Raw genomic sequence first — 70,518 nt, forward strand, 5'->3', positions numbered from 1 at the left:
TCCTTCTTCAAACTTGCCGTGGCCTGGGAAGCTACGATACCCATTAGCAGCATTAGCAGCACCTGTGAGTTTATCATGTGACAGCGGAAGGCGGAGCACTATGTCCTGTATGTCCCTTACTGGCTAACGTATTTCAAGATGGCGCATGAATATGGAGCGTCTACCCTAGTTCATGCAAATGCAAATGTAAAATTTCAAAGCCAAAAGGAATACTTGGAATTGATTAAATATTCATGAAAAAGGACAAGTTTGTAAACGGGCAACACAGATTTTTATATATATATATATATATATATATGACTGAACATATCAGCGCTTCTCAAACTCTGGACCAAGGTCCGCATCTGGACCAAATTGCAAGTAAATCTGGACCCCACACATACTTTGTGTTATGAAAAATGTCTATTGATCAATTAATTGTTAGTGATGTTGAATCTATGCAGGGGAAAAATCGACAAAGTTGAAAAAGGCAACAAAAACGGTACAAAATACCGGTACCCAAATTGGTCCAAAAGTTGAGTAGGAAAACAGAGAACTCAACTTGAATGTATTTTTCTTAAAAGTTAAAAGTGAGTTGATTGAATGTTATTTTGCGATTGCCAATCATTTCGGCCCTCTGACCTGGAATAAAAATCAGATGCAGACCTTTGAGTGATGTGTTGAGAACGCCTGGGATATATGTTGACGAGTGCTCGGAAATGTGACGTTGTTTGATTTTGAACTGCCCTCAGGTCCACAGAGGAGCCGATGGAAGAAGAGCCTGTATTGTAGGAAGAGCTTAAACCACCACAAAAAAAAAAACTCCAACACCCTCACCACCTTCTGGCACCTCCTCTTCCTTTTCCTCTTCCTCCTCAGAGTGTGTGTAGGTACACACACACACACACACACACACAGAGTGGAATTGTGTCGTTGTGGAGGTCTCCGATTGGCTGAGGAGAACATTACGGAGGCAGTAGAAAAGGCCGGAGACTGTGAACAACGGACACATCTCTTTTCTACTGGTCCGTCAGCCCGAGGAGGAGCAGACGACTTGTTGGCATCTCCATGGAAACCTAGAGAAGGAGCGGGTCAGCAAGGACACACGCAAGACCTGCATATTTTACCACCTGTACACAGCACCACTCAAATTTTTTCCCCACAATCATTCTTCTGTCCTTCTGTTTTGTCCCTACTCCTCTGTTTCCACAGCAGGATGATGACTGTGGGGGGGGGGAATTTGGAATTCAAAATGTCAGACACCAAGTGGACGACTTGTCTTCTTGTCCGTCTGTCTGTCTGTCAGTCAGAGAGACAGGCCGAGCGAATGTGGGCTTGGCTGGCGCAGGAGGAGTAAAACTTTTTTTTTTTTTTTTTTTTTTTTTAGAATGAACAGAGGAGGAGGAGGAACTAGGTGCCTTTTAAAATAAAAACAAAAATAAAACACACACACACACAAAACGAGCCGTCAAGTCAGAAACCACAAAACACCGCCGCCGCAGCACCTCAGCAAAACCAACCAGCCAATCAGGACTGAAGAAACATGTCGACGCACACACTCGCACTGCTGTTGTTTCAGTCGGTCAGTTCATTTCTCAGTCTTTGTTTCTTCATCTGGATGCCTTAATTTGTTCTTATCTCACTATTAAGCAACCTTGAGAGAGACGGTTAGAGAGAGTATCATGAGACTTGATATAAATATATATTTCAGAAATGTATTAAAACTGCTAAGAATTGTATTTTTTTTCTTTTCAATTGGACAATATTCATGCCAGGTACTCCCAAACAGACTTTCATTTTTTTTTTTTTGGGAAGAAAAGCCTCTAAAGCCATCATTACACACTAGAAATCCCCAGTAAAAGTCTCCGTTGAATATTAAGGTAATGTTAATAATACTATTCAACCGGACTTTTATGGCATCTGGTGTTAAGTGTCTCAGGATCAGGCCTGTTATAGCAGTATTCATTGGGGGGGTGAAATACGTAAGCCACCTCTCACTCACTCTGTCTCTCTCTTTCACTCATTTTTGGTTGACAGTCATGTGACCCGAGCCCCGCCCCTTCTTCTCTAAAAGGGGATTGTGGGACATTTATGAAACACTACAACGACGACCCATTTTTTTTTTTCCTTTTTTTTTTAAAATAATTCCTCGTTGGTGTAAATACTGTCTCCTGTCCTGTTGCCCACGGTTACGTCACAGCACACTCAGTGTGGTCACTTTTCTATATCTGTACATACATAAATGTATAAAAACACAAAATACTTTCTCTTTTTGTATAAAAAAAAAAGAAAAATAATATTCTCTATATATACATATATATACACATATATATATGTATGTATATGTGTGTGTGTGTGTGTATATATATACTGTATAAACAGTGTTTTATCCAATCAAATTGGATTTATGAATATATTCTATTTGGAGATTTGATGTTTTAAAGGTTTGGCTGTTTGACAGGAAATAAGCACATGGTCTGATGTCATCAGTCCGCCACCTGTTTGTTTGTTTGTTTGTTTGTTTGTTTGTTTGTTTGTTTGTGTGTTTACATATGTTGAGGATGGCTGGATGTTGTCGTCGCAGTGGTTGTTGTAGTTGTTGGAGGTTGAACAGTGAGCCCCAGTTCCTCTGGCAGGACCAGGCAGGCAGTGCAGCCCTCCACAGGCAAACAGCAGGTCAAAGGTCATGTCGGTCAATAGGTTGGTCCAGTGCTGATGTATTTTTGTCGTCCCAACGGGGAGTTCTCTTACCTTTCCGCGGCTTATGCCAGGGGTCTTCAACTGAGAGCGACGCAGCAGGGACCCCTTATTACATAGATTGTATAAAATGAAGTTGCACATTGCGGTGTCTAAACTCATTACAAAGAGAAATATTGGCCAGACCAGGACAAGAGCAGTAGCTAACCAGAGTCCCAATGTTCAGAACAAATTTTGGTCAATCCTCCTGGTCAGTAAAAGGTATACACATATAGAATTCCTTATCCACGGAACTTAAATCCCAAACAGAGCTAAAAGTGTTATACACAGAAGCCAAATTATGGCTCAAACTAACAAAACAGAGATTTGAGCACTTGTGGTGGCCCTTAGCTAGACAGTTTTTATTTGTATATATTTTTTTCTTCTTTCTTTCTGTATTTTCTGAGAATTTTATCTGTGTTTTTGTTTTTGTTTTGTTAAAGCCTGACCAGGGACAAAGGACTACAAATTAGTGGAGGCTAGACGTCCTAAACCAGGGGTGATTCTAGGATCAGACCTGTAGGGGGGCCCCTAATGAGAATGTGACACGGATACAGTGCCCCCCGCCCGCCAGCTAAATCAGTAACTTCATTAGCCGATCATCTCTGAACTAGCTACTGAACAACAACGTCAGCTAACGTATTTTGACACTATTGACGCTATGGTGGAACTAAACCTCACTTTATAAGTCACAGTAATCACGACCAATTTGTCACAATGTTCTAACATTCAGCCATTTTGGTTGCTTCTTGGTTTCTATTAACCCTTTCCTTGACTGGGTTACAGGTGCATAGCATCGGCGACAGCCACACAGGATATTAAAGCTGTTTAAAGCCCTTTGAACCTGTAATTGTTTGTCCGCTGTCACTAGCAGACAAGTTTGCAAACTCTCACTTGAAGCACTAAAATGTATTTATTTTTTAAATATCGTAAACACATTGCATCTTATACATCTGCTTGTGAAAATGTTAAAGGTATTGGCCATAAAATAAATTAAACTGGGCCTACAATAACGTGGGCTGCCTAAAACCTTTATACATACCTTTTAGTAGGGCTGCACAATTAATCACAATTTTAATCGTTATCGCAATATGGTCTAGAGCTATATCCAAATCGCAGGGGAGGAGCACAATATTTATATACGGAGGCACAATATGTGTCAAACCATTCCTAATGACGTATTATGGTGCTACAGAGACGTTCCGGCCTACAATTCCCACCCTACAGACTGAAGGAAAAAACTCTTTGTTTCGGGACAGATCCTCGCAAAAATTGCCATGTAATCATTTAACATTTTTTCAATGAAAATGAGAATAATGGTGCAAAAAATGATCATTTCCCTCCAATATCGTGAATCATATCGCAATCGCAATATCAGTCAAAAATAATCGCAATTAGATATTTTCCTAATATCGTGCAGCCAAATGACTGAAAAATATTCCTTTACTTATATAGAACTGTGCAAAACAACAGATGTGTCTTGTATTAAAATTGTATTTTATACAAAATTTTATTTTAAATAAAAAAATAAAATAAAAAGAAGTAATAATTAGACTTTTAAAACAAATGCTACATCAAAATGACTAAATAAATAGAAGAAAATCTCTTCAAATAAATGAACTCAGAGTCACACAGGTGAAATCAAAAGTAGATTACGCCCTATGCCATTTAAAAATTGCATCGAGATTCATTTTTTATCTCAATCTTTACACATGTACGTCATGTCATTTTTAACTGATTTGCGATGCCTTGTTACATCCCTAATGGTCGGTCACCTACTTAACATGGGAAGTGCAGAAATAAAATATAAAAAATATAGGTAGGAGCAAATTGGCAATTTTTTTTACATTAAAGTGTCTAAGAAGATTGCCTACCATCCACCCAGCGAACGCCTGTTCCTGGATCAGAGCTAATGTACCACTCGGTGACTGAAATAGCGATGCAGGACTGCTTAATTGGTGTGTTGTATGAAATTAACATTTTCACAAGTCAGCATTGCTCACACCAGGCCAAAGGGATAATTCCATGTTAGCCATAAGCTAACAATAAGCTAACCTGTGAAGAAATCTACGTAAACCCAACTTCTTTAGTTTCACGCTGCACCAACCAATTGAAAAACACGCATACACACACAGACACAGACACACACACACACACACACACACATATATATACAGTATATATACAGCCAATAGGAACTCTCTCTCTCTCTCTCTCTCTCTCTCTCTCTCTCTCTCTCTCTCTCTCTCTCTCTCTCTCTCTCTCTCTCTCTCTCTCTCTCTCTCTCTCTCTAAAATGACCTGTGATTGGCCAAAGTCTCCCGTCATGGATAGACTTTCTAGAGCCTGAAAGCAGAGAGATACAGAAATCTATTTGTCTCTCAGACCACTTGAAGTACAATATGCTGAAAGATTATTATGGAAATCTTGCCCGACAACGTCAAAAATGCAGTGCCTACCCAAGCTTTTAACAACTATTAATTAGCAACTAAAGCTAAAGTTCTCTGCTCACTGAAAGAGCCCTAGTGGACGCAAAGCTTCAGAACTGGACCATTCTATTACCCACGTCTATAGAAACTCAGAAACACTATGGAGTGACGTCAGTAAGCTAACTCCCACAATCAAGCCTGACACAATTTTCAACCTCACTAAAGTCCATTTCCCATGAACCGCTGGTGTGGCGACGCAGCTATTTGTGGGTCTTATCTGTTCAAAGCAATATAACACTAATAGGACAGCAGTGACTGGGAGAACTACAATGAGCATGTTTACATGCACACTAATATTCCACTATTATTTCGAATATGACAATATTCCATTTGGATATTCCGAATAAGGCCTTTTTTGGACATGTGTCCAGCGCATTCAGAATATGCGTCTCAAGCTGGGTTTTTATTGCAGTTTGTGCCAGTTTACAGCCGGTTTGCGGCTTACGGTCAGCTCTGTGCGTTGCTATGGTTGTTGTACACAAACCAACCAACCAACAGTTTGCAAGGCTGCGGTAGAGTAAAATGCCCAAAAGAAATGAAGAAGAAACTACTTTTTAAGCTACTTTTCAAACATTATAAAAGACTTGTTTTCAAGAAGGCGGTTGAAGGAATGAAAGAGTGACGTTTTGTTTGCATGGTCGAGCCTGTCCGCCACTAGTGGAAAACTTAAAAAAAATCCTATTTTGCACGGCTGCATATAAACAGGAATATTAGTTGAATATTCACTTTCATTAGCCATGGAAACAGCTTAGTCGGAATATTGTCTTTTTCTGAATAAGGGCAAAATCTGGAATATTACGTGCATGTAAACATAGTCACTGTCCAGCATTAGCGACGCCATGGTAACACAGCAGACAGCGTCATGCTGCTGTGTGTTTTACCTGTCAGGTGAAATGGACTGGTGGAGTATTGATTGATCAACAGGTCGATTGATTATCAGGCGGTTCAGTGTAGTCTTTTTGTACTACTACTACTACTCAACACTAAGGCCATTTTGTCCATAACACCAGTAGCAGTAATAGCAGCGCCTCAGGTTGGGGGGGGGGGGGGGGTAGAAGTGTGGAGTTAGTAACTCGAAATGTCTTAGACAAGAATTAGCCATCGAACATGGTAGGATGGGATTGAGAGTTCACGTGGGCACAAAGGAACAAAACAAACAGCAGTAGTGGGATAATTTATACCCCATTTAAAAATGCCTTCACACTTTCTCAGCAGTTTTAAACTACCACCAACAAGTAAAGAATTCAAATTTGTCTGTTAAATAATTTGGTATTGTCCCTGTCAATTGGCCAGCATCTAGTGGCCATTAGAGGAACTGCAGCTTAAAATATGTACTTTTTAACATTTAGGGTTGATTTTGGTTTATCACAGCTTGGGCCTTAGTTTTTGTAGTTTTAGCCATCGTTCCCAAAGTTAATAAGAACACAGTACTCACCAAGTTAATCTGGGAACGGAAGAATTTTTTTTAAAAATAAGTTTGACGGGGCAAAAAACACAGTCAGAAATACACAACCCACACTGTACTTGCCATAGCTGTGCACCAACAGTGATCCTGTACAGTGAGGGGTAATTGCTCGCTCCCTGACAATTTTATCGTTAAATGAAGTGGCTTATAGTAGCTGTTTCCAACCCAAAGAGAAGCAAATAAAGTCTACTCAGGACCTTTAGTTGATTGAATATGTGCATGAGTTGCAAGCAGTTCAACCAAAGATAGATTTATTTTTAGGGGTCGGAAACGACTATTTAACAATAAAAAGCTAAAGTTAGAGAAAATCTTAATATTTTTTTCAGATTTTCTTTCTCTAATTGTCTTACCTGCCTATCAACTCATGAACACTTAACATTTATTGGTTATTATGTCATCTTGTTGACATAAAAGTAGTGAATGAAAATGCGCAACCATTTGCATTTTCAGTCTCCGATTTTTCTAGAAATATGTTTAAAATTTGGATGGGAACTTTGGTATTGACAGAAACAAGAAGAGTTGTTTAATTTTAACACTAATTAATACCTACTAACTAATTCATACCCTGGCCTTTTGTTTTACTGACAGCTAAAACTACAAAAAATAAGACCCAGATGAACAGAATCAAGTCGGGGCGGTTCCTGCTTGATCTGAGGGCACACGAGCAGATTGCGGACTGAAGATTTTTTAAAGGTGCTGACACACCAAGCAGACAGCAAAGAACTAGTGGCGCCAAAGCCCGACTTTAGCATCGCCTCGCGTCTCCATACGTCGCCTGTGTCTTGTCCAAAAAAAGTTGCATTTCAACACACCGCAAAGACCACAGCATACAGCCAACTAGCACGTACGTTCTGCGCCTGCGTGAGAGGGAATAACGCTCTGTGCCAGCAAGCGGCGGTAATCTATTCGTAAATCTAAAAGGGAAACTGGATAAATAAACCGTTGCTATGATGCATACAACTAAACAGCGTTTGCCCGAAATCAGCCAGCGGCAGCACGGAGCCTACAGCATGAAGCCTACTCTGCCTTACTCCCCGCCCGGGCGACAGCAGACACCGGGAGGTAGCTAGCTAGCTTGTCCATCTCCTGAGCTGTCATCTGTTCTCTCAGGCTGGCTAGTTAGCTAACATTAGCTTGCTAATTTCACGCAACATGCCTTCATGCTACACCGGTTACAGAAAACGAGCCGAACAAAGTTGTCACTCATCTGGCAATAGCAATGCGCTTTCCTACGCTGTGAAAAAGGTGTGTGAATGAAACATGAAGTTGTTACATTTGACTTATTTAGTGGCTGGCTGGCTGGCTAGCTTGCTTGCTAGGGGGCTCAGTTCTCAGTCTAGCAGGTATAGGACATTACATTGTTATTTTGTAATGTGTACGTATGTAGATCTTTCAAAAGACACGTTTATGTTAAAATACATATACTTACACAAGTAGTTATGGATCTCGTTGTACGTTTGCCCTCTAAAAGGAAAAATAGAAAATGGTTCAAACCTCTGTATTTTTTAGAAGGAACATTCAAACGTCATTCAGATGAAAAATGAGGAGAGCTTTCTGTGTGTGCCTTCCTGACAGTCGTTTGCTTGCTTTTCCTCACTAGCGTTTTTCTTCTCGTGCACCGATTAGCTTAAGCTGAACAGTCAATCAGATGGATTCCTCTCACCGACACTGAATTGGCCGAAAACAGGCAGACGTGGGCCGACGAGTAGCGACAGTGCATGGCCACTGCAAAAACTAGGGCGATGGACGTTATAACCGCTGGCCTAGTCTATATCCACGACGTTTCATTTCCTGGATTGCTCCAGTGCCGCCGGGAATTCCGCCAGATGTCCCTCTTTTCAGCCGGATGTCCGTGACCTTCCGTTTTCTTTGTGTTGGCATTCTAAATGCATGCTAAACTGCTCCTCAGATCTCTGCAGGGTAAATCCAGACAGCTAGCTAGACTATCTGTCCAATCAGAGTTTTCTGTCGCACGACTAAAACAACCTTTGAACGTGCATGTTCCACCAAAAAAAGTTCCCCTTCCGAGGCTATTTTGCAGAGGCACCGTTGCTCCGTCCGGCGCTGACGATTGTGATTGGTTTAAAGTAGGGCTGTCAAAATAAAAATAAATAATGCAGATTAATCTATTCCATATTGACGTTTGACCCGGAGCCGTTCTAGCCACCATTGGACTGTAAAAAGAAGGAGGGAGACGAGAATGTTCTGCCTGGATCATTAATTGGAACATTTACTTATAAAAATCTTCTTCCTGCCAACCCTGGCTACCGAAATCTGGTGCCACTGATATGTCTGCGATTCTCTCTGATGCTCTGAAACAGACGATACAGGCAACACAAACACCGCTGCACGTGATGCTAGTTAACACTATACTCAACAGCAGCTAAAGTTAGGCTACCGCTAGCTAGTTAACACTATACTCAACAGCAGCTAATGTTAACCTGCCGCTAGCTAGTAGCTGGATTAAACACGGTTAAAATCCTGACAGCTAACGCTAAACGGTGTAAAGTTTGACTGTGTTTTACTGTAGAGGATTCAACACCGGTATGTAACAATCTACAGCTGCCGTCGGAGAAACAACACAGACGGTGTGTTCAATGAAACTGGTAAACTACAGCCTCGTGGTGCATTTGAAGTTATTGTAAATGTCCATTTCCCATCTGGTGGTTGTTTTTGTTGTTCAACAGCAATTTACTGGTGAAATAAGTTATGGTTATTGTTATACATTATTATTAAATCATTTAATTTTGACCATATGGCCTTAGCAATAAACAAGCCGTTCTTTAATGTCACCGACTGTTGTTTAGTACCTTTTTTTTTTTCTTTTCTTTTTTTACTTTCTTAAAAAGTATCGGTTCAGGCACCGTTAATTATGTATGCGATTCATTTCAATTAATTAATCACAGAGTATGTAATTAATTAGATTACATTTTTTAATTGATTGACAGCCCTAGTTTAAAGAAATGCCAATAAACCAGAGCACGTTTTTCTCCCGTCCCGGAATGCTGTGTGGACTAGCCAGACCCTCCTCCGCAGCGCTGTGGAGGAAGGTCTGGCAATGCGAGACTATACCGCTGGCCCAACTTGGACCGACGGCCGACGTTCTCCTTGGTGTGTCAGGGCCTTTGAGAGGCTGTTTCAGTGCAGGGCTGATCACACTCAGTTCTGGTTGGTCTGTACTGAGACAAACCAGAATGCCGAGGAGCCAGGGCGCACATAGAGAACCGGAGGCTACACAGCTTTACTGTTGCTACCAACCACACACACTTAAGGTGAAACCCACACACACAAACACTCGATGGTGTTTTAAGCCTCTAATGTCGCCTTCAGCAGCTAACCCTAACCTTAACCCTAAACATAACCATTGCCGCACTGCCTGGAAGGCGACGTTGGGGGCTTAAAACACCAAACACCCACACACACACAGACTATTTTGCTACATGAGTTAATACTGTATATTTCTTGATCTGTTTGATACTGTGGTGTAAATGTAGTGTCCTGCTATGATGCGGTGTGGGGGGGGGTATTTTTGGACTTTTTTTTTTTTTTGGGACAGAGGAGGTTCAGTATCAGTGGGACTGTCGCCTTCTCTCTCCCTCTCTTTTACCTCCGTCTCTTTCTGAGGGGAGACGTTCTCTCTGTTACCTTTCTCTCTCGTTCCGGCTCGTGACTGAAAAACTGAAGAAGAAAAGAAAAAAAAAAAAAAACGCCATTTTGTTGGAACTGATCACAAGCACATTCCTGACTATTCTCTGTCTGTGCTGTCGTTTTCTCCAGATTCTTTCCTGTTGCGACAATACAACACGTGTCTAGTTCTTACTGACTCACATGTATATAAAGTGCATATATGTGTACACATGTGCAATACACGCTATTCGAGCAATCTATTACTGTGACTATTATTGATGATGATATTTGTCCCTTTTTTTTTTCTTTTTTTTTTTTTTTCAAAGTTTCCGCCCGTTTGTTTTTTCTTCTCGTCCTGATTTCCTGTTGATGAATTGTGTTGCAGGAGCTTAAAAAGGGAAGACTCTTGTGATTCTTCACATTCAAGTTTAATTTCAGGGGTTTGTGGACATTTTAATGAAGCCCTTTTTTTTTTTTTTATTACTCTCACTGTAATGTTGTGACGTTGATCTGTTTCTTCGTTTTTTTTAAGTGGGCCTGTTAACCTTGTCTGGAAAGTCAATAAAGCAATTCACTGACTGACTGGTGCATTTGTGAGAACCTGTCCAAAGGGAACAAAATCTGCCTTCCCAGACTGATCTCACTAGGTGGCGTACGTATGACATGCCAATTCGTATGCCATTTTTGCGCATTATCAAGACGCATAATCGTTGTGTAGCGTGTTTATCAACGCCGTTTGGCCTCCATTGACCTACATTACATGTGAATTATCGCCGTAGCGAGTAGTATGAAAGGACGGAGGTCCGCAAAGAGAGGTTGGTTGGGGTGGCGGATGGGTAAAACACAGGACTTTCACTCAGGAGAGCTAGGATCACGTCCTGCGTGTGGCGTTTATCAACTGTTTCTTTTTTTTTTTTTTTTTTAAATATAGCCTTCCCCAATATTCTTTTCCTAAACCCAACCATTTATCGTTTTCCAAATCGTGTGACGTTAGTCACCGTTGTGTTTTTGTCATTTCTTTAGTGTTACTAAAGCCTTTCCCAATGGTTTTTTTTTTACACGCGTGTGACGTTCTTGCGATAGCACGGCACGTTCTCACGATAACGTGGTATGTGTGTTTACAGCCGCTGTATACAGCGTAGACATACACGTGGATAGCTCAAAATGCGTACAGATAACACGCCATTTGGCTTTAGGAAAGTGGCGTGTATGTTTACGCAAAGTCATGATGCCATGTTGGCCTTCCAGCACCTCTATAGTTCCTTTGGACAGCTGTGATGTCACCCATTTGTTTGTGATCTGCTGTTTTAAAAGCCTCAAGTTTGGCAGTTTGGGCCGTCACCATCTTGGTTTTTTTAAAAGTGGACATGTCGGTTTTTGGAGTGTGGAGCTGGGTGACGCGGCCTAGTCTAAATCCCCGCGTTCCATTTACCTCGGAACTCAGAAGCCCAAGCTGGGAATGACGCCACACCCGAGTTGAATGCGTTCCATTTACAATTCAGATTTTCATTGTTTTCATTAGCTAGCCAGGTTAGCCATTGTTAGCAATGCCAGTTTATAACAACACATTACGCAGTTTTTTTATTCATACAAACAGCATGTCCACTGATAGAATATGGACAGCGCTGCGTGTACGACTGATTTAGTGAGACACAAATAAGACAGAAGTGCTAATAAACTGTATGTTACTGCAGCTTTCACAGCTGTTGATGCACGGAGCAGCCATGTTGGATTTTTAGCTCAGGGTACTCGGTCTGAGTTCCGAGCTTGAAAATCCGAGGTCAGGGGGCGTTTCTGACTTTCAGCTCGGAAAATCCGGCTTCCGAGTACAAATGGCACGCGCTATAAGCCAGGCCCCCAGGAAGTGCACCGGGCTTGGAAGCACATTGAACATAGTGGCCAAACAGTGAAATTGTGACTCCCGGGCTGTCAGTGGCTACATTTATTTTAGCTACACAACCCCAGCGAAATGACTCGTTTCACAATCAGAATTTGATCTATTCAGTACGATAATAATTAGAAAGTCTAGAAGAGCCACACGATAAAATCATTCATTCTTTATTAAAGTAAGCGGAGCGCTAAACCGCAAGTAGCCGGCTCGGCCGGTGAAGGTCTCTAGTGTGCCTGCTCTATGGGCCCCATAGAGAGGCAGTGTTAATCACCCTGGTCATTCTATATGTGGAAGTTAAACTTTTTTGGCTTAATACGCCACTGCCTGATACACTGTATCCAAGTTTTATTATGCTTCCATGTTTTGAAGCTTTAAGTTTGGCAATTTGAATGTCGCCATCTTGGTTTTTATAGAAACCTGACGTGAGGATTTTTGGACCAGAGAGGGTGGAGCTGAGGATGATGATGCAGCTAAAGACAGTGTTTCTAGTTGCAATGGGCGCTGCGCTAAGCTAAACGCTAAAGAGGTACAGTTGCCGATTTGAAACCCTTCTGTTGCGAGTATGTGACAAAATGAGCAAATAGAACTCAATCAATAAATCAAAATTACTGTTAGTTGCAACCCCAATTTCTTTATTAGTCAAAGGTAAATATCCTCAGTCAAATGGAACCAGGTTATCAAAACCTAATCTGTGGTCTGTCAGGTTACTGATGGCCACATACAGAGGAAACAAAGCCATCCAGTCATCAACCTGCTACTGGCTAGCCTAGCTGCTAACATTTTGATGCTCGTCATACATGACGTACAGTTTGTGATGCTAAATGGAGACAATTGTACAGTTACTGCAGTAAAAAAAAAAAATAATCCTCTTAATATCACTGTGGAAACAATTTAGGAATGCATTTATAAATATTAAATGGTGATGTGAGCTGAGAAAGCATCATATCCAAATCAACTGGTATCACTGAACAATTTATCAAACACTGTACATTAGAGAACCCATTTTATACAAAAGAAAAACCCAAGGCCACTTCCTTTCTTTCTGAAAGAGTTTGTATTCTGAAAGTAAACTCTGACATGTGGTTGCTGGATGTGTTCTAGCTCTCAGGTGAGTAGATCTTGATGAGGTGTTGCGGCTCGGTGGGATAGCCGCTAACCGGGCAGCGGCGGTTGGCTTTCACGTACACGTAGATGCAGCGGTAACAGAAGACGAAGCCCGAGGTGGACAGCACCGTGGCGTTTGTGCGAAGCCTCCGGCACAGCGGACAGTTCCTGCTGCTACCGGCGCCGGGCGTAGAGTCTCCGCTGCGATTGGCCGAGGCGGATGGAGGGTCCTGCTGCAGGTGGAGGGGGGGCGGAGGAGCCGGCAGCGAGGTGAGGGCCTTCACGGTGCTCTGGTTGTCAGACGAGTACCACCACTCCAGGAACTGCAGGAAGAAGACGCCCAGCGAGAGGGAGGTGGAGAGGGACACGGCCGCGCCCTGCGCCGCCTGGGACATCAACCACCACGCTCTCTGCACCAGGCTGCACACACAAGAACAACGCACTGAGGTTGGTGGGGTTAACACGTCAATGCAGGAAAAAACACATTGGCCTGAATGAATTGGCCCTAATGAAACATATCTTACGGTTTTCTGTGAGGTTTTCTATTACGAATGTTTTAGAGTCATCCTAGTCTATATCCACGACGTTCCACTTCTGGGATTGCTCTTGTTCTGCCAGGTTGAACGTCCGTTTTCGGATGTCCGTTAAATTCCGCTTTTTTTGTGTTGTACTTTTAAACTCTGGTGGATTTCTGAGGACTATGGTTAACTGCTCCTCAGATCTCTGCAGGGTAAATCCAGACAGCTAGACTATCTCTTCCAATCTGAGTTTTCTGTTGCACGACTAAAACAACTTTTGAACATACACACGTTCCACCAAAACAAGTTCCTTCCCGAGACTATTTTGCAGAGGAACCGTGGCTCCGATTGTGATTGGTTTAAAGAAATGCCAATAAACCAGAGCACGTTTTTCTCCCATCCCGGAATGCTGCGTGGACTAGCCAGACCCTCCTCCGCAACGCTGTGGAGAAAGGTCTGGCAGTGCGAGATTAGAGTCATCCTAGCCACTAGTGACACAGCGACATCAGCTGATCCCCTGGCCGCTTACTGTATGTCGCTCACCACAGTGGCATACAGTGCCATCAAACTGCCACATGGCGCTTGTGTTCCAACAGCACGTACAGTTTCCTAACGTGGTAGGCTACTGTCACTGACAAACAGTGAAGTCATTTTATGTATAGTACTGGTTTTTTTTTTTTTTGTGTTGACATTTTAGGCCTTTATTAGATAGGACAGCTTAGACATGAAAGGGGAGAGAGAGGGGGAATGACATGCAGCAGAGGGCCGCAGGTCGGAACATAACCTGCAGTGGTGAGGACTCTGTATATGGGGCGCACGATCTTCCAGGTGAGCTACCCAGGCGCCCCATTTAATATATCCTTGCCGATGTTCCAAAAGTTAATATTAGAGCTAGCCCCCCCCCCCCCCCCCACACACACACACACACACACACAGACACACACACACACACACAGAATGTGTTTAAACTGAGATGAGATGTACCTTCCCTCGGCTGGTTTGCCAATTTTGCTGCTCTTCAGCTCCATGTCTCTGATATCTTGAACGTTGAGTCGTGCCAGTCTGACCCTGGCCAGCCACAGCAGGGGATTATGGGTCCTGGCGACACCAAAGACAAAGAGCAGCTGCTGGCTGAAGAGCCAGGCCTGCCAGGCTGAGCTGACGTACGGGTACGCAGCCACGGCCGCCCGGTACAGCCTCTGGCTCCGGCTCTGCGCCAGCCGGATGGAGAAGTCCTCCTCGTCCCTCTGCCTCGCCAGCTTGGCCTCCAGCTTGGCCCGCAGGTACGGCACCAGGCACAGGAGAAGAAGAGAGCGCCAGTGGGACGTCCCGGGCAGCCCCAGGCGACCGGGAGGACCTCGCCCTCCCGAAACTCTCTTCAGGCCGTAGAAGTTCTCCGAGAAGGAGGCGCTGCAGTGAGACAGGTAGTGGTTCTGGAGGAGGAGGTCCAGCAGCAGGTAGAGCTCGTCGAAGCGTCGCCACGGGAACCCGAAACGGGACGGGTTGGACTCTGCCAGAACCTGAGAACGCCAGCGACACCGGGGTGGTTACAAGTTGATTTGTAGAGCACATTTAGGGCTGAACGATTAATCACAAAATCAGTCTTGATTTAGACCATCTCACTTTCACGTGACAACGATTCTGCGGTGTTTGTATTAGCGGAGAGATCTATCGCTGAGCAGCAGTCCAGACAGAAATAGAAAAAAATGCATCATTTTGAAGACAAACCATGGAATCATACATCAACAAATGTTATCATAAACAGTCTGAGCCTACAGACTGTGAGGATCCTCGAGGATCAAACAATTCATTCGTGTTTCCATACGGACAACAAAACAAATTGGCAGTACCAAACATGGATTTTTTTTTTTTGGCACCTATAGCACATTGCGCATCACCGCAAGCCTGTAAACATAGAGGCTTCAATGAATAAAGAAAATAAAGTACATACTGGCCATTTAAGTACAGTAAGCTGCCAAAGATAGTGAGATATAACACATGAAGTAAATATGGCCCTGATACAGGCTCTATCTGAACTCCTGGAACATGTCTTTACATAATTAAAACATGTCAATGTCAAATGCTTTCAATAAATTAATTTAAGGAGAAAAAAAAAAAAAGTCATTTAAAAATTAAATCACGAACAGGGGTGAATAGAGATCGCGATTTTATAACGATTTATCGTGCAGGCCTAGTCACGACACACTTTAGTTCAGTACACTCGAAATTAGCGCTTCATAGGGACGTAACGATGTTTCTTGAATCGGTTCAAACTGGATATAAACGTGTAAAGATTACAACCGGGTGAGATTAAAAAAAAAATAATAATCATGATGCAATTTTTAATCTTAGGGCACACTTTTGATTTCACTTGTTTGACTTCAGATGTCACTAAGTGTTCTTAGTTTGAGAGCTGAAGATCTTTATTCCGGCCGGGCTCGGGGTTGCGCGGTAGATGAGCGGTCAGGTGATGCGTTTCGATTAGCGCGAAAATGGATGCTGAGGAGGTGAAAACGGAGACTGGCCTCTGGCGATTTACGTTTTGGTTGCACCGGCAAAGAAAGCAAAGCGTGAGGTGTGGAAAACTGACCATGTGCATAATGAGAATACTGAGCCAGTGGGTTATGTGAAATGCGAAAGATGCGACATTCTGTTAAAGTACGACAGCAAAACAGACGGGGAATTCGTCGCTGATGAGGCATGTTGGCCTATTTAGAGTGCTGAGATGTTACAGAGGACTTATTTTATTTCTTTGTTCCAACTTCCAAGTGGCCTATAGCCTACGTTAGTCATGAATAAATGATCTTAAAAAATGTATAAATGACTCATTCTTGACAAAAAGGCAGTAGAGCTGTGTGCGTGCGCACATTTGAATAATGTCGGGATGTAAACGGGTTCGGGCTTTTAAAAAGCTGTCAATCAAAATGTACTTGCCGGGCTCGGGCCTTGTCGGGCCTAACTTTTAAGGCCTGGTTACAGCTCTACTTAGTTAGTAGCTTAAGGCCGTATTATTTGTACATCTACACGAAGACGATATGGATTGCGGTAAATATTCCTTAAAATCAAGATCTTAAGCAAATGCAGTTCAAAGTGCTTGACACGATGAAAACACAATATGGATGGTAAAAAAAAAGACAGACAATGACAGTGACTAAACAGACACTGAGCTGTACAGGTTTTTTTTCAAGGCGCTCCCTCACCTTGACAGCGTGTCTCAGTGCCGGTCGGACCGCCTCCATCAGAGACTCCTGTGCCAGGAGCTCGAAGATGGACGGCTGCTCATTCCCAGCGGCGGAGGTCAGATGGGCTCCGGCCTCTGCCATGGATGCTGCACAACCACAACACAAGGACACGAGTGGACACGTGAAGTGAAATACCAGGGAGGAACGGCTGGATATGGTTTTGTTTCTCTCATGTATTAACATTATATTCATGTCACAAAGCTAAGCATAACAAATCCCTTATCACTGTTGTTATTGTCATTGTATTTCCATAATCCCCAAAGATTTACTGACCACTATTTTAGCTAATGCAGAGATCTTCAACGGGGGGGGGGGTCCTCAGAGTTACTGCAGGGGGTGGGGTGGGGGGAGTTTCCCCCACTGTATTGCAAGCCTGGCGGCCCCCGGGCCTAAGTTGCCCCCCACCAGGCCTAAGCCATTGGGAATAATTTTTTCATGTATTTTTTTAGACGTTTTTTAAACTACAATTACAGTCATATTTTCAGATCTCCTGTTAGCTTTTAGCACTGACTTAATGTGGGGCCTTATGGAATCTGTCTAATAGCTTTTTTTGATTTTCTCAATTTCGCGATTCCGTCCATGATTGTTATCGCAGAAACTGTTGGGCTCTACATTAATGCTGCCATTAGTCTGTGTCTGGCCCCAGCCGGGCCCTCGTCGGGGAAAAAAAAAACACTTGCCACCAAGCTAAACAACTTTTCAGGGGGAAACCCTGGGAATAATGTTTAACAATTTGTATAATGTTTTGAAAGTTTTGTCAAAAATTGAAAATGTCTTAACATGATTCCAACATATTAGCAAATATAAATCGGCCTATTTGTGCCAAAAAATACATTGATAATAGGTGTACTGGCCCATTGGTAAGGTAGTCACTAAGGTAGCTTCCACAGATCACTTTGCCACATGTATGTTTAACATTAAAACATGACTTATAAAATCATGCCAACTTTTATTATTTTATTATCTTAGTATTCTAAGTACTAAAAAGGTATGTAAAAACAGGTTTAGGCTGTTCACACGTTATTGTAGGCCCTGTTTATTATGCAACTTTATTTTATACACTATATGTAGTAGGGAAGGAAGGTCCAGCTAGTCCACACAGCATTCTGAGATGGGAGAAAAACGTGCTCTGGTTTATTGGCATTTCTTTAAACCAATCACAATCGTTTTGGGCGGCGCTAAGCGTCGGACGAAGCTACGGTGCCTCTGCAAAATAGCCTCGGGAAGGAACTTGTTTTGGTGTACGTTCAACAGATTGGACTTAGATTGGACAGATAGTCTAGCTAGCTGTCTGGATTTACCCTGCAGAGATCTGAGGAGCAGTCCTCAGAAATCCACCGAAGTTTAAAATTCAAAATTCCAACACAAAGAAACCGTTGGGTAACAGAAATCCGGCCGAAAAGAAGGACATGCAGCGGAATTTCCGGTGGCACCGGAGCAATCCCGGTAGTGGAAGGTCATGGATATAGACTAAGGGGTCCTTGGCTTGAAAAACTTTGAAGACCCCTAATCTAATGGATTACAAAAGAAATGGATTACATTTAGAATCTGACATCTCATATGAGGATAACACAGACTGTCGCTAAATGATCACAGCTTATTAAGGAGCATGTCAGACAACATTCAAGGAGTTGATGGGAAAGCTTGTCAACTATCAACCAGTTCACTACAAACAGCAAGGAGTGAGGAGACATCTGCCCAAGTCGACTATTAAGTAAACTATTGTGTGAAATCCAATATACCAGTGCAATAACTGCAGCCAGAAACCGCTAACGTTAGTTTGTCCGGAAAGCATGCTTCTTACTCTTTTCCTTTAATTTTTTTTTTTTAACAAATGACACATCAGTCTTGTGTAGAATTATAATACTCATGTTGTGCAAAGGTATCATATTGTTCTAATTCCTTTTTGACACACGTTACTGTACATGGAAGAGAGTAAGTTCCAATGACCTATGCACAAGGGTTAAAGTTTACTCTTAAATCTTAGCTAACTCCATGTCAGCTTTAAACAACGCAGGAGACTTCAAGTAAAATACATTGTAAGTTTGTTTTGTTTTTTTTATCAAAAAGTTATAGGCGATTCTAAACGTGAATTTCGTGTTCATAAAGTCTGAGAGATAACGGACCGGTGAAGGTAACATTACGGGTAAAGCACCTCAATATAACGTCACAAAGTTTAGCTAGCTACATCATTTTAGTACTTTAGACTTTAGAAGTTGTCTGACGTTTAGCTAGTTAAATCCGAGAACAAAGTGCACCACTGGTTACACAGACGTTTTATCCATGTAAAATGTATTAACAACAAGGGAAGACGGGGTTGTTAGGGTTATTTATGCAGCCATATGGTCAAACTTTGACAACGTCAAAGTTTGAGTTTGTTAACGTTACCTTCCTTTGCTAGCTAGCTGTTAGCGTAGCAGGAAGTTAGCACGGCGTCGCTTATGTTTCCTGGTGTCTCTGCAACATCACACGGTTATTTAAAAACACCGCTTGTTGCTCCGAACTTTAAAAAGCAACAGAGAGAGACTGGTCACTTTACATTTTTTTTTCTTCTGTTATTTGACCACTCGCCATGCGCAGCGCAGGGTGCACTGGCACTGGAACTGCCCACAACAACCACCACTTCCGGCAATCCCGTTCTCTTAATACACCCTAGGAAACGCAAATTCGCCAAGTCCGTCGCTAGCTCGTTCTGGGGGGTATGAATGGATTTTTACATTAAATGTCAGCGTGCACTACAATCAATAACCTATTTAGTGCAATTTCAGTGTCGGGTGGTTTGGCCGTGGTTATTTAAAAGGAGGTTGCTAAAGAAGTCAATAAGCGGAACTATTTATATTGATGTGTTGGCTTACAGGGAAGAGGACTCATATTTCGGTTGCACGCTGTCTGTAATCCTGGTAATCCTCCGTTGGGGAGTTTTCGCTACCTTGTTGACTAGTTTTGGCATGAGTTTTGGTCATGTTTCGGAATGTTTTCGGTAGATTGTTAACGGAAACAATCCGTGTTCACCGCTGTGTGAAGAATGCACCTTTAACACAGAGGGCAATACCCGCCTCTTTCTCGGCCAGGAGCTTTTCGGACGTGAAGGACGAAGCGCAGCAGCCTTTTGACACCTCCCTGCTCGAGTTCCTGGTATGTCCGCTGTCCAAGAAGCCACTGAGATACGAGGCTAAGACCAACGAGCTTATCAACGAGGAGCTTGGCATTGCCTATCCCATAATGAACGGCATCCCCAACATGATCCCCCAGGAAGCCAGACTCCTGCAGAAAGACGCAGGTGCCTCAACAACACAGGATTAAAAACTCCCATCACCACCTTCGGCTCACCACCCAAGCAAAACCCCTTCGGAATTCACAGTGGGTTTAGCTCGAGCCAGGTTAGCTATTGTTAGCGATACCAGTCGATAACAACGCATTTACGGTGTTTTTATGCAAACAAACAGTGTAGCAACATATCCACAGACATAAGTTGGACAGGACTGTGTCGTGTGTTCGTCTTATTTAATGAAATACAAATAAGACAGACAGTGCTAATAAACTGCATGTTACTACGCTTTCTCTACTGTTATTGCACGGAGCAGCCATGTTGGATTTTTGAGCTCGGGGTACTGACGCACTGTGTTGTCCGACTTCAGGGGGCGTGTTTCCGACTTTAAACTCTTAAAATTTCGAGTTTTAAAGGCTGCTGGACTGAATTAGAAAATACTTCCAAACTGCATTTTAGCCACCTGGCTAAAACTACATGTACTATATCACCTAAGGTTTTTATTTACTCCAGTAGTGTCCGGTATTAGAAGCCATCTGCAAGTATGTTCTCCCTGTCCATGATGGTGGGCCTGGTCCCAATAGTGTCGCTGTTTGGTTTGTTCTACTCCGCTGCAGTGGATGAGAACTTCCCTCAGGGCTGCACAAGCAGTAGCAGTGTGTGTTTCTACAGCCTGTTGCTCCCCATCACCATCCCCGTCTACGTCTTCTTCCACCTCTGGAGCTGGATGGGGATCAAGCTTTTCAGACACAACTAGACTGTTCGGATTCTGTTTTGTTAAAAGGAAAAACTCCACCTGAAAACATTTCACTGCATTTCAATCATGTTGTCGGTGATGTACCTTGCATTTCTGGACCCATTTTGTTTGTTGTTTAATAAAAGGTATTAAAAAAAAATGGATAAAATGGTTTGACATCATCAGCACATTACAAGCGCAGCTATGTACAGTTGTGTTCAAAATAATAGCAGTCCAACATCGCTAACCTCATAAATCAAATTTTTTGGTAGAAGTGATATTTGTACATGGCAAATAATTTACTAGTAAGTGTTGTAGAGTCATAGAAAACCAACAGACAACAGTCATGACATGCATGCTGCTCATTCTGTGTAATTTAATCGGTAATTGAAAGGGGCATGTTCAAAGTAATAGCAGTGTTGTGTTCAATTAGTGATGTGATTGATTCTGTGAAGAAACAGGTATCAGTTATGGCCCAAATTTAAGGAAGGAAGGAAGCTAATGTCATCCATGCTGGTTATAGTGGATTTCACACTGAAATACTCAGCAAAATGGGTCGTTCCAGACATTGCTCTGAGGAACAGCGGACTTTGATTAAAAAGTTGATTGGGGAGGGGAAAACATATAAAGAAGTGCAGAAAATTATAGGCTGCTCAGCCAAAATGATTTCAAATGCCTTGAAATGGCATCCAAAGCCTGAACGACGTGGGAGAAAACGGTCAACTACCATTCGAATGGATCGAAGAATAGCCAAAATGGCAAAGGCTCAACCAATGATCAGCTCCAGGAAAATCAAAGAAGACTTAAAGTTACCTGTGAGTACTGTTACGATCAGAAGAAGGCTATGTGAAGCAAAGCCATCAGCTAGAAGCCCCCGCAAAGTCCCATTGCTGAAAAAAAGACATGTACTGAATAGGTTGAAATTTGCCAAAGAACACTGAGAGCAAAATTTTTCTTTTTGGGTTTAGGGGCTGCAGACAGTTTGTCCGACGACCCCCATGCACTGAATTCAAGCCACAGTACACTGTGAAGACAGTAAAGCATGGTGGTGCAAAAATCATGTTATGGGGATGTTTCTCATACTGTGGTGTTGGGCCTATTTATCGCATACCAGGGATCATGGATCAGTTTCAATACATCAAAATACTTGAAGAGGTCATGTTGCCTTATGCTGAAGAGGAAATGCCTTTGAAATGGGTCTTTCAACAAGACAATGACCCAAAACACACCAGTAAGTGAGGAAAGATTGATGTCATGGAGTGGCCAGCCCAATCCCCAGACCTCAATCCCATAGAAAACTTGTGGGGTGACATCAAAAATGCTGTTTCTGAGGCAAAGGCCAGTAATGCAGAGGAATTGTGGAATGTAGTTCAATGGTCCTGGGCTGGAATACCTGTTCACAGGTGCCAGAAGTTGGTCGACTCCACGCAACACAGATGTGAAGCAGTTCTCAGAAATAATGATTATACAACTAAATATTAGTGCAGTGATTCAAAGTAAAGCAAACCCTTGAGACATTTTTCAGTTTATACAGTAAATGTTTGAGTTTGTAAAGAAAAATGCAAATAACTATTTTTTTGAACAGCCTAATATTCCTTTTTCTTCACTTTCTGTAAAAGGTATAACACAAACTTGATCAATTTTGGTCATGTTTTGATTTGGAATTGAATGTGCAGTGTTCCCAATGCATTGATATTATGGAATGAAAAGCTATTCTAAGGATTTTGAGCATTATTCACTTTTTTAAATCACACTGCTATTATTCTGAACACAACTGTACAATTAGGTTTAATAGCAGAATATGTTGCTTTTACCGCAAACACTAGAATCAATTACTGCTGTTAGACATGTTGCAGTGTTTTAGACTTGGGTGCACATAATTGGCAGGGAGTCTAGGGATCCTCCCTCAAGAAAATGTTACGTTGTCAATAAAAAAAATTGCAATTTGACATAATTTTGGACTATTATTATTACCATATGTGTCTCAAACGTTGAAAAAGCTAGAGCAGATAATAACACTAAAAAAGCTAAAAGACAAAGCTTCCTAAAGAAGTCCAATGGGCACCAACCACACTCATTAGATCTGAGATTCAGTTCGTTGTGATGATTTTACATTCATTCGGCTTAGGTGCAGCCCAAAAGGCTTTGGTGCTATTTAAAAGAATACATCAAAGTAATAGTACCTTTAGTTAAGTCGAATATTTTTGCATCTAGGGAAATTGTATATGACAACCAACTGAATATTACTTTGTAGCCCTTCCTCCTACGGTGGCCAAACCCGAAAATAGCTCTCTCCATCATTTACACGCAGCTGTTCTAGCTACTCCAATATTAACTTTGGTCTTGTTGCTTTGTCTGTCGCGTTGTCGTTTTAATTCTCTTTTTTCGCTTCCCTGGTGAGTAATCTCCCCCTGGCGTTCGTCACGGTGCCGATAGGTGTAAGAGGGCGAAATGCGGAGGTATGTCCCTCTTTAGCTAATGTATTATTAGGCCGTCATTTGAGCGAGTCGCTCCTATGTATTCTGAATGATTCTGAATGTCAGATTCTACGCTCCCGAGAATACTTTGATTAGTTGGTGGAAGTAATTACACATGAATGAGTACATATTTCTGAAAGAACAGGTTTTTTTTTTTGCTAAGAATCAACTCAAAAAATTACACAATGTAGGTTTAAAGTCACCTTTTAGAATATTACTTGAGTAAAAGTCTTAAAGTTTTGAAATGTTTGCTGTACTTAAGTATCAAAAGTAATTTTCTGATATTAAATGTACTTTATTATTAGAAGTAAAAGTAAAATAAATCTTTAATTCTGAACTTCATTGTGGTTTCCTTATAGTAAAGCCTAATATTCAGAGTTGCCATGGCGCATACTTTGAGAGTGCTGACATCAACAAAGAGAAAAACTGAAACATTTTCATTTTTTTTTTTTTTTGGGAGGAAGAATCTTTCACTCCAACGTTCAAAAAATGTCTTGCAAATACGGCCACAGGTGTGTAACGTTATCTTCACCACTGCCGCCGGGCTGGCCGTCATCTGTTTCCATGACGCTCTCGGTTATTATGCCTCCTCCTCCTCTTCTTAAGTTTTGGCGCTTGGCAACAAACGTGATTTTATTTTATAGTAATGACTAGTGAAGATGCTTAGGGGAAATGTGTCAGAGTAAAAGTATACATTTTCTTTAGGAACTGTAGTGGAGTAAAAGTGAAAGTTTCCAGAGATATGAATAACAAAGTAAAGTACAGATAGGCCTACATGAAAATTCTAGTCAAGTACAGTAACAAAGTATTTGTACTCACATTACTACACTGCTGACAAACACACACACACACACACACACACACACACGCACACTGGAAACTTCACAAGACTGTAACAGTCTTTATGTAATATTAAAGTCAGTGAAAACAGACGGATGGAGAGAAGCCAAGGCTCCCTGTCTTATTGACAGGAAATGAGGGGTGGGAGGGGGGGGGGGGGGCAGAGACATGATGAAAACATCAGACGATCTGCCAGAGTTCAGTGAATGAGACGAAACATTTGGTGATTGGAATGGATTAGAGGATTAGTGACACAGCTGAATGCACTGAGAGTCTCCATCAGCATCATCACTCTGTCTTTGTTTCTCTCTCTCTCTCTCTCTCTCCCTCTCTCTCTCTGTGTCCATCATGTCCCTAACTGTCCCTGCCTATAGCTGTCACCCAGGGAAGTAAGCGGACACACTGTACAGAAGCTGATGATCCAGTATGGAGATGTCTGGGCTCTCCATCAGCAGAGGAGGTGAGTTACGTTTTCGGAGAAAGAGAGAGAGAGAGGCTGACACCTCAGAGTAGACCTGTAACAATTAGTACATCATGTCTAATTGTCCATTTTTTTTTTTTTTTTTTTTTTACATAATCACGGTTTCCTGTCAAACATTAGCTAAGGTCTTAAGGTGTATAACTGATAATTGTTGGTTTGTTTAGATAAGCCACATTGTAATTATATAAGTGGTTATTGGTCAGACTACATATTTACATATTTTTGTCATTTTTTTCAATGGTTAGTTGTTGGCACTTGAACCTAAACACGTTCAAAGCAACAAAAATTACGAGTGGGGGGGTACAGATAGAAAAATTGTTTTATGATTACAAAGAGGCGTTTACGTCATAGGCTGTGTGTTTGTGTTATTACATAATCTGGGTCACATAACATATTTATATGTTATAACATAACATGTGATATATATATATATATTTAACCAAAAGATGTCTCCTGGAATTGATTCAAAACTTGAATTTGTTTAAAAAAGTAATAAATAAATACATATTTTTGAATTTGACTGAAAGAGACAATTCTATTGTTAATCGCAATTATTTCGGAGACCATTAGTTGTACAGCGACATTTGGAACTGTTCCAGGCCTAGCTCAGGGATGCCATCTGTGTCATGTGGATGCTGGTTTTACTCTTTCTTTTTGATTTTAATTGTAGTCTGTTTTTGTTTTAAAAATGAAAAAAAAAAAAAAAAAAAAAAAAAAAGCCAGCACCAAAGGAAAATCACTAGAGCCAAAATGATAAGATTTCTTTTTAACCACTTTTGTTAATTGTAGTATAATTTATTCAAGCACAAAATACATTTTTGTTTATTAAATTGTCAGAAATAACAGGAAAATGCATAGATTTCTATCAAGGTAACACAGACTATACAGACTGTATGCAGACTGATCATCCCCCCCCCACGTTTTATCGACCAGGGGGAAAACAAATCACGTTTCTTGACAATATTGTACATTATAAAAAATATTTATTAGCATTTATAGTGAACAGGTTATGAGGGGAAAAAAACAAACCGTCATTCTGTAGCTGCTTTCCAGTGAATAAGAAATAAATGCTGAATACCAGTGTTGCTTTTATGCCATGTCTCTGTGTGTGTGTGTGTGTGTGTGTGTGTGTGTGTGTGTGTGTGTGTGTGTGTGTGTGTGTGTGTGTGTGTGTGTGTGTTTCAGACAGGCTCACTGAGTTTAATCCTCTCTGCTGCTCTGCTCTTAATGGCTGTGATGATGTCATTACATTAGGATGGGAAAGGGAGGATAAATCGGATGAAAAAATATGTGTTAAAAGGACTGTAACAATTATGTGAAAGATTTTTTTAAAAGTCAATTATGTAAAGAGGAACATTTGGTGACTGTTTTGTCTTTTATGCTGGCCTTTTATTGAAGAAACCTGCTCCATTCTAGGTATACAGTCATGTGAAAAAAGTAGGACACCCATGCTAAAGTTGACTAAAAAGAGGAATAAAAAAATCATCTTTTGGAAATTGATCTTAATGCCTTAATTAAAAAAATGAGGAAAAATCCAACCTTTAAGGACACCAATTTTCTTTGTGAATGAATAATGTATCGTAAATAAATAAATGTTCTTCCTTAAAATACAGGGGGCATAAGTAAGTTCACCCCTATGTTAAATTCCCATAGAGCCAGGCAGATTTGTATTGTTAAAGGTCAGTTATTTCATGGATCCAGGATACTATGCATCCTGATGAAGTTCCCTTGGCCTTTGGAATTAAAATAGCCCCACATCATCACATCCCCTTCACCATACCTAGAGATTGGCATGGTTTTATTTCAGTTAGTCTAATAGCTGGTTTGATTTGCATTGAGAGATGATTTTATGGAAAGTACCCCATGCCAATCTCTAGGTATGGTGAAGGGGATGTGATGATGTGGGGCTATTTTAATTCCAAAGGCCAAGGGAACTTTATCAGGATGCATAGTATCCTGGATCCATGAAATAACTGGCCTTTAAAAATAAAAATCTGCCTGCCTCTATGGGAATTTAACATAGGGGTGTACTTACTTATGCCCCCTGTATTTTAAAGAACAACATTTATTTATTTACAATACATACATTCATTCACAAAGAAAATTGGTGTCCTTAAAGGTTGGATTTTTCCTAATTTTTTTTAATTAAGGCATTAAGATCAATTTCCAAAAGATGATTTATTTTATTCCTCTTTTTGGGCAACTTTAGCATGGGTTCATAAACTTATGAGTGCCACTGTACTTAGTTTATATGGGTCTATTAAGCACTTATTTAAAGAGTTGGGTTGAATTACCCTTTTCAGAGAGCCTTTTATCTCCCCTCCCACACATGCTCGGATTCGCTGCTAAGATGGAATGTTCAGCCCACTACTAATTAATCTAAATGAGCAGAACACTCTGATTGGCTAAGCACAGAACAACACACAATGCAGCCTGGAATCAGATTTTGTTGGAAGCCTATACTATAAACACGGCGGCAGGATCGGCAAGACCTTACCAGTTAGGGGAAACATTTTCTTTACTTAAGAGTATTTTTACAGTCTGGTATTAGTACCTCTACTTCATTAAAGGATCTGAATACTTCTTCCACCTCTGGTGAATTAATATCTCCTTTCCAGAAGTTGGGAATTGTCACCAGGTTACCAGATTTGATAGGAAAAGTATCCACCATGTGACTTGTGAACTGTCAACTTAAACCTTTGTGCTGTGCTTGCTTTCTTATTTCCAGGCTGACTGCGAGGCTCGACAAAGACGACAGCAGTATTAAACTGCCAAGCTTCATTCAACTTTTCCAGACTTTACTCCTCTGAACAAGCTGCCCTCCATCCTCTTGCTGTCCGGGGGAAATATGTGTCTCCCTTCCCTGGCCCTTCTCTTCTTCCTTCTTGCCTTTTATACCCCGCTATGGCTCTTTCCATCCGTGGCTTGCTCACGCTTGTGTCCACACCAGTGCATTTGTTACGAGCACGCTGACCTGGTGGACTGCCGCAAGCGTGGGTTCCAGCATGTTCCCAGGGGCCTCCCACACGCCACGTGGCTGCTGGAGCTGGGAGGAAACAATCTGAGCCAGATCGGCACTGGAGCCTTCGCTGGACTCTGGTCCCTGCGGGTGCTGGTGCTGACCAACAGCCAGATACAAGAACTGCAACCACAGGTAGGAACGCAGGGACGGGGGGAACTTTAAAATTGCTAAATGCTAGGGCTGCATGTTATGAGGAAAATATGCGATATGCGATAACATTGTTGAATATCGCGATAACGATATTACTCGCGATAAATAAACAGATATTAAAATGTACTCAGTTCTGCTGCTTTCAGTGTTTCTGCTAAAATACAACACATTGCTTGTTGAATTTAAAACAAATTCCCATTCCCAACATTCTTTTATTGGACAAATTGAACATTGGATTGAGTATAAAAGGCACCACTAAACTGATTTCTTTCAACTAACACTAAAAATCTGTCTTTCACGATATGTCGCAATCTTTCGCAATTTGTTTATTGCACCAGTTGATATCGCAATGACGATTAAAAAAAATAATAATTATATTGTGCAGCCCTACTAAATGCTAAATGAATTAAAGAAAATTCCTGAAAATCGGGGCGCCCTGTTGGATCAATCAATCAAATTTATTGAAAGTGTAAAATCACCATTAAAACTGCCTCAATGTCCACTTGTGTAACCAAGTTCTTCTTTTTAGATTTTTTTCCTTTCACTCATTAATTTTCTCTGGATTTGCAATTATGTTTAAGTATTTCATTTTCATTTTTTTTTCTTTAAATCAGAAAAAGATGCATATTTGTTGTGCTGTATTATGTACACCAATGTGTTTCTAATAAAAAAAAAACACTGCCTCAATGCACTTTACAATGAAAGGAACACATACATAATATGATCAGTATCATTCCATTTGAGCTATATTGGGGTGCTGAATGTCTGATTTTACATATAACTGCTTGTCGTCCCCCCCAATAAATCATGATATATAGCCTATTTTGGTATAAATATCAGCCTATTATTAATACTGATGATAACAATTAGAAGTAAGGGTACTCATGTGGACAAAAATCAGAAGTGCCGGTACTCAGTACTGCTGAGTACTGGCCCATTTCAGGCACTACATACAACATATCCCATGCACAGAATTAACATTTGAAAGTTTCAAGTAGTCTCGCATTGCCAGACCTATTGCCACAGCACTGTGGAGTAAAGTCTGGCTACACCACACATACATTCTGGGATATTAGAAGAAAAAAAAACTCTGGGTTGTTTGCATTTATCGTCTTGAGCGGCGCTAAGCTCCGGACGCAGCGACGGTGGCTCTGCAGAATAGTCTCTGGAAGGAACTTGTTTTGGTGGAACATTTGCACCACGCAAAAGTAAACACCACATAAAATTTTAAATGAAGTTAACTGTGACACAATACAGCAACGTAAGCTATTTAAATTAGCTGGCTACATGATTAAACCTCATTGGCTCTTACCAGTGTATCTCCGTGTGTACATTATCCACAGCAATCCCACCAATTGCTCCCAAAACGTCCCAGTTAGAGAGGAGATGCTGTAAACATATTCTCTGTAAATCATTACAATCATTCCCCCAAAGAACCAAGCAGGCCTGCCTTGTTGCAAGATCCAAATTTGCTTCAAAACTTGACATTTTCAGCGTGTATGTATGTATGGAGTTTGAGAACGGCAGCACACTGAGAGCAGGAACGGAGGTGACATTTGGCTAGTGAGCTACGGCCGTTTCAGGCAATTATCATCCATTATGATCCAGACTATGTTTCGATGACACGTCCTTCCAGCGACAGGCGCACGTTGTGAAACAGTCGCAGTTTTAAACGTGGTTAACGTTGTGAATTTAAACCAAACTACTTGGTTAGGTTTGGGAAAAGATCATGGTTTGGTTTTACAATACAAACGTTTGACATGTAACTTAAGTTACGTACGTAGTGCAATGGAGGGGAAAGGGAAGATGGATGGAGTATGTTTTTGTCTATACAAGAAAAAGAAGGGGCAATAGATAAATTCATGCTTCTCTTTATCTTTCTGTCTTTATCTCCACAGGCATTTTTTCCGCTGTCCTTCCTGGAGAAGCTGGATCTCAGTTGGAACCAGTTAACATCTCTACCTGTCGACTTCTCAGCCAGTCTGTCTGCTCTCAGAGAGCTGCGACTGGAGCACAACAACCTACATCACATCTCTGGATACAGGTACCTGTCTGTCTCAAAGTGCAAGCAAAGTCCAGCTTTCTTCCACCATCATACGCCTATATTCCTATTAGGGCTGCACAATATGAGGAAAATATGCAATATGTGGTAACGTTGTTGAATATCGCAATAACAATATTACTTGCTATTAATGAACAGATATAATTGACTAATTTCTGCATTTAAGCTGCTTTCAGTATTCTGCTAAAATAAAAGAAGTTGCTTGTTGAATTTTGAACAAATGAAAGGAAATCATTTACAACATTCTTTTATTGAACAAATTGAAAATTGAATTGAGTATAAAAGGCAACTAACACAAAAAAATCTCGATGTGTCTTACGTGATATGTTGCAGCCTTTCGGGATGTATTTATTCCGCCAGTTGATATTGCGATAACAATAAAAAAAAATATATATTGTACAGCCCTAATTCCTATCAGCTTCCTCCAGCTCCTCAGAGCAGGGACTGATGGGTAGGGAGGCACAGTTACCCATGGTTTATACCAGGGGTCTGCAACCACGGCTCCTTAGCCCCTCTATAGTGGGTCCCTATAGCTTTGACAAAATAGTATATGAAAATGAATAAGGATTTTTTTTAACATTTTAATTTTCATTTATCAACAGGCCTAAAGTGATTCTTACATAATCAATTTACATAACGTTTCATTCAACTGAAATGTGGGTCTTAGCCTATGGCCCAGCACCTTATCCTTTAAATGTTGCCCCTCTCTGCAAAGACCGTCAAAGACACGGCCATAAAAATGACAATATTAATGAATGCTTACTAAGAACTATTAGTAATGTTGAAAGGCTAATTTAGACTTAACAGACTGGTACCTTCATTATAAGATTTAAATATGTTTTGTGGCTCCAGACAGATTTAAAAAAAAAATATATATGTTTTTGCTGAAAATGGCTCTTTTGACAGTAAAGGTTGCTGACCCCTGGTTTATTCTGTTAACCTCCAGTACTATGAAGTTATCCAGGAGTCTCCTTGTGTTCCTTTGGTAAGGCTCACCGAGGTCATTGATAAATGTAAAGTTTCAAACTTGAATTTAAATCAGCTATAATGACGGTTCAGAGGGTCACTTTTAAAAATGCATTCCGATACAGTTACTAATTAGCTGTTAAAAAAATCTAGTCAGTAACGTAATCCAAGTATCACAATATTAAAGGTCTCATTTCATGCTCATTTTCAGGTTCATACTTGTATTTGGGGTTTCTAATAGAACATGTTTACATGCTTCAATGTTCAAAAAACACTTTATTTTTCTCATACTGTTTGTCTGAATATACCTGTATTCACCCTCTGTCTGAAACGCTCCGTTTTAGTGCCTGTCTCTTTAAACTCCCCTCCAGAAAAAGCCCAGTCTGCTCTGATTGGTCAGCCTTTTCAGGTCTTCTGCACCGTCATTACAGCCGGGGAATAACTGTAACGGCACTGTAGCGACACTTTCTACCTATATACAGTATAGTTGATCACAGCGGTACAGATGTCCTGGCGACTCATTCAAAGTTTCTGAATACGGGCTGTGTGCATTTCTCTCTGGGTTGAGCCCATTATGATACTTTTATATTACCGCGACCTGCTTTGTAATAAAAAAAGACATTGAAATCTCACTTTCTACTATATATGACCTCATATTGACCTTCAGCTTGATTACTTTCCATTACCTCACCAAATATGGGCATAACTTGCACTATACTGTTCCCCTTTTCTGCTTTACATACAAAATATTGGCAGAAGGTCCAACCAGTGAAAGCATTTTTTCGCTAATGTTAGACATATTTTTTGCTGTTTCTCATTTTAATAGGAAAAGTTTCCTTTGCATGTCATAACTAGATAGTTTTCATGTAATTATGACATATTTTCTTGTCATTACTAGGTACCAAATCATTGCATTTGAAAAAGAAACTTTTGCAGCATATCATTTTATATTTTTTACTTACCATTAATAGTATTTCATTTAAACAAGAACAATGTCTCAGAAAAACATACTTTTTGGGTTAAAACTAGAAATAAATATATAGTCAAAGCCTAAAGAGACGCTGATCAATCATACAACTTGATGATATTATCTGACAAGAATGAACATCTCCTGCCCTCCGGCCAGCAAGAGCAATAAGGACAGATGGCATTAGGAATGATGGTGCGCTTAATGCACATCCAGATCATGGTCTCTCTCTTAATCCCAGCATGTGTCAATCCAGTGGAGACGTGACTACCATTCCTGACCATATACTGTATCTCTCCACATAGTTATATAGAGTGACCATTCACATACACTGGGCTTACGCGCATGCCAGTCTAAACAGGAAGCAGATTGTCTGACCTTATTCTGCGTTTGAAAGTACAGAAAAATAACAATGGCGAAAAGTAAGACCAGGGATTAATTTGCTTGGACTGACGCAAAGTAGAATTGTTACTGAAAGATACGTAAGCCTGAGACTGTCCTCCCCGAAAAACGCTACCATTGGTTGTTTGTACAAGCAGCAATTATGTATATATATATATTTACGTATCTAGTGGCGGCACCCTCTAATGGTCGTACTAATTATTGAGAGAGTAGAGCAGGAAGTAGGTTGGGGTGGTGGATGGTTGTTGCTAGAAGGGATACAGCTACGACCGGAAGTATATTTATAAAACATAACAATATAATTTTAATACTTTCACTCAGGAAATGTGTGTTTATTCCTCGGGAGTGTTGTCATCCAAATCACAATCTTTTCCCTAAATGTAACTAGTGGTTTTGGTGCCTAGACTTAACTGTCATTGCCACATAACATTCTCTTTTTCTCGGCTAAACACTGTAGCTGTATCCCTTTTAGCCACAGCTGTGGGGGATAAAAGCAAATTGTGAACGTCGTGTTCAGCATCACGTGCGTAACCTTCAGGAAGTGAAGTAACATCTTTTTTAGTTTTAGTGCCTAAACAACCAAGCTGCTACCATTTCACAATATTAAAGACGTGTTCAAAATCGTGACCTTTACGTTCAAAACCTCGACCGTTACGTTCTCTGATACGTTCTTTAGATATGAGGTCATATTTCCGCCACCGTTAGTGGCACTATTTTATAATACACTCCTGTGGGTCCTATTAGAGGGTAGGGAACAAACGAACCATATCGTCGAATGGATTTGGAGGACTTGTTGGTAAGCCTAACTAACTGATAAGACTGACTAATGTGGGCATCGCCATTTCCAAAGGTCCAGAATACAAAGCAGCCCCAAACCAAAGTGAGGGCAGCTGTGTTTCCAAATGTCTCCGTTTAGGGGCTTGAATGCAGAGTGGTGTGTACGCGAGGCGTAAATGTAGCAACAGATATCTGCATATAAACGAAAACATAGTAATGTCGATGTAGCCTGAATATTGGACTTATTCATCAGGTAGACAGGAACACGGCTAAATAAGCCACTGTTTTCTAAAACGTTGGCTGTATTTCTTTTTGTCCACTCCTGTCCAACACACAACTGTTCCCTCAGGGCCAAGTGGCCACACAAACCTCGCCGCATCAAGCGACAGATGAAGCTACAAACAGCAGTATTCAGCACATCGGGATTGAGCTTTTGTCTCTGTCTGCTTGTCTCTGTGTCTCACCCTGTCATTGTCTCTCCCTCCTTCTGTCAGCTTGGAGTATCTGGACAACATGGAGAAGCTGGACCTCAGTTATAACCAGCTGGTGACCGTTGGCTCCGGCGTGTTCAGGGGCCTCTCCAGGCTTAGACACCTCTACCTGCACAACAACAAACTGACTGTGGTGCAGCAGGGGAGCCTGGATATGCTGCCTGCACTAGAGGTGCAGAAATGACTGTTGAAATGATTGTGTGTGTTATTACAAGGCTAAGCTAACCTGTGCTCGTAACACAGAGGAACACAGCTACAATAGGCTAGCCTAGCCGGTAACATTAATCCCCCGGTCTCCTTTTCCCTACGTGATGCATTCAACGTGAGTTTGGGACCTAAATTGGCCTGGATGAACGTATACTTTCCTACCTAAGAGTGGTTGTGCTGTGTTAAACTGACTCACCCAGCCACTGTTTAAATTCGTCTTTCAGCGTCTTTCTCTTCAATAGTGTTCTCCATGTAGAAATTGTGTTGTTTGCAGCTGTCAGCGTGCCGCTTCCGTGATTGTCTCCTGACCTCAAACGACCTCTCGTAACAGTGTATACCAAGTTGCCCCTATGCCTGTCTGTCTAAATACCTGTCTGTCTGTCTGTCTAGGTGCTCCAGCTGAGTAACAACAACATCTCCTACATAGAAAATGATGCTCTGGCCCCTCTCTACAGCCTGGCAGTCCTTGCTCTGGAGGGAAACAACCTGCATCACCTCAAGTTTAAGACCTTAATCAGCCTTCATACAACAGCTACACACATCCAGCTGTCAGGTTTCAAATATCTATTCTATTGTTACCTTCTGTTGATCCTATAAGAACTCAGTTTCTATAAAAGTCTAGGAGAAAATGACCCTACTTCTCAATTGAGTTATTACCTTAATACATTTTTTCTTAATGAGTTTATGGCCTCGATTGCTAGTTCCATGTCTTCTTCAATACAGCATGATTTTACATTTTGTAAACGATGGTCCCATTTATTTTAAAATTGACGATAAAGCAGGGGATGCTTTAGGAGCGTGGCTACACGCCGACCTGTCAATCAGGACAGAGGCTTAGCAATGCTCACCATGGCGCTGTGTACATTAAAATAGCTCTGAACTTGTTTTCAGCAACTTTACCTCTTTGGCATTTAGCTTAGCGCAGCGCCATTGCAACCATAAACAACACTAGCTTGGCCGCGTCATCCTCCCCAGCTCCACTCTCTCGTCAAAAATCATCAAGTCCAGTTTTTAAAAAAACAAGATGGGGACGGCCAAATTGCCAAACTTAAGGCTTCAAAACAGCAGTCCACAAACCAATGGGTTACCGCTAATTTTAACTAAACTGAGAGTTTATGGTTAAAACATAAAAGTTATAGTCGAAGCCTGAAGAGACACTGATCAATCATACAACATGATGATCTAGACATTGTGTATTGTTTTGTGGGACGTCACATGCAGTGTTGACTACCAGATGGCAGATATTATCTGACAAGAATGAACATCTCCTGCCCTCCGGCCAGCGAGAGCAATACGCACGAGGACAGATGGCATTAGGAATGATGAGCTTAATGCACATCCAGTGCACGGCCTTTCTCTTATCAGTATGAAAGCCCAGAATCCCAGCCTCTGTCTATCCCAAGTAAAGACTTGACTACCATTCCTCATCACATAATGTATCTCTCTACATAGTTATTTGAGTATTTATGTATATAACATAATACAGTATCCAGTCTTATTTTAATGAGATAAGTCTGTATGCCGTTATAATGAGAAATGTTTCGTGTTTTAACACGGTACGTTGATTTTGTGTAATAACGAAGATTTTGGGATATAGCAAGATAAATGTTGTCATAACAACAAACTGTTCTTGTAAAAATTTAATAATTTGGTATGTAGTAATAATGACATTTTATTTCATAATAACATAAAGAATAGACCCTATATGTACAATCTTTACGTAATTACAACATCTTTCAAATTGTTCTAATTCACATTGTGCCTTTAAATAAAAGCAAACAAACAGCAAAATGTACTTTAATATCAAAGTATTTTTTTGTGAAGGTCCATTTCAGAGTTTTAAATTGCACCATGCGACATAATACAGTATTTTGCAACACATACAAAAACTCCCAGTGTGTAGAAGGATTTTAAACCTAATATAAATTACTTAGAGATTCATGCTGTAAAATAAAATGTGCAGAGATTAGGTTAGGTATTTTAAGATAAGTAAAACATGAAAGATTTAAACAATTACAACATTTTACTCTTTTGTGTGTCTGGTCAAAATCTTCTAGGGGTCTCAGGGCGTGTTCACACCTATAGTTCGTTTGCTTTGGTCTACGGAAGAGGATCAGGGCCACATGTGAAAAAATGTATTGAGTTGAGTTTAAAGTTAGAATTATAAAAAAATAAAGTCAGAATTCTAAAAAAAAGTCAGAATTCTGAGAATAAAGTCAGAATTCTGACTTTAGAATTCTGAGAATAAAGTCAGAATTCCGACATGTGGCCTAAATCCTCGGTAGATGCTAGATCAGATCTGGTAGACGTGTCGACGTCACAGGACGTGCCTCATGCCCCGCCTTATTCTGCCTCTGATTGGCTTACCCTGGTATTCGTACCCTAACCCTAACCAATCCCCACTCCCCATGCCTAAACCTAACTACGTCGACACGTCTAGTGGATACGATCTAGCATCTACCCTAATCCTCTTCCGTATTGGTCCGAATCAGTTGATGAGTTTGTAAACTTGGAGCGTTTCCCCCTTGGTTCGGTTTCGTTTCACATGGAGAAAAATCCAAGCGAACCAAAATGCATCACTACAAACCACGCAAGAACGTTCACTTCTCTTATTGGTAGGATGTGTCTGAGGACGGGAGCAAAAATGTAAATACAGGAAGAAGGTCCTGTGTTCTGGACTAGTGCATATTTCTTGCATCTCCACGGTCAAACCAGCTCGTTTAATTTCAATAACTCCTTCAGACATTGTCCCCAAGACTTCCCTCTGCTCTGCCGCAGTGACGGACGGTGAGCTTGACCGCAGTCTATTTCTGTGAGAGAAACACTGCAAGCTGCTACAGTTTGCTGCTCTGCCGCATCGCAGATTGCAAAGCAAACCTGACTACAGGAGACATTAGCTCAGACTTGCGGAGAACACATACAGTAGTTGGTTCGGTTCGAGGTCGGATCATGTTCATAGAGCTTAACAATTCCAAATGTTGCTGTACAATTAATTGCCTCAGAAATAATTCAAGTTTTGAATGAATCCCAGGATACATCTTTTGGTTATATATCACTGTCATGTGACCCAGATAATGTAATAACACAAATACACAGCCAATGAAGTAAATAACACCTCTTTATTATCATAAAACATATTTTCTAACTGTATCCCCCTCCTCATATTTGTTGCTATGAACAACTAACAATTGAAAAAATAACAAATATATATAGTCCGACCAATAATCACTTATATAGTTACAATTTGGCATATCTAAACCAAATCAAAAATTACCAGTCATACGCCTTAAGATCTTAGCTAATGTTAGCAATTTATTGTGGTTAAACAAAAAAGAATTATGTAATAATTGTTACAGGCCTAGACGTTCCATTGCTGTGTTTTCACCTGCCCAAACGAACAGCACCAAGGGGGACAACGAACTATAGCGCGTTTCAACCGAAATTAAATGAGGCAGTTGTGAAAGCCCCACGAGACTCTGAGCCTATATTATCTTTTCCATTGATCTCTACATTTACCTTTCTTGTTGCTCCCCCAGGCAACCCGTGGAGCTGTGACTGCGATCTGCACCGCGTCTTCAGTAAAATCCTGCACGTTCGCCACCTCCACATCGACGACTACAACAACGTGACGTGCCAGGATCCGCCGCAGCTGGCCGGGGCTTCGCTGGCCTGGGTGGACAGCCAGCTCTGCATCGCAGAGACCGCCACCGTGCTCGTCATCACTTTGACCGTGCTGGTCACCGTGGTGGCGGCTATGGTGATGGCGGAGAGGAACAGGAAGAGGAACGGTGGGAAGGACTGGGACACTGTGTCACAGAACCATACTTAGAGCCCCCCGCCCTGAGAGGAGGAGGATACCTAATAATATGGAGACCCTGTGAGACTGAAAGGGCACAAAGGGACCACCAATGTGAAAAGCCACTTAAAACACTCCTTAAAAACCCAGGTTTGGTTATCTCAGAAGCGATTTAAAAGGGATACAGGTGGTTCAAAAGCAGTTTAAAGGAATCACTGGATAGAACGGTCAGCGGGAGTTATATAACTTTATTTAACTTAAGTTTTACAACCCTAACCAAATATTGGATGATTTCTTCAATGGACAAATTCCCCTTTCCCTTAAATATTCAAACAGACAAAAGTCTGCACTGAATGTCTGGAAGGTCTGAAGGACACTGCGTGTGTGGTTTTTGCTCATGTTTTTACTTAAAAGTATAATTAACGTACCTTTAAAGCCCCTGTGTGTAGATTTTCTTTTAAGTGTTATTTTGTTTCTGGAGAAAAATCGATAAATTCAGGAGAAATTGAACGCAGTCTACTCTCTTGTTTAAATATTTTGATACCAATTCAATTCAGTTTTATTCATAGTGTCAAATCACAACAGGAGTTATCTAAGGAATCTTTACAGATAGAGTAGGTCTAGACCACACTCCATAATTTACAAAGACCCAACAATTCCCCATAATAAAGTGTGTTTTATGTGCGTGCAGCATGTTGAAAGTTATTTATAAATTAGTTTAGGCAAACATCTAAGGCTCATTCAATGCTGTTCAGTTCCAAACAGCACAGAAAGGAACTAGAGGCTTCTAATAGTCTGATATTTGGTATAGACAATCCATCAATGTGATTGAAAAGGTACAATCAGAATGTATCTATCAAAATCAAACAGAAATTACAGCTAAACATTACAGCATTATTTATTTCATAGCTAGACAGTTTTTGATTCTTAATATTCCCGCTGTAAGGCAAGGCAGGCAAGGCAGCTTTATTTGTATAGAACATTTCAGCAACAGGGAAATCCAAAGTGCTTTACATGAAAACCGATTAAAAAATTCAAAACAGATAAAATACGAGAAACAAAGTTACAGTGCAGTATAAGAAATGAAACATTGAAGAGCAATTAAAACCGTTAAATATATAAAAGCAGATAAAATAGGAATTTCTCTTTATATGCTTATATATATTGTCATACAGTGTCAACAATGCAACTTCAGTATAAGAAATGAACAGTTATTTAAAGAAAGGCAACATCAAAAAGATAGGTCTTCAGCCTTGATTATAAGAACTGAGAGTTGCGGCAGACCTGCAGTTTTCTGGGAGTTTGTTCCAGATATGTGGAGCATAAAAACTGAACGCTGCTTCCCCCTGTTTAGTTCTGACTCTGGGGACAACAAGCAGACCTGTCCCAGACGACCTGAGAGGTCAGGGTGGTTCATACTGTAGTAGCAGATCAGAAATGTATTTTGGCCCTAAACCATTTAGTGATTTATAAACCAGCAAAAGTATTTTGAAATCAATTCTTTGAGGCACTGGAAGCCAGTGTAGAGACTTCAGTACTGGAGTAATGTGATCCACTTTCTTGGTCTTAGTGAGGACTCGAGCAGCAGCGTTCTGAATCAGCTGCAGCTGTCTGATTGATTTTTTAGGGAGACCTGTAAAGACACCATTACAGTAGTCAAGTCTACTGAAGATAAAAGCATGGACAAGTTTTTCCAAGTCCTGCTGAGACATAAGTCCTTTAACCCTTGATATATTTTTAAGGTGGTAATAGGCTGACTTTGTAATTGTCTTAATGTGGCTGTTAAAATTCAGGTCTGAGTCCATGACTACACCAAGATTTCTGGCTTTGTCTGTTGTTTTTAACATTATAGTTTGAAGCTGAGTGCTGACTTTTAATCGTTCCTCTTTTGCTCCAAAAACAACCACCTCAGTTTTTTCTTCATTTAATTTAAGAAAGTTCTGGCACATCCAGTCGTTAATTTCTTCAATGCACATACTCAGTTGTTGTATTGGACTATAGTCCCCTGGCGATAAGGTTATATAAATTTGTGTGTCATCCGCATAACTATGGTAACTTATTTTATTGTTTTCCATAATTTGAGCCAGTGGAAGCATGTAGATGTTAAACAGGAGAGGCCCCAGAACGGAGCCTTGGGGAGCTCCGCACGTCATATTTGTATGCTCAGATGTATAATTCCCTATAGACACAAAGTAGTCCCTATTCTTTAAATAAGACTCAAACCACTTTAGTACTGAGCCAGAAATGCCAACCCAGTTTTCCAATCGGTCTAGTAATATGTCATGGTCGACCGTATCAAATGCAGCATTGAGATCAAGTAATACTGAGACTGAAATTTTGCCACTATCTGTGTTTAAGTGGATGTCATTGAAAATCAGCGGTAGTAGGCGGAGGTCCGTGTTTACCTGCACGTATATCTCCACTGGATGACTCGCTTCCGAAGGGTTGAGGCGTACCATGCTGTACTATGCTGTAAACATAGATTGTAAAATGAACGGACGTAGCAGCAGTGGCGTCAGCCACTGGTTTGCAGACTGCCATTTAGAAGCCTCGAATTTGGCAAAATCGGCATCCCCATCTTGGTTTTTTGAAACCGGATATGATGATTTTTGACGAGAGGGTGGAGCTGGGAAGGATGACGCTGCCAAGCCAATGTCGTTTATGGTTGCAATGGAGCTGCGCTAAGCTAAATGCTAAAGAGGGAAAGTCGCTGATTTTCAACTCTTCGTAAGCGAGTCATCCAGTGGAGATATACGTGCAGGTAAACATGGACCTCCTCCTACTACCGCTATTTATCTGCATGTATGGCATTACAGGAAATCTTAAATCTAAAAATTTAAAAATTTGCAGAAAAGAATTTCAGCCTTCTTGAACATCTGCTACTGCCAGCACTTCCTGTGTCTGTCAAATGTCCAATCACATTTTAAGCATTTATCTTCACAGCCAGACACACAGTCAGCACTAAACAGAGATTTTTTATGATGACCACCATATGGCTCTGGACACAACAGAAGATTACTGCTGGATTAATGGAGGGAAAGAGAAATAGTCCATTTTGAGGTCATAGGCCAGATGTCGAGATGATTACTGCTGAAATGGAGTACATGTTTTTTTTATGTAACTTTATTTTTGTTTTTGTTAGTAGACAACATATAACCAACATACAGATAGTAAATAGCTACATATTGAACAACAATCACATCCTCTATGGCAATTGTAGTTATTCGATATAAAAAAAAAAACTATAATTATGTTATTATCACAGCAAGCAAGAGGAGCGGAAAAAAAATATAGAAAATAAATAAAATCATAAATTATAGGGAGAGAGGACCAGTGCAGAAGATCCGACTTAACACGTTCCGGGGCAGGTGTGAAGTTCCTATTAAGTAGGTTCGAGTATTTACATGTGATAACAATTCCGAGGTATTTATATTCTCCAAGGCTACTTTAAAGGGTGCAGCAAAGGGTGGGAGACAGCTTGCATCTACAGTATGTTGAGAGGGAAGAGCTCGCTCTTACTAATATTTAGCTTGCAGCCAGAGATGTTGCCAAACCTCTCCATGCAGATGAGAATTCTAGGCAATGATACAACAGGGTTGGAAATAAAAAGGATTATGTCATCCGCATAGAGAGACTTTTTTTGTTCAAGATATAGGTAATACCTGAGATCATATTAGCAGAGTGAAGTATAAAGAAGCTTAATCCAACTAATGAAAACCTCTTCAAAAACGAAACGCCGCAGAGTGTCAAACAGATATGACCACTCGACACGATCGAATGCTTTCTCTGCGTTGAGCATAGCCAGGACCTCGTGGGATGTGGAATTGGAAGGAGAGTAATAACATTAAAAGCACGTCTAACATTAAATGAAGATTTTCTATTCTTTATGAATCCTATCTGGTCATAATGAATAAGCTCAGGTACAACAGGCTCCAACCGACGAGCAAGAACTTTAGCAAGAATTTTGGCATCCACAGGGCACAGACTTATAGGTCTGAAATTACCACAATCCAGGGGATCCTTATTCTTCTTAGGGATCAAAGAGATTGAGGCCTGGCGGGTAGAAAAGGGCAGAAGCCCAATTTTCAAGGCATCGTTAAACATATCAACCATTTGTCTCACCAGAACGCTGTGTGCCGCTTTAAAAAATTCAACGGGTGGCCTGTTTAGCTCAGTTGGTAGAGCAGGCGCACATATGTAGAGATTTATTCTTCGACGCAGAAGGTCCAGGGTTTGAGTCCGACCTGTGACAATTTCCTGCATGTCTTCCCCCTCTCTCTCCCCTTTCATATCTAGCTGTCCTATCCATTAAAGGCGGAAATGCCCAAAAAATTATCTTAAAAAAAAAAATCTTTAATGGAAAAGCTGTCCGGCCCCCGTGTTTTGCCGCTTTGCATGGACTGAATGACCTTCAATACTTCTTCACAAGAGAGAGGTTGGTCAAGTTGCATCTTTCAGTCATTGCTAATAGTGGGGATTTGTAATTTATTGAAGAAAAATTTGAATGATTCTGTATCTGCATTCGATTCTGTTTGGTAGAGGGCAGAGTAGTAGTCGAAAAAGCACTTGTTTATATCGGTTAGGTTAGTGAGGGTATTGCCATTGGGAGACTGGATCTGAGAGATCAAATTTTGAGCCTTCTGCTGCCTTAGCTGCAAGGCTAGTAATTTGCTGGGTTTATCCGCGAATTCAAAATAATTTTGCCGTGTTAATTGACGAGTAATTGGACAGCTTGATTGGTAGATAAAAGGTTGAACTCTGTCTGCAAGACAAGTCTCTGCTTATATAGTTCAGGGTCAGTTGTTTCAGAAAAATTCTTGTCTAATTCAAGAATATCAGAAGAAAGTTTCAGTAAATTAGACCTTCGTTGCCTAGCAATATGTGAGGTATGAGAGATAATTTGGCCATGGATGTATGCTTTGAGAGTTTCCCAAATTGTACACGGTGACGTACCAGTCGTTGTATTGATTTCCAGAAAGTCTTTAATTTGACTAGTAAAAATCTGGGCATAACTCTCGTCCGATAACAAAAAAGAGTTGAATCTCCATGGCCTACAGCCAGTTGGTTTCTCATGAAAATGCAGGCCCATAAACAGTGGTGCATGATCAGAGATTGTAATACTTTCATATGAACTGGACTCAGTGGTAGATAGAATTTTCCAAAAAAAAGTCTGTTTTTGAAAAGGAGTGGTGTACGGGGGAAAACATGAGTACTGACGTGAGGTAGGGTGTAAAAAATCTCCACGCATCAGCAATGGCGTAACTATCAAGGAAGGACTGGATGGCTCTTGCAGTGAGATCTGGGGGAAGAACGATCCAGAGAGGGATTTAGCATGCAATTAAAATCACCCCCCATGATAAGTTGGTGTGAGTTAAGATCAGGTAGGATATATCAATTGATATCAATTTAGCTATACATTTGGGGCATATACAGTACATTGCAGAGTGTGACTTTAGAAGAGAACAGGGGGCCAGACACAATCACAAATCAATCACAAGCTTCAGTTGTCTGCTCTGAGTCGGATTTAGGTCCCTTTCGTTGCATTTTATACATACAGAAGTCGTCGATTGTCAATAGGAGACAATAAGAATAAAAAAGTAAACGGTAGGCTTCACTAAAAATATATTTTAAAAGTCAAGTTCACAGAGCTGCTCCCACATGTGTCTCACTACTCGCAGAGCATACTGGAAGTCCACTGGAGTACATGTTTTAAATGTGTGTGTTGGGGGGTATTAAAGGCAGAGACAGAGGCCAGACAGGCCTAACAGCAGACTGCCATTCTCTCGTCCTTGAAATGTCAGAATCCCTTCAGAGAAAACCAACAACAATCTTATTAAAGCTATAGTGCGCAAATATTTTATAATAATGGTTGTCAGTTACATTCAAACCATTGTCAAATGAGTTAATGTAAAGCTGATCAAAGGTGCAGTAAGCGATGCTGCACAACGATTGTTGATATTTGAACTTAACTGTCAAACAAATGCAACAAAGGATCCTTTATACTAAAGATAGTGCATTTCAAACAGTGCCAGATTCACGGAGACCACTGGCCGGCCGGCACATTCACATGCTGCATTCAAATACTAGTTGGCCAACGTTAGCAAGCCAGCTAACAACACACAACATGTGAATAAGACTACTTTGGACTTTGCCAACCAAGAGTAACATTTTTCATTTTTGGTAGATAGAAGCTAACTGCCTCCATGTGCCTTAAGCCAGCTGGAAAACAACAAAAGTGAGCTTCAGTTCACTGTGCATCACTGAAAGCTGAGCGGAAGGACTGATGACGGCCTGAATGGAGAAAAATTTGCCCCATTTGTCTCTCTTTTAGATAACAGATTTAAAGATGAACAGAACAGACTGGTACAACAGGGATTAGAGGGAGATTTACTTTACTTGACTGACTAAAAGCAAGGATATTCCAGACACAAACTGAATGGTGGGGGCTGACGGGGGATGTCTGCCAAATGGAAAGCACCCTTTGATGCACTGAAGTTTAAGGGCCCAACTCAAACGTATCTTTACCTCCTTAATGTGATGTATGGTTGAAAGAGGATGTTGGGATGAGACAGTGAGGGATTATGGAATGGGGAGTGTTCAAATTTAATAAGTGTTTTCACCTACTGGTGCAGCATGTTGACTTTGAAGATTTGCTCAGTTCCAATGTCCATCCTAAGCAATGTCCCCCCACAGACCTGTGTGTGTGTGTGTGTGTGTGTGTGTGTGTGTGTATACGTGCATGGTTGGCATTACAGCCACAGTTGGACTTTGCCCTCTGGGCACAGAGACACTTCAACAGAAGCCTGGCAGAGTGTGTCAGTGCTGTACAGCTCTCAGCAAGATGAGCTCCACCAAGGTACCTGTCTGTCTGTCTGTCTGTCTGTCTATGTGTCTGTCTGTCTGCTTGTCTGTCTGTCTATGTGTCTGTCTGCCTGTCTGTCTGTCTGTCTATGTGTCTGTCTGTCTGTCTGCTTGTCTGTCTGTCTGTCTATGTGTCTGTCTGTCTGTCTGCCTGCCTGCCTATCTGCCTGTCTGTCTATGTGTCTATCTGTCTGTCTGTCTGTCTGTCTGCCTGTCCAATCTGGTCCTTAATCCATCAGATGTTTTTTGGTTACAATCTTTGGTTTCTTTTTGTTCCAGATATGTTCTGTTTTTGTGTTTGTGACGGGGTTGTGTGTAACCAGTTTGGTTGGAGCAAACCCAGTGGAGCTGGTGAGTGAACAGAACTTTGGCTCTTGATTCTTTCAAACTCATCTCTTATACTGGCTCCACATAACCATCTCTCTCCTGATTCCCTCCACAGATGCCCCGTCAGACAGCAGCCAAGCAACAGGGTTGGTAGTGTGTGTGTGTGTGTGTGTGTGTGTGTGTGTGTGTGTGTGTGTGTGTGTGTTTGAGAGAGAGAGAGAGAGAGAGAGAGAGAACTGTCTAAAATTGTATTATGTATAAATTTAGTTAGTAGAAACACATACAAACTAGAAGGGCAATCAGAAAGTGCAGACCTTTGCCAAGCTATGTCCTATCTTACAAAGTCCCCTGGAATTGGATTCTGGAACAAATCTTTCCAATTTTCTCCATTACTTCCTTGGCCCATGCTACACCCACCAAGCTTCATGAAACATTTGGCCAGTATACTGTATGTTCCCTAATTCTGCGGACAGTAGGGATGAAACTAACGATTTATTTCATTGTTGAATAATCTGTCAATTATTTTTCACAACGATTAGTTGCGTGGTCTATAAAATGTCAGAAAATGGTGAAAAACGTTGATTGGTGTTTCCCAAAGGCCAAGACAATGTCCTCAAATGTCTTGTTTTGTCCACAACTCAAAGATATTCAGTTTACTGTCACAGAGGAGAGAAGAACTAGAACATATTCACATTTAACTAGCTGGAATCAGAGAATTTTTTCATTAAAAATGACTTGAACCAGTTATCAAAATAGTTGGCGACTAATTCAAAAGTTGACATCTAATGATGCATTTTTGCAGCTCTAGCTGATACACAAACAAACATGAGCACAAACCCAACCCAAAACATAACCTCCTTGGCATTTTATTTGTTTTTGTTTTTATATGGTAGCTGGCAAAGTGATGCAGTCTTTTAACATTTGATTGAGACCTAAAATGTGTGTCCCAGGGGCCGCTGTTCTTTTTTATGTTGCCTACCAGGGCAGTCTAAGAGATATCCAGATCAACCCAATCGTCTTCAACCAGGTGGTGGTGAACCAGGGCTCAGCTTACGACAATGACACCGGCATGTTCACTGCGCCGGTCTCTGGCATATACCAGTTTGTGTTTGCTGCCCAGCTCTGCCGCGGAGACCACAACAACATGTGGAACCTAATGGTCAATGGGGACCGGAGGATGGCCTGCTATGCTCAGGTACACAAGACTAAAGTAGACTACAAAAATCGAGAGATTGGCTTAAAAGCAATGGAGGAAGAAGTATTCAGATCCTGTATTAAGTAAAAGTACTAATACCACACTGTAAAAATACTCTGTCACAAGTACAAGTCCTGCATTGAAAATGTTACTTAAACATACAATATGTAACTTTCTGCCACTTGGGGTCTCTCAACCAAAACAATGGATTGTAAACACAGACTTTTGATGACGTTGAGAAGATGCGTGGAATTATGGGAGTTGTACTTTTTATTGTTAAACACCTTTGCTGGTTAGAATGCATCTGTTCACGGACAAGTGTACCCATTCAAGTTTATTCACGTTACATTTAGTAACATTTATTCATGTCATTCTAATAAAATAGCTGCATTTTCCCCAACATAATTATTATTATTTTTCTTGATTCAATGCCTCTCCTGGAACCATCACCTTATCGTGGTGGAGAGGTTTGTGTGTCCCTATGAACCTGAGGGCTGTGTTGTCTGGAGCTTGGTGCTCCTGGTAAGGTCTCCCTTGGCAAAGTGGTTTCAGGTGAGGGGCCAGACAAAGAATGGTTCATAAACCCCTATGAGTCATCGAGGAAGAGGTGAAGTTACCCTGCCCGGAGGAAGCCCGGGGTCCTTGTCTGGAGCCAGGCCCAGATGGAGGGCTCGTCAGCGAGCGTCTGGTGGCCACGGAGCCCAGTCGGGCACAGCCCGAATAAGCAATGTGGCACCTCCCTCTCCATTCCATGGGCCCACCACCTGTGGGAGGAACTGCTGGGGGCGGGTGCATTGCCACACGGGTGGCAGTGAAGGTCCAGCCCGGTCTCACGGCAGTTCGTGTAAATGTCACGTTATTTGAATCTATTGATTCGTGTTCACGGGGACGTTTTTCTTGTATTTTTCGTGGTGGCCAGCACGAAAATGTGAAGTAATGTATTTTAATGGGAAGCATATTTCGTATCCACAGCACGAAAATGTTAGGGAGTAATATAAAAAGCCAAAAATCCACGTAGGGAGGTTGGTCAGGGTGGTGGATGGGTCAAACAACACAGGACTTTCACCTGGGCGAGCGGGGATGGCGTCCGGCGTGTGGCGTTTTGTTTCCCGGGGATAGTGGTGCTTTGTTTCCCGGGGATGGCGTCTTTTGTCCCGCGTGTGGGGCTTTGTTTCCCGGGGATCGTGTGGCATTTTGTCCCGTGTGTTATTGTGGCGCGTCCCCCGTCCCCCGCGGCCGTCTCCCGGCGCGTAAGGCGCCCTTTCCCCGTTGGGTTTCTCCTAAACCCAACCTCCGCCATCCCATTATTGGCGTGAGACTAGGTTGGAAGGTCAGGCTCCTCGACAGACCAGAACCGGGCAGCAGAGGCTGGCTCTGGGAACGTGGAATGTCACCTCTCTGTGGGGGAAGGAGCCGGAACTTGTGCAGGAGGTGGAGTGCTACCAATTAGATCTGGTGGAGCTTACCTCTATGCACAGTCTCGGTTCTGGAACCATACTCCTGGATAGGGGTTGGACTCTTTTCTTCTCCGGAGTTGCCCAGGGTGTGAGGCGGCGGACGGGTGTGGGGATACTCACAAGCCCCCGGCTGAGCGCCGCTACGTTGAAGTTCACCCCGGTGGACGAGAGGGTCGTCTCCCTACGCCTGCGGGTTGTGGGGGGGAAAACTCTGACTGTTGTTTGTGCATATGCACCAAACAAAAGCTCAGAGTATTCGGCCTTCTTGGAGACCTTGAATGGAGTCCTGCATGGGGCTCCAGTGGGGGACTCCATAGTTCTGCTGGGGGACTTCAACGCGCACGTGGGCAATGATGGAGACACATGGAGAGGCGTGATTGGGAGGAATGGCCTCCCTGATCTAAATCTGAGTGGTTGTTTGTTGTTGGACTTCTGTGCTAGTCATGGATTGTCTATAACGAACACCATGTTCGAACATAGGGATGCTCATAAGTGTACTTGGTACCAGAGCACCCTAGGCTAAAGGTCAATGATCGATTTTATAATCGTTTCATCTGATCTGAGGCCGTATGTTTTGGACACTCAGGTGAAGAGAGGGGCGGAGCTGTCAACCGATCACCATCTGGTGGTGAGTTGGGTCAGCGGGTGGGGGAAGACTCTGGACAGACCTGGTAAGCCCAAACGGGTAGTGCGTGTAAATTGGGAACGTCTGGAGGAGGCCCCTGTCCGACAGACTTTCAACTCACACCTCCGGTGGAGCTTTTCGTGCATCCCTATGGAGGCTGGGGGCATTGAATCTGAGTGGACAATGTTCAAAGTTTCCATTGCTGAAGCTGCGGCGAGGAGCTGTGGTTTTAGGGTCTTAGGTAACCCACGAACACCGTGGTGGACATCGGTGGTCAGGGAAGCCGTCCGACTGAAGAAGGAGTCTTTCTGGGATATGTTATCCCGGAGGACTCCAGAGGCAGTTGCAGGGTATTGAAGGGCCTGAAGAGCTGCAGCCTCTGCCGTGAAAGAGGCAAAGCAGCGGGTGTGGGAGAAGTTTGGAGAAGACATGGAGAAGGACTTTCGGTCAGCACCAAGGTGCTTCTGGAAAACCGTTCGCCACCTCAGGAGGGGGAAGTGGGGAACCATCCAAGCTGTGTACAGTAAGGATGGGACACTGTTGACCTCAACGGAGGAGGTAATAGGGCGGTGGAAGGAGCACTTTGAGGAACTCCTAAATCCAACTAATATGCCCTCTATGTCAGAGGCAGAGCTGGAGGATGATGGGCGATTGTCGTCAATTTCCCTGGTGGAAGTCACTGAGGTAGTCAAACAACTCCACAGTGGCAAATCCCCAGGGATTGATGTGATCCGTCCAGAAATGCTGAAAGCTCTGGGTGTGGAGGGGCTGTCTTGGTTGATGCGCCTCTTCAACATTGCGTGGAAGTTTGGGACAGTACCTAAGGAGTGGCAGACAGGGGTGGTGGTTCCACTGTTCAAAAAGGGGGACCAGAGGGTGTGTGCCAATTACAGGGGTATCACACTTCTCAGCCTTATAGTATAGTCGAACCTCGGGTTGAAGAGGAACAACGCGGATTCCGTCCTGGTCGTAGAACAACGGACCAGGTCTTGACTCTCGCAAGGATCCTGGAGGGATACATGTCTACATGTGTTTTGTGGATCTGGAAAAGGCGTATGACCGGGTCCCCCGGGAGATACTGTGGGAGGTGCTGCGGGAGTATGGGGTGAGGGGGTCCCTTCTCATGGCCATCCAATCTCTGTACAACCAAAGTGAGAGCTGTGTCCGGGTTCTCGGCAGTAAGTCGGACTCGTTTCAGGTGAGGGTTGGCCTCCGCCAGGGCTGTGCTTTGTCACCAATCCTGTTTGTAATATTTATGGACAGGATATCGAGGCGTAGTCAGGGTGAGGAGGGGTTGCAGTTCAGTGGGCTGGGGATCTCATCGCTGCTCTTTGCAGATGATGTGGCCCTGATGGCATCATTGGCCAGCGATCTTCAGCACTCACTGGATCGGTTCGCAGCCGAGTGTGAAGCGGCTGGGATGAGGATCAGCACCTCTAAATCTGAGGCCATGGTTCTCAGCAGGAAACCGATGGAGTACCTACTCCAGGTAGGGGATGAGTCCTTACCCCAAGTGAAGGAGTTCAAGTACCTTGGGGTCTTGTTCGCGAGTCAGGGGACAATGGAGTGGGAGATTGGTCGGAGAATCGGCGCAGTGGGTGCGGTATTACATTCAATTTATCTCACTGTTGTGACGAAAAGAGAGCTGAGCCAGAAGGCAAAGCTCTCGATCTACCGGTCAATTTTCGTTCCTACCCTCACCTATGGTCATGAAGACTGGGTCATGACCGAAAGAACAAGATCCAGGGTACAAGCAGCCGAAATGGGTTTCCTCAGGAGGGTGGCTAGCGTCTCCCTTAGAGATAGGGTGAGAAGCACAGTCATCCGTGAGGAGCTCGGAGTAGAGCCGCTACTCCTTTGCGTCGAAAGGAGCCAGTTGAGGTGGTTTGGGCATCTGGTAAGGATGCCCCCTGGGCATCCTCCAGACACGTCCAGCTAGGAGGAGGCCTCGGGGAAGACCCAGGACTAGGTGGAGGGATTATATCTCCAACCTGGCCTGGGAACGCCTCGGGATCCCCCAGTCGGAGCTGGTTAATGTGGCTCGGGAAAAGGAAGTTTGGGGTCCCCTGCTGGAGCTGCTGCCCCTGCGACCCGACCCCGGATAAGCGGACGAAGATGGATGGATGGATGGATGGATTGATTCAATCTGTATTGGTAGCTGACCAGATAGCTAGTGAGCCAGCAAGCTAACATTAGCCAGCAGCTAAAACCATACTATCACAATATATTTCACATGTCAATGTCACCTTTTGCATGATTTCAACACCAGGCAGACGGGGTTTGTTGTAACGCTAGCTAGTTACTCAACGAGGCTGAGAGACGGGTGTGGGTGGGGATTGCTGGGGGAATCTCTGGGATGGCGAGGACGTTCGATGGCCATTGTCGGCAGCAGGAGATCTCCCAGCTGCCCGGAATGATCTCCCCCTTCACTTTTCTGTAATCTTAACTATTCGTTTTGGTGCTTAACCCACCTTTTGTCGGGTTAATTTAGCTAACTGTAAAGACAGCTAAACGCGAAGGGGGGAGAAATTTGGCAGGGAGGAGATTTTCGGCACGAACACCGGTAGCGCTAATGGAGATGTAGCTAATGTTATGGATGGCCGCTGTTGTGACTAGGATGCCTGGGTCTGATATTCTCTGTTTCCCAATGCTTCATTAAACTACTGTTAGCGTTGAAAGCACCCAGCACTGGAGTTAAGTGCTGGCCGTGTACGGATTGCTGTAATGATAGTCGCTGGCTGTTGGCTGGCTAGGGGCTACCGGTAACTAGCTATTGCTACATGTCCCGGGACTGTTGTCAGCTCTCATCCTGAATGAAGTCTCTTTGCGCCGGGGGAGTGAGACAGACAGACCGGGGTGTGCTAGCTGGCTAAATTAGCATTAGATTAGTCAAATATCTATAGGCTAACGTTAACTACTATTACTCTCAAACGTATCATCTGGGTGCCAGTGTTTTGACGGAAGTTACGAGTATGACGCCACTGACAGGCAACTAAAAGAAACGTCCCGTGTCAGAAATAAAATAACAGATTTCTCTGGGTTTGAGATTTGGTTGAAACATTTGGGATAGTGTAACTACACAACTCAAAAAAACATAGGTATGGTCGTTTTTAGACATTTTAATGCAGAAATGTTACATATTGTACCTTTAAAAAAAAGTATGTATCATCAGGAAAAAGTACTTAAAGTATTAAAAGTGAAAGTACTCAATGCAGAAAAATCCTCCCATTTTAGAAACTGGAAATGATCCAAACTGTTCTGTGTTTAATCTGCTAATTATTTCAGTTGGATTTGTAGGCCGTTATATTGTAAGGTAGTTTCATTTATAACAAAACAATGTATTTTATAAGGGACTGTTCGGTATTTATGGAATGGACCACCGGAGGAAAATAGGGGAGGGTCATGTCTTTTTATTTTATGCTGAGGGGAGGGTCATCCAACATTTTTTAGTCTGGGTGGGGGGGTCACCCAACTTTTTTATTCATGAAAAGAGCAAAATTTCAAAGTGGCTTGTTTGGTGCATATTTATCCATGTAGCTCTCAGTCTCGGCCCCCTAGCAGATGGTCTGACCCAGTGGTGTAGTGGTCCCTGGAGAAGTGGGTATACTCTCAGTTTTCACCTTTTTTTTTTTTTTTTTTTTTTTTTCCTAAAGTAGTCCAGAAAAAAGCCCTGTTTTAGAAACAGTGACATGTAAGACTATGATTTAGTTTACCCAAAAATCTGTCATTTCTACTTGCTCACTATTATAAAATGATCATGACTTGATTAGGAGCAGTTTGTAGTTACTACTGGTCACACAAGCAGCCTGGATGAATGTAAAATGTATTTATCATGAGGCAAACATGGTGTTATCTCTTCTCCTCTAAATGTGCAGTCATATTGCCACTGGCAATTTGCCAGTAGTTTAAAATAATGATTGATTTGGAAACCACCTTAAAACTTACCTCAGAATTATGTCTTCCATCAACTGGGGTGGCACACCGCCGCTTGTGTTATTTCTTCAGCTGTTGTTTGGTCTGCTGCCGTTATCGTAGTCAAGTGGCACCGGCACCTGAGGTTTTTTTTTTGTTTTTTTTCACTGGCACCTGAGGTATTAGCGATATTTTCCTCGGCATGACCCGCCCTACTCTGCCTCTGATTGGCTCATCAGTCCTCATGCCTAAAGTTAACCAATCTAATCAGTGAAAGCAGCGAGTACCAGCCAATTAGAGGCAGAGGAGGGTGGGTCATGGCTTCACTATCCTTGAGGAAAAAATGGGCAATCTGGCTCACAGATATTACTGAATGGTGCGCATCAGGGGGGATTTAGAAGTGGGTATACGCAATGCTGACTGAAAAATAAGTAGGTATACGCCGTATACCAGCGTATACCCTGGACTACACCACTGGTCTGACCGCATACGCAGAGTTTGCTGGGGGGGCAGGAGGAGCACTGCCCCCCTGGTGGCTCAAACAGGTAATTGCATTGTTTAAAAAATGAGTGGAATAATTACATCTGGCATGACCAGATATTTTATAAATATCTTAAATAACACAAAACAACTAAATGGTGATAGGTAATACAGCAGAGTTCATATACTGCTTTAGTAAAAAAAAATATTACCTGGCTGACGATGGGAGCAGCAGGACGCAAAAAACGAAACTTACTGTTGCACTAGTCTGGACATCTTGCCGTGCCAACCTTGCAATAAAGGTTTCCTAAATGCCATGTATATACATGTGATGTCAGCTTACTAATTGATTGCGGGTTTTGTGTAGATTTGGACTTTTATACGTTTATTCCACTTTGTTTAAACGGCAAAGTGGAGAGGCCTCGTTCACCTGTGAGCTGGCTGGTGAATGTGACGCTCGTATCGGCCTTGCTGGATACACCGTATCATTTACCTTTTTGTGGATTACTGTGGATTACTTTTTTTGTGTCATTGGATTACGGCAAAATAGGGATCTTTTTTTCTCAACGTGTCTTAACGTTTTATGGTGCGTTTGGAGAGGCATCTCAACAGACTGTAGGTCCAACACTGATTATACACTGTTACATTTTAGTTGAATTTAAGCGTCTGTCTATTGCGTTCCAAAACAGCCGTGCCGCGATTGGATTTCATAAGGGCAAATTGTTAAATTGTTACAATGTATGTTATAATGTTAAAATCTGCTTTAAAAATAAACATATGTGTTTTGGAATATAATGTTCAGCTTCGGCAGCTTTACCTATGTGCTAAAATATACAATGACGAAGCATAGTGACAAGTCCATAGCAACCAGTGTTGAATTGGTTAGCCTATATCCCAGTGTCCTTTGCTGAATGGTCTCAATGTTTTATTGTTTTATTTCATGTGAATACTAGTTTACTAGAGGAGTAACTTAGTATTTGAAGTAATGCAGTAATGCATGAAGTGTGCATTTAGTTTCCAGTGCTTAGTTAGTTAGTGAGTAAATCTACTGAAATGGCCGCCACACCATAACAGAGGAATGTGATGTGTAAAATGAGAATGCAGAGATTAACTTGTGTACGTCATGGCTGTAAAAATCAAATGGTATCTGTACTTCTTTGCTAAGTGCAAACTTGCACGCAAGGTGAGGGTCATTCTTCTTTTTCAAATCATTTTGGAGAGTCATAGGAAAATTATTACTGACGAGGGGAGGGTCACGTCTTTTTAGGTTAGAGGCCACAAAACTCCTCCGGTGGCCCCTTAATTAAATAACGAACAGTCCCTAAACTACATGTGTTTTTAGTGAAGAAATCTTAAATTGTAAAGTTGTCAGATGAATGTAGTGGAGTAAAAAGTACACTATTTCTCTCTGAAATGTAGCAGAGTAGAAAGTGGCATGAAAAGAAAAGACATTTGTACTTAACACAGACAGTACTTGAGAGTGAATTTACTTAGTTACATTTCACCACTGCTTAAAAGAAACCAACTAACTACTTAAAGACATTTAGCAAGATAAGAAAAGACATGACTAGATATTCTGGTAATCACAAGTCAAATGTATGCTCTGCACTGGTAGCCAATGCTAAACTCTAACACTGGAGTGGACTACACATGATCACTCTAGTCTATTTTTACCTATTTATATTAAACCTAACAAAACAAACTAAACTAAACACGATAAGTATATAATTAACAGAGTTTAATCATTCAGATTTCAGTCCTGGTTGATTTTGACATACCTGTGGTCACAGCTCATGGTATACGTGTCCATGGGAAAGCGACATTTCCACGCTTCCCATTCAATGACTATGTGAGCAGCGGCGACTTTCGAGAGACAGGGCATCGAGTTGCCCTCTTCTCATTTGCATAAAAATGAGATCCAGGTTACTTTATTTAATGCCTCTCAAAAACTCACCAACATCTTTAAAACTAAGGGTTATCTATCTAGATTTAATTCAGATTCAGCAACTAAAAAGCCTATTTCTCCCATAAAAATGGTTCCAGAAACACATTTGGGTGAACTATTCTAGTAAAATAAGAGAAAGTTTCCAAACATGCTGGCATGTTGGCCCGTTTAAAAACTCCGGGAGCAGACAGCCACATGTGAAGCGTCCAATCATCGCGGTTGAAAGAGGGCGTAGCCTGGTTTCTTTGCTTGGTCATTGGAGAGAAATTGATAACTGCTAGTGGCAAACCCACCAAGTGTCCAATGCTGGGAAGCGGGGAGAGTGCCATCACTGTGTGTCTTTCAAACAGATGCACTGTCAAAACATGCAAAAATGACCATGAATTGTTTTGTGGACACACCTCAGTGTCACAATCTCTGTGACAAATACATGTGACTGCTTCACAATAAAAGCTGCCCTGTGTTTCACCAACAGAACGATTTTAATGTGAAATAGCAGTAGCTGGAAATGTTAGGTTAGCATTATCTATAACTCAATCCAGCTCTGATAGCTCTGTTCACTCTCTGTAGGAGTGAACAGTACACAGTGGCTGCTGTCTATTAGATAACATTCCATACAGTAACACTGGATTACATGCTGCATTGTTTCCTGTAAATTTTAATTTGAATTCAGTATGTTGTACTTGCTGGTCATCTAAAACAAAAGTGTTAATGTCAGGTTTAGGAAAATGAAAACAAAGAAAGTGAAAAAACAAACAACAACAAACTATGTGTGTCATCTCTTGTAAAGGCAATGAGGATCTATTGAAAAGACATGAATGACTTTGATATTCAATAGCCAAGCTGAGTAACAGAACAATGTGCCTAAGGCTACATCTACACTACTACATTTTCATTTTTAAGCGGCATTTTGAGACAAAAGCGATCTCAGTCCACATATGAGTTTTAGCTCCATTAGCAGAACTTATCTCCGTCCATATTACCACGTCTGACAATGCTTATCACATGACCATTTGCATACACTGAGCATGCACCTGCCAATGTAAACAGGAAGCAGATTGTCTGATGTTCCTCTGCGGTTGAAAATCATGGATGTATAAATTGAAACTACAGAAAATACTTTCGAGAAAAAACAACACTGCCGAAAAGTATTCCAGAGATTTATTTACTGGGACCAACAACGAGGTGGAACTGTTACTGAAAGGTATTGAAGCCTACCTAACAGATAAGACTGACGTGCATCATCGTTTCCAAAGCTCTCCATTTATGCCCATCTTAGTCTATATTGACGACGTTCCACTTCCGGGATTGTTCAGGTGCCGCCGAATATTCCGCTGGATGTCCCTCTTTTTAGGCCGGGTGTCCCACACCTTCCGCTTCCTTTGCGTTCTAAACTCCGGTGGATTTCTGAGGACTATGGTTAACTGCTCAGATCTCTGGAGGGTAAATCCAGACAGCTAGCTAGACTATCTGTCCAATCTGAGTTTTTTGTTGCACGACTAAAACAACTTTTGAACGTACACATGTTCCACCAAAACAAGTTCCTTCATGAACCTATACTTGCAGAGGCACTGTCATTGAGTCCGGCGCATATAGCCGCCCAAGATAATTGTGATTGGTTAAAAGAAATGCCAATAAACCAGAGCACGTTTTTCTTGTATCCCAGAATGCTGTGTGGACTAACAAGACCTTCCTCCGCAGCACTGTGGAGGAAGGTCTGGCAATGCGAGACTATGCCCGTCTAGACTACAAAGCAACCCCAGAGTTTTCAAACTAAAACATGGGCAGCAGTGCTTCCAAAGGGGCTCAGAAATGCTGTAGTATTGTGGACGCGTAGTGTAAACTTAGCGAAATATATAATTTTTAAACCAAAACGTAGTAGTGTAGATGTAGCCTAAAAAAGCCTTCCTCCTCTCCTGGCCCGCAGGTGTCTGGTCTGGACACAACCCTCAACACGTGCTACTATATGGAGGAACTGAAGAAGGGTGACAAGGTGTGGGTGAAGCAGAATGTGGGGAGTTGCGCCTGGGCTAGCACTACCTCCAAAACCATCACCTTCTCCGGTGTCCTGCTGGCGAGTGAGGGTGTGTCCACGCTGGGAGGGAAGTATGGCTCTGGCAGCTCCTGTCCACTGCCCAGCCTGGGCCGCAACAGGGACATGGTGTCCAGCTCTGTAGGCCGGAGGGCATCTTTGTCTTGTGTGACTGTCACTCTGCTGCTCTGCTGTCTCATCCTGGATTAATCACGGCCAAGTTAAAGACACCTATATTAGATGACCAGTATGTTTTTTCTGCCGCTAGGCAAAGGTGTGTCCAAGAGTTGCAAGTCCAAGTCGAGTCTCAAGTCTTTGAGCTTGAGTCAAAGTCAAGTCTCAAGTCTTTGAGGGGTAAGTTCAAGTCAAGTCTCAAGTCTTTTGCCATGAGTCCAAGTCAAGTCTCAAGTCTCTGGCCTGACCTGATCTGTCCCTAACACTGTATTGTTACATTTTATGAATTCAAAGCATGTCCTGTAGCTACCATCCATACAGTACAGTATCAAAATCAGTTGTAGGATAACTTTATGGGGTCTACTTAACACACCCCTCTCAGCCCTCGGACCTGGTGAAATAGTAACCTAAGGCTGTCACATCATATGGATACAACTATAAAGATACAATTTGCCTGTTCCCAGCATTAGCACAACACTGCGATGGTTAGCTTGTTACCTGTGACGATATATGCTAAATGTAACATCTCTTTCACTCAAAAAAATGTCGAAGTGGAAATCAAGAGAATAGTGGCAGCGCCACACCAGTTACAGAACAACATGCATCTCAGTGTCAGTCCAAATTACGCACAATAAGCAGTTTGAACTCACTGATGTAATGCCATTTATTTTCTAAGTGTTAGTACGCTCAGTGAAACTGAGTCCAGCGCGAGGGAGATCCGACTCAGAGGAGGAGAGGTTAGTGAGGCCAGCGTCTCCACGGCAGGTGACAGTGCGCACGGATCCGCTGCGCCACGCATGGATGAAATAATGAAATAGTAAATAGGGCTACACTAAAAGAAATATGTGCAGAATTAAGACAGTAAAGACGGCCCAGTGTTTGGTGGACCGGGTACACCTTGTTCACTTAATAGCCTACAAATCATCCACTGGATCAATTACGCATCACAAGAGTTTGCCCACCCGACACAGCGTTTGTTCCTGGGGAGATGGATCCGTGCGTCCCGCCTCCTGTGCGCCATGGATTTCTTAGCCTCAGCAACTACTAACTATAAATATACAATGTGCCTGTTCCCAGCATTAGCACAACACTTTGCGATGGTTAGCTTGTTACCTAAAGCTAATGTAACGTCTCTTTCACATTAGCGTGTGAGTGACTGACCTATCTGGGTGCTTTTTGAGATGCCTGATGAAGTCCGACGTTGTTGATCCGGCATCATTTATCTTGGTGCCACACACCTTGCATGTAGCTGTTCGCTTACTGCCACTGTTTACCAAGTTATTGAAAGCAAAACTAATGACAAAAGGCACAACTCCGGGAGGACTTGGTGTCGCCATCGTCAATGCATTTTTTTTAATATGTGAGTGCGCGCACATAAGGCATAACGCAATGCGTTACGTTGCACATTATGGCAAAGGGCAGGGGACATGCAGCTCGTCATACGTTTCCCCGTATATGCGCCAATAAAAGAAAATAGAAATACATGAATAAATTTAGATTTAAAAAGCAATAATTGCATGAAAACAGGTTGTTGACGAGTCTCGAAGCTCGAGTCCGAGTCAAGTCTGAAGTCTTTTGGGTCGAGTCCGAGTCAAGTCTGAAGTCAGCTGTTAGTGCGACTTAAGTGCGACTCGAGTCCGAGTCTCAGACTCAAGTCCCCATCTCTGCCGCTAGGGATCTCTCACTCAAAACAATGTGACCTGATGAATGTAAGTCCAAGATTCACTCTCTTTCTATCTTTGTTTCGGTTTTCACGACGGTTCAATTACGGCATAGTTCCGGCGCCGCCGGAGGTTCCGCCGGATGTCACTCACTTTCTGCTTTCTTTGCGTTAACTCTGAACTCTCTGAGCAACGTTCCACGCTGAAAAGGCAAGTTTGAAGGAAAATTTGGATTGTGAAACAAGGCAGGCCTGCTTGGTTCTTTCGGGGAATGATTGTAAAGATTTACAAAGAATATGTTTACGACATTTCCTCTGTAACTGGGATGTTTTGGGACCGATTGTTGGAATTTGCTGTGGACGAGATACACACGGCAATACAGTGGTAAGAGCAAATGAGGTTTAACCATGTATCCAGCTAATTTAAATAGCTCACGTTGCTGTATAGTATGAACAGTTAACTTCATTTAATATTGTATGTGGCGTTTTATTTTGCGGGGTGCAAATGTTGCACCAAAACAAGTTCCTTCCCTAGCCTATTTTGCAGAGTCACCATCGCTGCCTCCGGAGCTTAGCGCCGCATAAGACGACTGTGTTTGGCTAGAAGAAATGCAAAAAAAACCTGACCGTTTTTTTTCTCCCTATCCTGGAGTTTATGCTCCTGTAGCCAGACCTTCCTCCGCAGCGCTGTGGAGATAGGTCTGGCAATGCCAGACTAGGCTTTCACCAAATCCTGAAAACATATCTGGCTCTAATATCATAGAAATACTGATTAATACAGCTTTAATATTTGGGTTTAAAAGCCCCATGATGCTTTTGTTTTCATATTTCAGTTACTGTGTTGATGTTGCATGTGTGCATTTTCTATTCAAATCTTGGGTGAAATAAACTACTTAAACTTTTGAACTACTTGTATTTCATTGATATGTGTGTTGTGGGGTTAGTGTTACGTTAATGTGCATTAGAGCTTACCACAGACAAGGGGTCTCATTTATAAGACTTTGCGTAGGATCCTTACTAAAAGTGTACGTACGCCCAAAAGCCAAAAATGGCATACGCCAAAAAGAAATCAGATTTATAAAACTGTGCGTACGCACACCTGTAAGCAATGTTCCCTTTATAAATCACAGATTACGCACAAGTGTGCGTACGTGAATCAGCCTCTTATCCCGCCCTGTACACACCAATTTTAATCATAAATAGTCAATGCAAAGCACCTCATGAATGCTGATCAGTATATTAATGACCCTGGCAGTTGTTCTTTCGTTACGCCAAATCATGACGACTGGCTGGGAAAAAGCAAAAAACTTCTCAGACGCTGGTGAATTGCTGCAAATTGAATTAGAATTTCAGCCTGTTCTCGCACAATGTAGGGAAACCTGATTTATATTAATAATACCTTCCAAAACGGCAGGCATTACGGCACTCAGGGACAGCTTTGACATACCAGACATATATAATAATATTTAACAGAACTATATATTTTATCCAAGCAAGCCTTAGTAATAAAGTTGAAGATTATAATATTTATATAAAACACTTAGCTGTCTGCCATTTCCCTCTGGAAACAGCCAGTTAATAATGCCTTGTTTGCATATTTAAACATAACAATTTCAGGAAACCTGTAATACAAAAATATGTCTTAATGTAAGTAATCAACTGGAAAAGTTTCTTGTTGATATCTGTTAGTTATTTTTTTTTGTAAATGTCTAGCAAAACGTATGATATTTTATAATCCATATCTTTAAAGGCTGTTTTTGCGAATGAATGTTTCTCACACTCTGAGCCAGAAATCTCCACTTCAGTAGCACTTACATGCACCAACCTTTCCACTTACATTCCTATCTACAGTATATCCTGAAGGTTTCTACAGAGGGGTTTGTTCAGATATTATTCATAGCCTGATTTATGTAACATTCTAAACCAAAAAACGTGCTAATAATAGATTTTTTTTATGGCTGTTGACAGTATATTCTGATTAGTGGAGTGATAAAAAGAGATATCCAAAATTCCCTTTGTAAAAACCTTTGACTCTAATATGTCAACAAAAAAGAAACAAGAAGTTTGAATCTGGCTTTATCCAATGTTCAGATTTTTGTTCTGGAAATGTATGTAGATCGGCACATATTTAGCAAGATAATGCTTCATTTGCATATCTAAACATAACTTTTCATAAAACTTGTAATACAAAAGACATTTGTCTTAATGTCAGTAATCAACTGGGTTTTCATGGTGATATCTATTTGCAATTTTTTTGTTTTCCTATTCACCTGGGGAGTCCCCCTTAAGAGTTACTCCTGAATCAGTGAGTATCAAGAGCTACTTTTAGCCTTGGCCTAAGCTGTGCTGTGAATACAGCCCCAGGGATTTTGCTGAATTAGTGTTGATTTTCAGTCAGCTGTGCACTGGATGGTGGAAATAAAAGTTGGTGGTGTAACAGCCTTCCCTGTCCAGCAGATGGAGACAACAAATTGATAATGTCTATACTGAGTTGGGCCATGTATGAGGGATGTCATTCATGTGCTGCATGCATGCATTCTCTACGGATAAATATCAAACAATATAATTCCATTTCCACATGTCACGTCTTATTTAAGTAAACGATTGAAAGGCTCGGTGCCTTGCTCACTGGACCCTCAGCAGCATCCAATAAATATTTATAAAATATTTATAACTCATTTAGTTCTATGCCTAATTTCATCTCCCTAAATTCAGCTTTATGTAATAGCTGTGGAAGAACATGACAGGTGTAAGCATATTGATAAAAAGGAAATAATTAGAGGTTTCTTGTGCCCAGGTTAGTTTGTGCATCAGTGAATTGGTCTATATGTTCAGAGATTTATTTATTTATGATCATTTACTGTATCTAATTACACAAGGCAAATTTAGGGCCCAGGTGAAATAACTTTATGGAAAACTGCCTTTAATGCTGGTACACTAAACATTTATGGTCGTACTTAATGTAGATATTTCAATACATTTGGCATGTATAGTAATGCTGTTGGACTTTAAAAGCAGTGTAAGGGTTAGTGTAATATGTTTTGGCAGGGAAATATTTGAGTTTTGGTGTTGGGGTGCTTTAAATAGCTGATGGGCTGGTTTTGATTGGCCATTGGGCTGGTTGTGTCATACTGACCTGGGGCACGTTCAATCTCAAAACGGTGTGCACCATTTTGCTACAGTTTCCTAATTGAACGACATGTTTCCTCGGAACGGTGTGAAACGGTGTGCAACTGCTTTGAGATATGTTTTCTCTCGTTTGGTGGGTGTGTCTCACATTTATTGGCTGTGTTACAGATGATACCCAATCAGCAGAGACGGGTCTGTAAACTCATGGTAGTAAAAAGGCTGAGCGCTTGCGCACACAACAGGGTGTTCAATGCAACCCCGTTTCAGTTTAAAAAAAATGTGTTGCTAGAAAGTGAATATTCCACTAATATTCCAGCCCAGTCTCATGGCAGTTCGTGAAATGGTCACGTAATTGAATCTATTGATTTGTGTACTGAACACGTTAATGTCGTTATTTTCGTGTGGTGAGCACGAATTTTGAAGTAATGTATTTCAATGGGAAGCAACATGTGTTTGAGACACATATTCCAAATGCACTGTATACATGTACAAAGAATGCCTCTAAAACCCGAATAATATCCCATGTCTTAATTGGAAAATGCTATATTCGGAAAAAGGCCTTATTCGGAATATCCAACTATCCATATTAGTGCGTTCCATTTGTACTCGGAACTCGGATTTTCCGAGGTCAAAGTTGGAAACACGCCCCCCTGACTTCGGATTTCCGAGCTCGGAACTCGGGCAACCACCAAGTACCCCCGAGCTAGACATCCAACATGGCAGCTCCGTGCATCAACAGTTGTGAAAGCTGTAGTAACATACAGTTATTAGCACGTCTGTCTTATTTGTGTCTCACTAAATCAGTCGTACACGCAATGCTGTCCAACTTCTATCTGTGGACATGTTGTTACGCTGTTTGTATGCACAAAAAACAGCGTAATGTGTTGTTATCAACTAACATTGCTAATTGCTAACAATGGCTAACCTGGATAGAGCTAATGAAAACAATGAAAATCTGACTTGTAAGTGAAACGCATTGAACTCGGGTGTGACGTCATTCCCAGCTTCGACTTCCGAGTTCTGAGGTAAATGGAACACACTATGAGCTGTTTACATGACCTGTATAAAATTCGGAATATTGTCATATTTGGAAGAATAGTGGAATATTGGTGTGCATGTGTAAACATACTCACTGGTGTATGGTGTGCAAGAGTGAAAGAGGTGAGTGTGTGTTGGTGTTGTAAAGTGTAAACACAGAAAAAGGCAAACCTAGGACAACATAACCAAACCTAACCTAACCTAAGTACAATATTTCTCTCTGAAATGTAGCGGAGTAGAAGTAGAAAGTGGCATGAAAAGAAAAGACTCAAGTAAAGTACAAGTACCTCAACATTTGTACTTAAGTACAGTACTTGAGTAAATGTACTTATTTACATTCCACCACTGGTTATATCACGGATGTCACAGCTCAACATGTTCAAAAACGATTAAAGTCCTGAGACACTAAGGAAAGATTTTAACCTACTAGGTTACAATTATGAGATACTAAGTCAAAACTTGGACAGAGTTTTGTAATAGCATCTGTACAAATTTCCTGTACAGTACTTGAGTAAATGTACTTATTTACATTCCACCACTGCCTCTGCCTTTTCGTGTGGATATAGTTTTACGATTGCAAAAAAAAAGCTAATGCTGTAATTTCAAGTATGCTTGTTTGGTATATAAAGTGTTCTACTTTCACTGTTACATTGAGAGCAGTATAGAGGTGGATGAATAATGTATTTGTCATCATGTGTTTTTGTTTTGTTTTGTTTGTTTGTTTTGTCAATGTATATGTCACCATTATGTGTACCTTTTAATTTATAGTGAATGAGTGCTGTATGACTGCTGGCTGTCTCTATTTTAGTCCTATGTCACCTGCCTAGGGACTGCAGATGAAAAGTAGTTATTTTTACTAATTCTGGCATATTTACATGGTGTTTTTTTATACAACAACAATGTTCATAAATATGCATGGTCCCTATCAAATAAACCAATAAAATAAAAATAAATAATTCTAGTTTATGTACAGACTGCAGCAGCAGATCAGCAGCTGTCGGGTCATAAGGAGCTTCAGTTGACACACAAACAGCTGTTTGTTGCAGAGTGGTGCAGTGCAGAGCCCAGTGGTGGTGGTGGTGGGGGGGGGGGGGGGCGTTGCAGAGATGCAGGTGGTGCGTGCAAAGGTTGTGGTGTGACCACATCCTCTCCTCGGCTGTCGCTCTCAATGCCTCGGCACAGCACAGAGATGAGAACAGCGACTTCCTGTTGTTATGGCCGACTCACATTCTTCTACTAAAAGCCTTCAACTGAAAGGAATACAGCTTGATCAGTGGTGGAATGTAACTAAGTACATTTACTCAAGGACTGTACTTAAATACAAATTTGAGCTACAGGAAGTTTGTACAGATGCTATTACAAAACTATGTCCAAGTTTTGACTTAGTATCTCATAATTGTAACCTAGTAGGTCAAAGTCTTTCCTTAGTGTCTCGGGACTTTAATCGTTTTTGAACACGTTGAGCTGTGACACCTGTGATATAACCAGTGGTGGAATGTAACTAAGTACATTTACTCAAGTACTGTACTTAAGTACTAATGTTGAGGTACTTGTAGTTTACTTGAGTCTTTTCTTTTCATGCCACTTTCTACTTCTACGCTACATTTCAGAGAGAAATATTGTACTTTTTACTCCACTACATTAATCTGACAGCTTTAGTTACTTTACAAATTAAGATTTTTGCACACAAAACTTATTTTATTATAAATGTAACTACCCAATAATATACAGGCCTACAAGTCCAGCTGAAATGATTAGACCATTAACCCTCTGAGGACAGTTTTCTCAAAAGATTTGAGAAATTTCAAAAGGCGAACATCAACTTTTTTTGTCAACATTTTGATATGAAACACACGGGGATCAGTTATATACAAATGTTCATTTAAAAATATGTGTAGAAATGCCCTTAGACCTCAGAAGATTAAACACTTAGTTGATTGACAGAACTGTTTGGATCGTTTCCAGTTTCTAAAATGTGAGGATTTTTCTGCATTGAGTACTTTAAGTACATTTTTCCTGATGATACTTACGTACTTTCACTTAAGTAACATTTTCAAGGCAGGACTTTTACTTGTAACAGAGTATTTTTACAGCGTGGTATTAGTACTTTTATTAAAGTAAAGGATCTGAATACTTCTTCCACCACTGAGCTTGATTCATAAACAGTATGTTATTCAGGATACATAACAGCCATAAATAGGTTCCGTTCAATTATGGATATAAAATCATAATCACAATTATTTCATTCAATATTGAAATCAGGATTATTTAACATGATTACTACATTGACTTTTGGAAAGATGTTGCATTTATTGAACTCAAAAAAACATAATAATAATTAAAACAGTTAAATCAACAGCGAAAACACCTTGAACTGTGAAATTTACCCTTAATACAATACTTTTCCTATTTAACTTTTTGAATTCCACTCAAAATAAATATAAATATAAAATATATATATAAAAAAATATAAATTTTATATAAAATATAAAAACTATATTTAAATGTTGGCTGAGTGAGTATAGCTTTCGAGAGGGGCGAAAGTTCACGTGTCATTTGGAACACAAGACAAGGGAACCGCAATCACGATTCAAATTTGAATATTTGCACAGCCCTAGCCATACATTACTGCATGTCCATACTGGAATAAAAAAGTAAACTTCACAGTTAAGTTTTGTACTGTTTTAAAAATGGTGAAATAAATGTAATTTAATGTTGCTTTTGAATGTCATCATAGGAGGCTTTTATGAACTTTGAGTGTCTAACCAAATGACCCAGTTTGCAGAGGCGGGGCTTGTGGCTGTGAGTGGAAACATAACGCATGTCGGAAAGAAAAAGGTAGAATTCTCCAAAATACTCCGATAAGCAAGCTGCTAAAAATACCTCCACAGAGTTTGTCATGCCATGTAGGCTGAGACATGTGGGCAGTGCATTGCTGTCTTCATAAACGTATGGAAGCTGACATAACTTGCATGTTTACTGCTGACAACTAAAAACGACTGTTAGCTATGTGTAACAATACACTCAACTCACGATGTGATTTGATTCAAGATTTTAGCAGATCAACCGAGAACACGTGGTGACGTCTGAAGTCAAACAAGTAAAATCAAAAGTAGATTACGCCCTAGGCCGGTTAAAAATTCTTTTATTTTATTTTTTTATCTCAACCTGTTGTAATCTTTACAAATGTATATTGATTTGGAACCGATTCACGATGCATCATTACATCCCTAACAACTGTGTTTTCTCTATGTTGTGATGGTGTTGACCTTTGACAGGCAACATATCACTACAGAGGTGTGGGTGGGAGGGTGGGGTTGCATTATATGTTGACAAAAGATATCAATGTAAAATAGTTAATAAAATGTCTTTTAAAGTGTTCTAGATACAATCATGGAATGCATCACAGTACAAATTGACATGGAAAAATCTAAAAACATTCTAATTAGCTGCATTTATAGGAAACCAGGATCAAATATTGACATGTTTAAGGAAAAAATAATATATATATATATATATATATATATATATATATATATATATTACTGAATATATTATTCAGTAACAGCAATAATAAAAAAATGTTTTTTATCTGCGGAGATTTTAGTATTGACTTGCTCAACCCACAAGAACACAACAAAAAACAGAGAAATAATGATACATACATCTCTTCTGAATTCTTTTTAATGAGAATATGATTCAGCAGGAAGCAGATCACGAGCATTTACACAAACGGACTGCATCGTATCAATCAGCTATACTGTATGGCAGAAGTGGAAAGAGTACAAAAATAGTCTACTTAAGTAAAAGTACTATAACTTTAATGAACTTCTACTTAAGTACAAGTAAAATTACGGGTATAAAAAATCTACTCAAGTAAAAGTAAAAAGTAGCTCATTTGAAATGTTCTAAGAGTAAAAGTTACTTAGTTACTTTTCAACAGCGGGTGGGGGGAAATATAGTTTTTATGTTTATACTTATTTAATATCTTATTTATAATTTAAATCAAATCACAGTCGTTTGTGATTTCATAAGGGGCATAAAGCCGCTCTGGATGTTAATTTGTCGATGGATTTTAAACAACGTTGGAGAGATTTTTATTTCCTTTTTTTACTCACTAACGCAGGGGTGTCAAACAAAGGGCCCGTGGGCCTGAACCGGCCGGCAAAAGGGTCCAATCAGGCCCACTGGATGGCTTTGCAAAGTGTAAAAATTGCAGAGAAGTAATTCATTCCATTTCCAAATTTACCCACTTTAATCTCAGAGAATATCTGAGTTCTTTTTCCGTAAATTTACGACTTTAATCTTAGAAAAGAGTTTTTTTCTCGGAATTTAACCCCTCTCTCCCGGGTCCGTAACATGGCATAACATAACAATGGCCTTAGAACGCTGTCGTAGCAGAAGCAACTTGCGTTTGCCAACATCAAGCTGACAAGAAACTTGAAACTTGTGGCAGATAAAGTTTCTGATCTTTCAGGAGTGGTTTACTGGTCTGGACCACTTGAGATCAAATTAGGGGGATGTGGCCCATGAACTAAAATGAGTTTGACACCCCTGCACTAACGGATGTGATTTAAAATGTAGCAAAGTACAATACTTCAAACAAAACATACTTAAAGGTGCACTATGCGTTCCTGCATGGTTTCAGCGCAATTTCATTTTTGTCTCAAATCTTAGGCATCTCTCCTTGATCCACTAGCTGCCTGCCCCCTGAATACTCTGTGAAAAAGCCCGGTCTCGGGAGACAACACAGGGCTTGTCGAGCTTGCTCTGTTTTGTTTGGAATTCACTTGGAACGTCAACAGAACGTCAAGTCATAGTGCACCTTTAAGTAAAAGTAAAAGTACAGTTCAAATAAAACTTCTTTAAAAAGTAAAAGTACACAAAAAACTTCTCAATGACAGTAACGGGAGTAAATATAAATTGCTGCTTTCCACCTCTGCTGTATGGATATCAAAGGCTCTTAAGCGAGTTGCTCTAATTTGGACAGGATGTGAATAAACTGACTGAGCATATAATGCAAGCGCTCTTCAGATTTCAGAATCTTTATTCACAGAAATGAGGAGAATCAGTTTGTGCAGCTCAGCTCTCAGTCCTTCTGTTTCCCAGAGGAGCCCTGTGCAGCAGACAGAGAAGGACACATTTTCAGTGATTTATATAAAAAAAACTAATACTATATTCATTTCAACACCTCCATACTACACTTAAGCCCCTTTGAGACCTTCACCTTGGTAAATAAATGTGATGGCAATCACCTTTGAATAAGTCAGTGACATTTGTTACACTTCCAATATGGCACAGGTTTGATTGAATGACATCAGCAAATACATAGAGAGAGAGAGAGAAATTAAATGCAGGTTTGGTTCTTTAACTCTCACAAATTCTTCTCATTTCAGATCAGTATATTGAATTGTATTTGCCCTCGTGGGGCTGGAAAAAGGTATGAGTGTTCCAAATTCTCACAACAGTCCTTACTATTCAACAGCTGATGTAGTCAGGTAGAAGAACAGAGCTGGTCACAGTGCTGCCAGTATCTCTCTTGCATGAGCAAACTGTAACTATACTGTAACAGTTCTGCCATGTCCACAAAAAGCCCTAACTAACATTTACATTACAGACACTTTTACTTGACAGTAGGTGAAGCCAGAAATGTTACATATTCTATGTCTGATAGGCGCTTTAATGCACCGTCTAGCCCAACACAGGTTAACTCCCAGCGCGTCAAAAAGTGACGCTTGGTCAGGTGCCTTTGGCGTTTGTTACTGACCCAAAAAGTCTCCTTTAGCGTCTAGCCCTTTGGCGTCATATTAAGATGCACTCGGGACTCTTGGCGTCACTTTTTGACGCTCTGGGGTCATGAAAACGTTTAACTGACATGTGGCACAAGAACTGGACAGTTAGGTTTAGAAAAAGATCGTGGGTGTGATTACAAAATGTATGTTTCAATGATACGCGGTACAATAACGGGACATGAACCCCCAGTCTCCTGGGTGAAAGCACTTTGACTGATCTACCAGAGTCAGTATTTTGACGTTATCTGGACATGATCGCATTCATTTTCAAATTCCCAAAGCCATTTCCTGTGGCAAGTACAATACTTCCACTGGGATTTCTTTGGTACAGGGACAAACCTGAAGCCTCCACACCAGAAACACAACAAAGACTCCGAAGACGCTGCTCTTGGCGATCAAAATGGCGTAGAACAGCTTGGCAGTGTGCGTGATACTCAAATACTTCCCTGCAAAAAAAATGGCTTCATTGTAGTGAATCACGCCTTGATGCTTTGTGATGTGTAGGTTTGCATGAAACTATATTTACCTCTTGTCGGTCCTGCTGGTTCTGACAGGAAAAAAAGTAGATACAGTTTATTAGTATTAGTTAGTTAGTATAGTGCAGAGTTATCCCAACTATTATAAGGTGTAAGCGCAGCACCTAAGCCGTTTTGGGCGCCACCTGAACAAAATGAGGGCAACTAAATTACTTTTCTCAAATCTAATGGTTGTAGTTGGTTCCCAGTGGACTTCTTTAGGATGTTTTGCCTTTAAGCTTTTTGAGTGTAATTTATTCATTATTTGCTCTACCTTTTCCAATGTTTTAGACAGAGATAAGTTTAAAATAATAGTCAATAATGATGTGAAGTTGAATCTTTTTTTGTTGGAAAACGTAACATTTTCCAAATATGTGCACCTAAGTCTTTCACAAACCTAGGGGAAACAATGTAGTGGAGGTTCACATGATAAACATGTCTAGGTTCTTCTGAGTTTCAACTGAACATACCTTTAACGCCTTGGACCCAATCGGAACGGGGAACAGTATAGTTCCCGTTGAAGAAGCTGACGGTGCAGGTGAACGTCTTGCTTGGTGTGAACCAATCACTGTGCGGGACCGTCAGCCTGCTGCTGATGCTGTAATGTTCCCCTCCCCACAGGGCAGCATCGTCGGTCGCCACGCCACGTGTGACATTTACTCCGTCGATCTGCCAGAACACACTCACATGGTCCGGGTAGAAATGGGACGCCACACACACCAAGGTCTTCTTGTGTTTCCTGTCTTTATTGGTTTGACACTCGTTTGGCGAAGGTTGAAGCACTTTCACTTTTGGTGGGGTGATAGTACGGTTTGAGTCTGCAGGGGGGCAAAAGAAACAAATCATTAGAATGGTTCGACATTTTGGGAAATACGCTTACTCTGTTCTGGAGAAGATTCATACCTCATGTCTGTATGGAAAATATGAAGCTAGAGCCAGCAGCCAGTTAGCTTAGCATAAAGACTAGAAACATTGGGAAACAGCTAGCCTCAATCTTTGTACAGTAAAACAAAAAAAACCCGACGCATCGCCACCTTTAAAGTTCACTAATTAACATGGTATATCTCATTTGTGAAAGGCGTACAGAAACTTACGGAAGACGACAAGGGCCACATGTAAAAAATGTATTTGAGTTCCGAGTTTAAAGTCAGAAGGTTTTTTTCAAAGTCAGAATTCCAACTTTATTCCCAGAAATCTGACCTTAAACTCAGAATTCAGACTTTAAACTCAGAACTCAAATACATTTTTCACATGCGGCCCTTAGAAACTAAAGTGTGAAAACAGCAACAACAACAACAACAATTTGCCATTTTACCAGGGGTTATTTGAGAGACTATTTCTAGGCAGAAACCTTTACAAATGCCAGCAACAGTGACAACACTTTGCTTTTTTTTTTAACAAATATGAACAAAAGATTAACAATATATCATGTTAGGTGTTCTTAACATGATATATTGGATATATCTAGTGATCTTTAGAGGTGCTAGTATGTGGATTCTATTAACTTTAGACAAATCAAGGCTAACTAAAGAAGCTAGTTTCTCCCTGATTCCAGTCTTTTCGCTAAGCTAAGATAAGGTAAGCTAGCTAGCTGGCTTCTGGTTCCAGCAATATGTTGACCGTACAGACATCAGAGTGGTATCATCTAACTCTTGGCGAGAAAGAGAATAAGCGTATTTCTTTT

General features: G+C 41.3%; 7 protein-coding genes and 1 long non-coding RNA gene across 16 annotated transcripts in view; 6 read left to right on the forward strand and 2 right to left on the reverse strand.

The window, feature by feature from the left end:
• Positions 1-1,789, forward strand: part of hdac5 (histone deacetylase 5) — a 73,152-nt gene extending 71,363 nt beyond the window's left edge. For all 3 annotated transcript variants that reach the window (XM_035994719.1, XM_035994716.1, XM_031292504.2), the window contains one exon: positions 732-1,789. In XM_035994719.1, the coding sequence (XP_035850612.1) occupies positions 732-771 (40 nt within the window). In that variant the 3' untranslated portion in view covers positions 772-1,789. The remainder of the gene's footprint in view (positions 1-731) is intronic.
• Positions 1,790-4,956: 3,167 nt separating this feature from the next.
• Positions 4,957-7,355, forward strand: LOC116045020. The gene is made up of 2 exons (XR_004103833.2): positions 4,957-6,271; positions 6,332-7,355. It is a non-coding gene; the product is annotated as an uncharacterized LOC116045020 (long non-coding RNA).
• Positions 7,356-13,035: 5,680 nt separating this feature from the next.
• Positions 13,036-19,714, reverse strand: pex12 (peroxisomal biogenesis factor 12). Of its 5 annotated transcripts, none has more exons than XM_031292512.2 (5): positions 19,439-19,714; positions 17,009-17,136; positions 14,793-15,328; positions 13,513-13,710; positions 13,036-13,479 (listed from the first exon to the last, which is right to left on the reverse strand). In XM_031292512.2, the coding sequence occupies exons 2-5, from the start codon at positions 17,129-17,131 to the stop codon at positions 13,284-13,286; spliced, it is 1,053 nt and encodes a 350-aa protein (XP_031148372.1). In that variant the 5' UTR covers positions 17,132-17,136; positions 19,439-19,714; the 3' UTR covers positions 13,036-13,283. The 5 variants fall into 5 exon arrangements, with proteins under 5 accessions (XP_031148372.1, XP_035850626.1, XP_031148371.1 ...); XM_035994733.1 differs by having other exon boundaries at positions 13,036-13,235; positions 13,269-13,710; XM_031292511.2 differs by having other exon boundaries at positions 13,036-13,710; positions 19,590-19,714.
• Positions 19,715-19,788: 74 nt separating this feature from the next.
• On the forward strand, positions 19,789-20,370 carry LOC116045017 (protein preY, mitochondrial-like). The gene has a single exon (XM_031292519.2). It carries the CDS (start codon positions 20,012-20,014, stop codon positions 20,351-20,353), a length of 342 nt encoding a protein of 113 aa, XP_031148379.1. The 5' UTR covers positions 19,789-20,011; the 3' UTR covers positions 20,354-20,370.
• A 386-nt stretch (positions 20,371-20,756) lies between these two features.
• On the forward strand, positions 20,757-21,203 carry LOC116045018 (phosphatidylinositol N-acetylglucosaminyltransferase subunit Y-like). The gene has a single exon (XM_031292521.2). It carries the CDS (start codon positions 20,863-20,865, stop codon positions 21,073-21,075), a length of 213 nt encoding a protein of 70 aa, XP_031148381.1. The 5' UTR covers positions 20,757-20,862; the 3' UTR covers positions 21,076-21,203.
• A 3,384-nt stretch (positions 21,204-24,587) lies between these two features.
• On the forward strand, positions 24,588-38,202 carry LOC116045011 (insulin-like growth factor-binding protein complex acid labile subunit). 2 transcript variants are annotated; one of them, XM_035994755.1, is made up of 6 exons: positions 24,588-24,831; positions 27,593-28,006; positions 29,923-30,068; positions 33,693-33,861; positions 34,287-34,449; positions 37,433-38,202. In XM_035994755.1, the coding sequence occupies exons 2-6, from the start codon at positions 27,701-27,703 to the stop codon at positions 37,723-37,725; spliced, it is 1,077 nt and encodes a 358-aa protein (XP_035850648.1). In that variant the 5' UTR covers positions 24,588-24,831; positions 27,593-27,700; the 3' UTR covers positions 37,726-38,202. The 2 variants fall into 2 exon arrangements, with proteins under 2 accessions (XP_035850648.1, XP_031148373.1); XM_031292513.2 differs by having other exon boundaries at positions 24,595-24,831; positions 27,581-28,006.
• A 6,247-nt stretch (positions 38,203-44,449) lies between these two features.
• Positions 44,450-59,249, forward strand: LOC116045013 (complement C1q-like protein 4). Of its 2 annotated transcripts, none has more exons than XM_035994763.1 (6): positions 44,450-44,549; positions 44,839-44,904; positions 44,996-45,026; positions 45,831-46,075; positions 56,422-56,758; positions 58,373-59,249. In XM_035994763.1, the coding sequence occupies exons 3-5, from the start codon at positions 44,996-44,998 to the stop codon at positions 56,734-56,736; spliced, it is 591 nt and encodes a 196-aa protein (XP_035850656.1). In that variant the 5' UTR covers positions 44,450-44,549; positions 44,839-44,904; the 3' UTR covers positions 56,737-56,758; positions 58,373-59,249. The 2 variants fall into 2 exon arrangements, with proteins under 2 accessions (XP_035850656.1, XP_031148377.1); XM_031292517.2 differs by having other exon boundaries at positions 44,464-44,548; positions 44,833-44,904.
• Positions 59,250-67,556: 8,307 nt separating this feature from the next.
• LOC116045014 overlaps positions 67,557-70,518 on the reverse strand; it is a 9,477-nt gene continuing 6,515 nt past the window's right edge. The window contains exons 5-8 of the mRNA XM_036008293.1: positions 69,305-69,652; positions 68,846-68,866; positions 68,659-68,765; positions 67,557-67,643 (exon numbers count right to left, since the gene is read on the reverse strand). Coding sequence (XP_035864186.1) covers positions 67,617-67,643; positions 68,659-68,765; positions 68,846-68,866; positions 69,305-69,652 — 503 coding nt within the window. The 3' untranslated portion in view covers positions 67,557-67,616. The remainder of the gene's footprint in view (positions 67,644-68,658; positions 68,766-68,845; positions 68,867-69,304; positions 69,653-70,518) is intronic.

The sequence above is a fragment of the Sander lucioperca genome, chromosome 2 (assembly GCF_008315115.2).
Source record: "Sander lucioperca isolate FBNREF2018 chromosome 2, SLUC_FBN_1.2, whole genome shotgun sequence".
NCBI classification, from domain to species: Eukaryota; Metazoa; Chordata; class Actinopteri; order Perciformes; family Percidae; genus Sander; species Sander lucioperca.

Bases quoted from the DNA above. Each gene is read 5' to 3' on its own strand.
- pex12 (XM_031292511.2), bottom strand. From the start codon at position 17,131: ATGGCAGAGGCCGGAGCCCATCTGACCTCCGCCGCTGGGAATGAGCAG. The intron at 15,329-17,008 runs GTGAGGGAGCGC...TGGCGTTCTCAG, and splicing joins CACTGAGACACGCTGTCAAG to GTTCTGGCAGAGTCCAACCC. The intron at 13,711-14,792 runs GTACATCTCATC...TTGTGTGTGCAG, and splicing joins GGCAAACCAGCCGAGGGAAG to CCTGGTGCAGAGAGCGTGGT.
- LOC116045017 (XM_031292519.2), top strand. From the start codon at position 20,012: ATGTTTCGGAATGTTTTCGGTAGATTGTTAACGGAAACAATCCGTGTT.
- LOC116045018 (XM_031292521.2), top strand. From the start codon at position 20,863: ATGTTCTCCCTGTCCATGATGGTGGGCCTGGTCCCAATAGTGTCGCTG.
- LOC116045011 (XM_035994755.1), top strand. From the start codon at position 27,701: ATGTGTCTCCCTTCCCTGGCCCTTCTCTTCTTCCTTCTTGCCTTTTAT. The intron at 30,069-33,692 runs GTACCTGTCTGT...TCCTTCTGTCAG, and splicing joins CATCACATCTCTGGATACAG to CTTGGAGTATCTGGACAACA. The intron at 33,862-34,286 runs GTGCAGAAATGA...CTGTCTGTCTAG, and splicing joins ATATGCTGCCTGCACTAGAG to GTGCTCCAGCTGAGTAACAA.
- LOC116045013 (XM_031292517.2), top strand. The intron at 45,027-45,830 runs GTTGGTAGTGTG...TGTGTGTCCCAG, and splicing joins GACAGCAGCCAAGCAACAGG to GGGCCGCTGTTCTTTTTTAT. The intron at 46,076-56,421 runs GTACACAAGACT...CCTGGCCCGCAG, and splicing joins GGATGGCCTGCTATGCTCAG to GTGTCTGGTCTGGACACAAC.